This window comes from Staurois parvus, unplaced genomic scaffold, assembly GCF_062004578.1.
Source record: "Staurois parvus isolate SC_StPar_1 unplaced genomic scaffold, SC_StPar_1.0 ptg000012l, whole genome shotgun sequence".
NCBI classification, from domain to species: Eukaryota; Metazoa; Chordata; class Amphibia; order Anura; family Ranidae; genus Staurois; species Staurois parvus.
The window spans coordinates 6,109,319-6,181,407 of record NW_028317808.1 but is presented as its reverse complement, the minus strand read 5'-3'; the positions used below and the strand labels follow the sequence as shown (position 1 = coordinate 6,181,407).

Genomic DNA, 72,089 nt, shown 5'->3' with positions numbered 1-72,089 from the left:
TGAACTAAGCCTTAGTAGACTTGGTAAATCAACCCCTCAATATATAATAAACGGATATATTTTGTTTTTAAGTGTTCTTGCATGGCAAGACCATTTACTATTATCTCACATATATATTCTTATTATTATAGCCAAATTTACCACCCTAACTCCTCCCACAGTTTTTACACTACATAGATACCGAAACGTGCGGATTGTTCCTGATTGGTGTGCTATTACTTTGTGGAATGTTTCGCCGAATGGTTCACGAAATATCAGAGTTTTTGTGGTGAAATTGGTCCCATAGGAATGAATGGCGGAATGTTCACAACTAGAGTGGGAGCTGACAAAACCTAGAGTGTGAGCTGAAAAATCAGGACATGATTTCTAAACTACCATCACTCCCTCATTTTCAAGCCCATCTACACAAATCTTATATCAAAACGTTCAGCTATCCCTGCTGCCACTAAGCCATAGTCCTGATAGTTTTCACAATATGACCATTTGTTTGCAACGCACGCCACCCATTGACATACATTGAAACTCCACTGTAGCCACCTCAAATTTGAAGGGCAATTTCTAAACTGCGACTGTGCCTTCATTTTTAATATTTAAGAGACATACCATGCATCAAAATGTAGGTCTAGGTCTTGTGATTCTCACAATATAAAGCTCTTCGGTGTAGGATTTATAATTTTTAAACTGGCAACCGCCAGTGAAGTGAGCAAGTTGGAGCAGTTTGTTTTTAACCGCTCTTCTCTGCCCTTGCTGTAGAGTGAGTTGCCATAGGAACCCAGGTGTGTGAGCAGGCAGCAGAGTGACAAGCCACTCCTCCCACTCCAGTTGTAGACTACTGGTGGAGGCAAGAACACTTCACACAATTTCCCCAGAAATTGTAGCTTTTCTAGTTAATAAAATACTTTTTCTTCGTCCTTTGTCACATCTCAGAGCTTCCGAATTCCTGCAGCTGCTTCTTGTCCCCATACAAGCTCACCAGTCAGGTACACATCTCAGGGTGGGTTTCCCAATGGTAACAACACTGGACCTTAACTGTGCAATGTGGGTTAGAATAGCAGCTTGTAGGGTGACAATTGGGAAACAGGTATAGTGTTGTTCAGGTACTTCCTTTTATAGAGTAACAAGGACATTAATTGCAGGTCTATGTATTAAAGCTTATTTAAAGATATAATATCTCCACATTAATACCAAGCAAGAAGTGCACATGCTTCAGCTTTATTTACTCTTAACCACATTCCCATATGGAGGTATGGATCTTCCGTTAGGTCTTGTTCACACAGGGGACAATCCTTGCTCCCCTGCCAGAAAGGAATCAGTAGTGGATAGCTTTTTTTTTTTTTTTTTAAAGAAACTTTATTTGGTTTTATCCTATACACATGAACCAACGATAAAAATTATACAGTATACATAGCGTAGCAACATGTCAAAGGAGGTAACAAAATCCAGAAATACCAATTGTTCTCATAAAGAATATGCAAAAGCCCCAAGAGAGACAAAGAGAAAGCAGAGATGTGTGGGAATAAAAGAATTACTTATAGAAAAGGGAGACATCGCACGAAGTGTCGAAGTGTAAGGGCTTAGGAGTAATGTATCCAGGTTTTTGAGAAGATACGATTCTAAACATGCGTAGGTATAAGTCTAGAGAGATAAGCAGATACAATCCATGTTAACCAAAAGTCAAATGACCAAGAGGAGGGTCATCGTGCATATGGATAGGAAGTGGGAGCAAAATAAGAAAACATAGAGTAGAGATTGAACCGTAGGGAAAGAGGGAGAAAGAAAACTGAGAAAACAAGTCTAGAAAGGAATAGACCATCAGGAAAGACAGAAAAAAAGAAAAAGAAGAGAAAGAGAGAAAAAGGAGGGAGAAGTAGAAGACTTAGGAATGTATTGCCTAAGTTCAGAGGCCAGAGGACCGGAAGAACATGTCAGGATAGAGACAGTAGGTTACTGAGATAAACAGACAGCCGAGTAATGTGGTAATGTAGTCATAAAGTTTAACAAGAAACAGCTCGGCAGTGTGTGGGGGTGTAGATGGGCTAGTATGGGGACATTTTACTAAGAGTCAGCAATGAGGCGAAGTTGAAAGAGAGAAAAAATAAGAAAACTGAAAACTGAATCCAAAGTGGAAGGAGGGCAGATTGTCAAAATAGTGAAGTGAAGTAAAGGTCCAAGAAGGCCCAGAAAATGTAATTTAACAGTCAGATTACCCCTAATTCGAGCAATACATAATGCATCAGGAATATCCCAGAGGCTAAATTAGGACCAGGCTAGAAATCCGTGTGAGGGGTGCTGAGACTCCGAGGAAGGGAGTATTCTTGAAACATATTGTCCCCACTTGCGGTTGAACTTTTCCTCTCCTGGAGTAGATGGGGAGTTATGAATGCTGAGCCGCTCCAAACGAAGTAGAAAGTGTAAGTCCAATTTGACATCCGAAATGGTTGGCGGGCAGTTGGAGACCCATTTTTTTTAAATTGCCCTTCTCGCTGCCATCAGGCAGGTGGAGAGCCACGGTTTGGCAGTTCTGAGCATAGCAATGTGCTGATGTGAAGTAGCAGTCACGGGAACATCCAGGTTTCCAAAAAGAAGGAGCAGTGGGTCTCTAGGTAGCGGAAGAGCAGTAACGAAGAGCATAAAGTTCAAGAGTTGGGACCAGAAAGCAGAGATCGAGGGACAACTCCAAAACCTGTGGTGGAGGGATGGCTTATATGAGCCACAAAGCGGACACGCAGAGATCGTTGGGTCCGATCTTGAGTACAAACAAGGCATATAGGCATGATGCATAATTTTAAATTGCTGCTCCCGCCAAAATTCGTTTGTGTTGAACGCACAGGTAGTGTTAAACCCTGCGAGTATTTGTTCTGCAGTGAAAACATTGTCGAAGTCCCGTATCCATGTTTTGATGGAAGTAGAGGAGTCCAACGGTGTAGCATATTGCAAGGACAATTGACTATAAATGTTAGATATGTTATATTTCTGGTTCCTCACAAGAACTTCTATCATAGTCGTGCAAAAACGGGTGGACTTATACTGAGCTATGGATTGCACAAAATTCCTGACTTGTAAAATATACAAAAAATGATGGGAAGGTAATTCAAACGAGCCAAGAATTTGTTGAAACGGAAGGGGAGAACCTGATGCACCGTCATACAGTCTAAGACCCTGGTTATACCACAGATCGTAGGCTGCATGTTGTTGAGAGACAGAGAAGGAAGGATTGTGATGTATGGGAAGAAAGCGAGATATCCAGGGAGAAACTCCTAGTCTACGTCTGACCTCCCTCCAAGTGAAGAGTGTATACCGTATGAGTGGATTATGTTTAAGATGAACCGGAATTGAGTTGGAGTTAGAATGTAAAAGGGCCGACAGGTCGAACGGACTCACCATGGCTGATTCAAGTTGGTAATTGGAGAACATGGACGCTTGGGATAGCCAATCTAAACACACCCATAAAATACAAGATAAATTATAGAGCCTAATGTTGGGGAGGCCCAGTCCGCCCTCACATCTAGGGAGAAACAGCTTGTGTATAGCTATACGCGGGCGGCGCCCCCTCCATAGGAAGCTGGAAATCCCCTTGTTTAACTTGACTATATCTGTGCGTTTGAGCAGAAGAGGGATAGTTTGGAGAGGGTATAAAAGCTTCGGAAAGCTTGTCATTTGAAGAGATGGGCTGTACCCAGGAGGGATAACGGCAGGTCTTTCCACATTTCCAATTCCCCTAAAATTTTTTGAATAACTGGCGAAAAGTTGAGAGAATAAAGGGACGAAGCTAATTTCCCAATTTTGATACCCAGATAAGTAATGTAACGTGTATTGATTTTAAAGAGGGAGTCGCAGGCCCAATCAGGAAGTCGAGCGTGGTAAAGGGGAAGGACCTCACTTTTCGCAAAATTAATACGAAGACCCGAGCAACACCGAAAGTCTGCAAAAACTTTCTGAATATATGGCAGATCTAGAGACGGGTTGGAAGTGAATATTAATATGTCGTCCGCAAATAAAGCTAGGCGAAGATCTTGTTGAGCAATTTGAACGCCATGAAGTTGTGACTGAAAAAGCAGGAAGCGGGCTAGGGGTTCCAATGCTAAATTGAAAAGCAAGGGAGATAGTGGACAGCCTTGCCTTGTTCCTTTATGTAGTAGAAAAGAGTTAGATATTTTTCCCGCCGCTACTATCTGAGCCGTTGGGGCAGAATACATAGCCTGAATTAACTGTATAAACGAACCGGAAAAGCCAAATTTAGAGAGTACTAGTTGGAGCCATTGAAAACTAACGTTATCAAAGGCTTTTTCAGCATCGAGAGAAACAATCGCTAAATCCTGAAGGGGGTTATTTTTAGCCTGATGTAGAACTGTAAGCACTTTGCGGATATTAGACGTGGCCGATCGTCCCTTTATAAAACCTGCTTGAGAAGGGTGAATGAGAGAGGGTAAAACACTGGCCAAACGGTTAGCTATGATTTTAGAAAGGATCTTCGCATCTAGGTTAAGGAGGGAAATGGGACGATACGATCCAGGATCGGAAGGGTCTTTACCTTTTTTTGCTATTAGTTTAATGTGGGCTTGCGAAGCCGATGGGAGATATACCCCGCTCTCCTGGATGGTCTGATAAACTAGCTGAAGAGTAGGAGACAGAGTTTTGTCCATCAGTTTAAAAAATTCAGAGGTGAACCCATCCGGACCTGGAGCTTTACCATTAGCTAGAGATCTAATAGCTAGACAAATATCCGCCTGTGAAATAGGGGCATTTAGAGATTGTAGTGCTATTGGATCTATTTGGGGCAAATTTACACTTTCCAGAAAGGATTGTGCTCGTGCCTGGTCAATAGGATCCGGCCCGTATAGGTCTGCATAAAAGCTTTCCAAAATAGATATAATCTCTTCCGGATTGTTTAAGTAACCCCTGGGAGTCTTTAAGAGAGGTGAATTGCGTAGGGGTGAAAGGCTTCCTACACAGGCGCGCCAGCAGTTTGCCTGGTTTGCTACCAAACCTATGATATTGTAAGTCAAGGTGTGAGTGATGTAATGCTTCCTGAGCTGCCGCCCATGTATCAAATTGTTTTTTAGCGTCCGCCCAAGCTTTCCTGTTGTCCTGCATATTAGAGTCCGCCATTTTTCTTTGAGTCAGTCTAAGGAGGTTACTAGCTTCAGTGAAATTACGCGAAATTCTTTTTTTATAAGCGGACGTAAAAGCGATGATTGTGCCGCGTAACACAGCCTTCCCTGCATCCCAAAACAAATTTGGATTAGAGATATGGACAGCATTCGTAGTTTGGAAATCTGCCCAGGTGTCTTGTAATAGTTTGGAGAGCTCCTGATTATTCGCCAGAAACGAGGGGAAGCGCCATATCCTAGGATGTGGCGTAGGATCTAAAAAGTTTATAGTAATAGAGATTGGAGAGTGATCTGATATGGCTATGTCATGTATGGTAGATGATACAACATGTTGCAGTAGAACGGAGTTACAAAAAGTATAATCTATTCTAGATAAAGAATGATGAACAGGGGAATAGAAAGTGTAATCTCTGCCGTCCGGGTGGGTTAAGCGCCATATATCGGTAATTTGCATTGCTTCAGCAAAGCTACATAGCAAAGTAGGTGTGAGACGGGGAATCTGAGGGGAGCGAGGGCCACGGTCTACACTCTGCGATTTATCCTCTTGCTCTTGCATAACAGAATTAAAGTCCCCTCCCACGACGAGCGGCTTGTGAACATATGCCGCCAGCCGTGAAGAGAGGGCTTGGAAAACCTGCCTCGTCGGGGAGTTGGGTGCGTAAAAACTAGTAAGAACCAATTCTTGGGTTCCGAGTTTGATATGTGCTGCTATGAAACGGCCTTCAGTGTCAGCGTCCATAGCGACTAATTCCGGATTAAGCCGTTTGTGAATGAGAATAAGTACCCCTGCTTTATTGTTTAGGGAGGAGGAGCCGAAAACATGACCCACCCATAGTTTACGCATGCGGACAAAGTCAGATTGGGTAAGGTGAGTTTCTTGGAGCAAAGCTATATCCGCACGTAAGCGCCGAAGATGTCTTAGAACCGCCATGCGTTTGTGAGGGGACCTGAGACCCTTGACATTCCAAGAGAAAATACGTCTCATCTTAACTGATGTGCTTGATATGATAGAAGGATAAGAATCTTACCCATTAGTGATGTACGCTCAAAGAACACTGCGTCGCTAGACAATTGGGGGTGATTAGAAACCGGTCTCAGAGGACGGAGGAGTTCTCCCAAGAAATAAAGTTGTAGAGGAAGAGAAAAGCGAGAAAGAAAGGCGAGAACAAGAGTAAGGGCCCTAATAGAGCCCAACAAAAAATCAAAACATACAATATACCAATACAGTATACAGGACTTCACGTCATTCCGCATGCTGTTTCCACCAATACCAGCGTGACCGGGAGTATCTGGGAGAAGAGCCTGCCCCAGGGGCCAGTGTATAAATGTTAGGATGGGAGAGGGCTTCCCTCAAATTGATTCCCATCAACGGCTCCAGCATCCCCCCCCCCCCCCAGCATTGCTGAAATATGGAACCAGGCACATGCAGGAGTAGGGAAGTACCAATTCAGGCATATATATGATTTACATAATAATGTTGAAGCAGGTGAGCGTGAAAGAACGCCGCACCATCAGATAATATATAAAACATTTCAAGTTGAACAGCCAATAAAACCCAGACTTTGGAATGTATGTGCAGTGCAATAGAAAGCAAGAGAAACCAAGCAAAAAATGAAAAACAGTCGCTTCTGAACCAATCGGGCCAGAAGATAAGCTTGAAGCTAATATGTAGAGACCAATGGCCTCTTAAACCTTCAAGGCGGGCGAGATTTGGAAGACGCTGGGTTTGTGCGTTGACGCTTAGGTGGGTCTTTGCGAGGACTACGTTGATCTCTAGGGCCAGAATTCCTGCCCGCATGACGCGTCGATGGATCCCCGTCATTTAGATGATCTTGGAGGTATTGGTAGGCTTCTTCAGGGTGGACGAAAGATTTGGAGTCCCCAGAAGGTGCATTGAAATGTAACGTGGCCGGATACGCTAATGTGAATTTTATTCCTTCCTGGTGAAGAGTGGCGCAAACTTGCTGAAATGCTTTCCGTTTACGTGATACTTCCTGTGAATAGTCCGCAAATATTAATAATTTGTGACCCTCAATTTGTAGAGAACGGGAATTACAAAAAGAGGTGAGGATCGCCATGCGATCAGCATAGTTGAGATAGCGTAAAATCACAGAACGTGACACCCGGCTTTCGTTAGATGGGGGCCCCAGGCGATGAGCTCTCTCTACCTGACAGGAGGAGGATAGACCCAAAGCTGCAGGGATTCGTGCTGAGCAGAGATCGGGGAGAGAACTTGTATTAAATGATTCTGGGAGACCCACGATGCGTAGGTTATTTCTACGTGATCGATTTTCCAGATCGTCGATTTTATCCAAAATATTTTGCTGTATACGATTGGATTGTGATGTAACTGCTTGCATGGAATGGACTTCATCTTCTAAGTCAGATAAGCGCTGCTCAGCCACAGATAATCGTTTAGAATGTTCGCCCAAATCTATTCTCAGCTGTTCAATGCCCAGGCTTACAGCCTTATCCACAGCTTGTGTGATATTTGGGAGCAAAATAGAAGAAACTGCCTGGGCTATTTTAATATACTGCTCAGAAGAGCTGTCAGTGCCTGAAGTGAGTGGAGAGGCAGTGAGAATGGTGGGGAGAGGTGCAGACATACCTGCTCCCACGTTGCGATCTCCCTCTGTGCCTATGTCCATACTGTGACAGGCACCTTCGGCGGCCATCTTGGCTGCAGGAGGGGGAGAGCCACACCCCTCCGCTCTAGCAGCCGACTCGTGGCCGCGCTGCACCGGCAGAAGGTACCGCTCCATGCTGGGGCCGCCGCGGGATGTGAGGGGGCACCCCAAAGCTAAAATGCGGGGGTCCCCGAGGCAGATAGCAGGTCTTGTAAGGGCGGGTTCCCGGGAGCCGCGGGTCCCGCTAGCTACAGCATCCGGCGCCGGAACCGGAAGTGTGGATAGCTTTTAAGAGGGCAGGAGACAGGTGATATGTTGCCTCTTCAATGTTTTAAAGCAGAATTAAACTCTACAACTTTTTTTTTAAAAGCTTGGGAATAGAAAATAATAAATGTACACTATAATGTCAAGAGTATTGGGACGCCTACCTTTACACGCACCTGAACTTTAATGGCATCCCAGTCTTAAGTCCGTAGGGTTCAATATTAAGTTTGCCCACCCTTTGCAGCTATAACAGCTTCAACTCTTCTGGGAAGGTTATCCACAAGGTTTAGGAGTGTGTCTGTGGGAATGTTTGGCCATTCTTCCTGAAGCGCATTTGTGAAGTCAGGCACTGATGTCAGACGAGAAGGGCTGGCTTGCAGTCTCTGCTCTAATTCATCCCAAAGGTGTTCTATCAGATTGAGGTCAGGACTCTGTGCAGGCCAGTCAAGTTCCTCCACCCATAACTTGCTCATCCATGTCATTATGGACCTTGCTTTGTGCAGGTACACAGTCATGTTGGAGCAAGAAGGAGCCATTCCCAAACTGTTCACACAAGGTTGGGAGCATGAAATTGTCCAAAATGTCCTGGTATGCTGACACTTTAAGAGTTCCCTTCACTGGAACTAAGGGGCCAAGCCCAACCCCTGAAAAATAACCCCACACCATAATTCCCCCACCACCAAACTTTACACTTGGCACAATGTAGTCATGAAAGTATCGTTCTCCTGGCAACCGCTAAACCCAGATACGTCCATCGGATTGCCAGAGAAGCATGATTTGCCACTGCAAAGAACACATCTTCACTGCTCTAGAGTCCAGTGGCGGTGTGCTTTATACCACTGCATCCGATGCTTTGCATTGCACTTGGTGATGTAAGGCTTGAATGCAGCTGCTCACCCATGGAAACCCATTCCATGAAACTCTCTTCACACTGTCATTGTGCTAATTTGAAGGCTACATGAAGTTTGGAGGTCTTTGGCTATTGACTCTGCAGACTGTTGGCGACTTCTGCGCAGTGCGTTTCAGCATGTGCTGACCCTGCTCTGTGGCTTACAGCTTCTTGGCTGTTGTTCCCAGTTGCTTCCACTTTGTTACAATACCACCAACAGTTGACCGTGGAATATTTAGTAGCAAGGAAATGTCACGGATGGACTTATTGCACAGGTGGCAACCTATCACGGTACCACACTTGAATTAACTGAGCTCCTGAGAGCGACCCATTCTTTCACAAATGTTTATTGAAGCAGTCTGCATGACTGGGTGCTTGATTTTATATGCCTGTGGCCATGGAGGTGATTGGAACAGCTGAATTCAATGATTTGGAGGAGTGTCCTAATACTTTTGGAAATATAGTGTGCATACTCACCTAGAAAGCTGCATCTCTCCCCCGCTGGCTCTACACAGAGGACTGAGTGATCAAAGACTGCGGATCGCTCATCTGTTATTATTATATTATTAATATACATTATTTATATAGCGCCAAAAAATTTGCTCAGCGCTGTACATTATAGTGGGGGACAGTACATGAGACAATACAGTAACAAGACAAAACACAAGGGGTTTGAGGGCCCTACTCTTTCGAGCTTACAATCTAGACGGAAGGGGATAGTGGTACAGGAGGAAGTGGCTGTGGGGGATGGAGCAGTAGGAGGAGTGTAGAGTGTAGATCAGCAATTAGGTGAGGATGGGGTAGGCTTCCCTGAAGAGATGGGTTTTCAGGGTGCGCCTAAAGGTGAGGAGGGAAGGTGACAGTCTGATGGATTGGGGTAGAGAGTTCTAGAGGATGGGGGAAGTCCTGGAGAAGTCCTGCAGTCGGGCGTGGGAGGTGGAGACCAGGGAGCTAGAAAGTAGGAGGTCTTGTGAGGAGCGAAGATTACGGGTAGGGTGGTATTTAGGTATCAGGTCGGTGAGGTAGTTTGGGGCAGCGTTATGAATGGCTTTGCATGTCAGTGTTAGTAGTTTGAATTTAATGCGTTGGGCAATCGGAAGCCAGTGGAGGGATTGGCAGAGGGGGGTGGCGGATACGGAGCGGTTAGTAAGGTGGATGAGTCTGGCCGCTGAGTTCAGGATAGACTGAAGCGGGGATAGTCTGTGATGAGGTAGGCCGGTGAGGAGGGAGTTGCAGTAGTCGAGTCGTGAGATAATAAGGGAGTGAACGAGTTGTTTAGTAGTGTCTGGGGTTAGGAACGTACATATTTTGGAGATGTTGCGGAGATGGAGCCTGCATGAGTTTGCCAACGATTGGACATGGGGTTGGAAGGACAGGTTTGAGTCAAGAGTGACACCTAGGACTTTGGCTTGCGGGGTGGAACTGATGGTGGCATTGTTGGTCGTGATGGAGAGGGGGGGTGGGGGGCCTGGGCTGGGGGGAAAATTAGGAGCTCAGTTTTGGAAAGGTTCAATTTGAGGAAATGGAGAGACATCCAGTCTGACATGTCGTCATCCAGTCTGACATGTCGTTCAGTAGGTGGGCAATACGGGCGGAGACTGAGGGGGTGAGGTGAGGGGTGGAGAGGTAAATTTGCGTGTCATCGGCGTAGAGGTGGTAGTTGAAGCCGTGTGAGTATATCAGTTTGCCGAAGGAGGTGGTGTAGATGGAGAAGAGAAGGGGCCCGAGGACAGAGCCTTGGGGGACCCCAACAGAGAGGGGGAGAGAGGGGGAGGTGGTGGCATTATAGGTAACGCTGAAGGAGCGTTGGGACAGATAGGAGGCGAGCCAGGAGAGAGCAGAGTCTCTGATGCCAAGGGAGTGTAGTTTATTAAGGAGGAGGGGGTGGTCAACTGTGTCGAAGGCCGTGGAAAGGTCGAGGAGTAAGAGGACTGAGTAGTGGCCATTAGCTTTGGCGGTTAGCAGGTCATTAGTGATTTTGAGTAGGGCGGTTTCGGTGGAGTGTAGGGGACGGAAGCCAGACTGTAGTGGATAGAGGAGGTTGTTGTCAGTGAGGTGGGCGCTTAGGCGATTGTAGACCAAGCGCTCGAGGAGCTTGGAAGTAAATGGCAGCAGGGAGATGGGTCTAAGGTTGTTCAGGTCGGTGGGGTCCAGGGAGGGGTTTTTGAGTATGGGAGTGATGTGCGTGTGCTTTACGGGGGAGGGGAATGCGCCAGTGGAGAGGGAGAGATTGAAGATGTGGGTGAGGGAGCGTAGGATGGAGGAGGAGGGTGACCGGAGGAGTTCTGTGGGGACAGGGTCAAGGGGGCAAGTGGTGAGGCGGGCTTCTGAGATGACCTTAGTGACCTCCTCAGTGGTAGCAGTGCTGAAGGAGCAAAGTGTTGGGGAGGATAAGGTGTGCGGGATGTTAAGTGTGGTGGGGGGCAGGGCGGTTGCGAGGTCAGAGGAGGGGAGAGTTGATGGGGTTATAGTGGGAGGGAGGCTAGGTGGGGAGGTAGGTTGAGCATTGGCGATGTCCTTACGGATTGCCTCAATCTTGTTTTGGAAGTGATTGGCAATCTCGTGTGCGGTGAGTGAGGTACTGGGTGGTGGTGGGGGGGGAGAGAGAGTAGGGAGTTGAAAGTAGAGAAGTGCCGGCGAGGACAGGTGGAGAGGGTGTTGATGATAGTAACGAAGTAGGCTTGTTTGGCGGCATGGAGGGAGGAGGTGTAGGTGAGGAAGGCGGATTTGTAGAGGGAGAAAGCTCGAGGGGATCTGGTTTTACGCCATAATCGCTCCAGCGCATGACTGCGTTGTTTAAGATTTTTAGTGTGGTCGTTCTGCCAGGGTTGAAGCGGTCGAGATCTAATGCTACGTGTGGTCAGAGGTGCTAAGGAGTCTAGGGCAGCTGATAGCGAGTCGTTGTACGCAGTAGTGGCCAGGTCAGGGCATGACAGTGGGAGGATACTGTCGTACAGACGGTCAGCTGCAGAGTGGAGAGGGGCCGGGTTCAGGTTGCGGAGGTTACGGCTGGTGATGGTTTGAGGTTTGGGGGGGGGGGTGTTAGAGGACAGGGAGATGTTATATCCACTCAGGGTCTCAGCAGTGTGCTAGACAAATCCCAGGGGCCAGGTCACCATGGTGCCTGGGCTTTTATCAGCTGTCCGCCTCCCACTTGCCAACTGCGCTACAGTGGAAAGACGGCTACAGCATTCTGACATCCTCCCAGAGCCCTGCCCCTCCGTGGCATGCATTGAGCCCACTCTGAAATCACTGTGTCCAACCACAGAAGCCCTTTACCATGTGATCAGCTGTGACAATCACAGCTGATCACATGTAAACAAATGTCGGTTATCGTCATTTCCTTTCCTCAGCACTGTCACAGTGTGAGGAAAGGAAAGACGATAACCGGCTATCCCGTGACAGAGGACATTTACACTGCTAATCAGGGTGCTGATGATCAGTGCCCTGATTATTAGTGCAGCATATCGGTGACCATCTGATGCCACCTTATCAGTGCAGCATATCAGTGCCCATCAATTCTGCCCCATCAGTGCAGCATATCAGTGCCGTCTATCAGTGCCCATCAATGTTACCCTATCAATGCAACCCTGTCACTGCATTTCAGTAAAGAAGAAAAATTACCTATTTGCAAAATTTTAAACAAATGAAGAAAAAGTTTTTTTTTTTTAAATTTTCTGCCATTTTTCATTTAATTTTCATTGAATATTACCAAAAGAAAGCTCTATTTGTATAAAGAGAAAGTGAAAGAAATTTAATATAGGCACAGAGTTGCACAACCGAACAATTAGTGTGAGAGCTATAAAAGCTGAAAATTGGACTTGTCAGGAAGGGGGTGAAAGTGCCCAGTAGGCAAGTGGTTAAAAAAACAAACAAACAAAAAACTGGCTCCTAGATACAAGGCAAATTTGTCAAGCATTGCGCTGAGCAAGCTGCTAATCAGGGATCTGGGCGGATCCTGACATTATCGTTGGGATCCCTGCAGAGCCTGGATCAGCTCTGTGATGTCAGTTGACAGCAGGCTTTAGCCCACTGTTGGCTTAATCTGGTTCACAGGAGTGCAGCACTAACTGCACTCCTGTGACCTACAGAAGTATAGCCAAAAAAACTTTGGCCCGTCTTCTTCTTTCATGGCCACCCATTTTTTTCCAAACTGAGCATAGCCCTATTTTCGCTCTGTATAAAAATGGAATGGATGAAAAACTGATGTTAATGGAGGACATTGGCTTGCATCTGATCCACTTACATCTGTTTTTCTGCAAAATATAAATTTTGATTTTTGATTTTCAATAAAAAATATAACATATGACCCAGGTAGTGGTAGAAAAGGAAGTGGCATCCCTGTGATATCCTGAGACCGCAAAGCAGAATGGGAAGCAAAATGCAAGCTGAGGAAAAGAAAAGTGTCTTGAGGAATTTCCATGACTCATTAAAAAAAGGACATAACACGGATGTAGACGGAAATGATAATGGAAGTAAACACTGATGTCCTGATCCATTTTTCATCTGATTTTCTAAAGAGGCATTTGACAGGAGGCGAGGAGGCAACACATTGCCTCCTCACCATGTTTTAACCCCCTAAATGCTGAACCACCACAAGGACGTGCATTGCATGCAGTTGCTGGTAGGTTGCAGTGCAAACTTTTTTTTTTTAATGGGTCCTGTTTGATGATTGATAATGCAACAGTAGGTATAACTCTTGCTGCAGCTGCAAAGCAAAGCATTACGGCTGCAGCATGTGTCCAATCCCAGCTGCTGCCTTGTCAGCTAAACGGCCATTCACACCAACCACTGCATTACAACGCAGCAGCTGGTGTGCTTGCGGTATCAACACAGTATATATTCGCTTTTTTTAAGAAATGTTACTGAAATGTTACACGTACATTTCATAAAGTTCAATTGGCTGCTGCACAGTACAAGATGGTGGACAGCTTTAAACTGCCCTGGGATGAAAAAACCTACTGCATGCAGAACACTGAACTGGATATACCAGAGACCATACATTTTGCCTTGTCATGCGGTGGGACTGAGCTGGAATAGCCGGTCAACACAGTTCCACCGCATCTGGTGTGAATATAACCTAAAGAGGTAGCAGTAAAACCATGGCTCAACCACATGGTTTTACTGCCCAAACCACACATTTGAAAGAGTCCAGAATGAGAAAAAAGCAGAACTGTGGAGTCCTATGAAAGGAGTAACCACTGCATAGATACCACCAAATTGTTCTCTGTACATCTCTCTGTGCTCATTCTCTCTCCACCTCCCTCCCCCCCTTCATTCTCTCCCTATCCTCCATTCCTACCCTTGCTCTGCCACCCTTTTCCCCTCCTTCCTGCCTCTCTCTCCTCCCTCTGCCCCCCCCCCTTTTTTTTTCCCCTCCCTGTCTCCGCTTGTCCCATCTTTCTCTCTCAATGTCTCCTCCCTCTCCATCACCCACTCCTTTCCTCCTCACCCATCTCCCCCCCCACCCCCCTTTTTCTCTATATTTCTCCCCTCTCTTCCTCCATCCCCTCACTCTCTCCCCCCCTTTCTTCCTCTCATCTTGACTGCTGCACTTTACATGCTGTGTTTTACATTACCCAAGATGGGCATAGATTATTATTATTATACAGTATTTATAAAGCGCCAATAGTTCACTCAGCGCTGTACATTACAAAGGGGGACAGAACATGCGACAGTACAATACCAATACAATGTGATACATGAGGGGTTTGAGGGCCCTACTCTTTCGAGCTTAGAATCATAGATGGATTAAAATGTGGACAGTTCAGCAGGGAGCTGAACTTTGGCCCATGCATAGCCATTTCCACTTGCAAAAGTTGGTCTAATGATTTTTGTTGAACGAGAATGTTGAAAAACGTTTCTCGATCATCAGCTACAGCCACTGATCAGTGTATTCTGACAACAGAGCTGTCAGAATAGAATAGCATAGTGAGGAAGATTCCTCCACCCACCTCACTTGGATGGAGGAATCCAGCCCACTGGTTAATAGAAAACCAAAATGACTCTATGGGCATCTTTACTCGTACTCCTGCATTCTCTCTCTCTCTATATACACTGCTCAAAAAAACTAAAGAACACTTTGAAAACACATCAGATCTCAATGGGGAAAAATATCATGCTGGATATCTATACTGAAAGGGATTAAGTAATGTGTTAGGAACATAAAGATGCCCCATCGTTTGATGGAAATGCAAATTATCAACCTACAGAGGAATGAATTCAAAGACACCCCGAAAATCAAAGTGAAAAAATGATGCAGCAGGCTAGTCCATTTTGCTGAAATTTCACTGCAGCAACTCAAAATGGTACTCGGTACTTTGTATGCCCCCCCCCCCCTCGTGCTTGTATGCATGACTGACGTCGAGCCATGCTCCTAATGAGATGCTGGATGGTGTCCTGGGGTATTTCCTCCCAGATCTGGACCAGGGCATCACTGAGCTCCTGGACAGTCTGAGGTGCAACCTGGCAACGTCAGATGGACCGAAACATGATATCCTAAAATGTATTCTATTGGATTTAGGTCAGGTGAGCATGGGCGCCATTCAATGGTATCAATTCCTTTATCCTCCAGGACTGCCTGCATAGTTGTCCCTCATGAGGCCGGGCATTATTGTGCACCAGAAGGAACCCAGGACCCACTGCACCAGCATAGGGTCTGACAATGGGTCCAAGGATTTCATCCCGATACTGAATGGCAGTCAGGGTGCCATTGTCTAGCCTGTATCGGTGTGTGCGTTCCTCCATTGATATGCCTCCCCAGACCATCATTGACCCACCACCAAAACGGTCATGCTGAACGATGTTACCAGCAGCATAACGTTTTCCATGGCTTCTCCAGACCCAATCCCAGCTTTCCTCAGGTTATTCATAATCCTAGTCATGCTCACAGTTTGTCAGACTGTTTTTACTGTATTGTAAAGACAGCAGATTACTTGTTAGTGACATTGTTAAAGCGGAGTTCCAACTGAAAAAAAAAAAAAAAGCAGCTACAAAAACTGTAGCTGCTGAGTTTTAAAATACAGACACTTACCAGTCCCTTGGTCCAGCGGTGTCCTCACCACCACCGATGGTATCACCGGCCGTCTTATCTCCCTGACGGTGGCATCTTCAGTGTAGGCACCCGGCTGTGACAGCTTGCGGCTTCACAGCCGGGTGCCCACTGCGCATGCGCGAGAAGTGCTGCGCTTTGTGAATGGCCCCGTAGTCTTCTGGGACCTGTCACGTGTCCCAGAAGACTATGTATGGGGGGGGGGGGGGGTGGAGGACATGCCTAGGTGATCACAGTGGAAGTGTGTGACGGGAGTGACTTTGGGTGGGGGGCCCATGGAACACAGCTCACTTTGGAGAGGTGGGGAAACTCTCAGCTCCCCGTATCCCTCCTATGTGTAAGTCACCCTGTGCCTGTTAGGGGTACAGGGTGGAATGTCCTGATATTGTGTAGACATGTATAGGTGGGGGTTGTTCATTGTTTACTGCCATGTGGTGCATCCCATTGTTCTAATGTGTGTCTTGCTTGGGAGCAAACTATTATGGGATGTATGTGTTTGTGTATTGGCTTGGTGGGGGGTGTCTGCTGATGTGTCTCTGGTTGCTAGATTTGGTTTGCCCCGCCCTGTGTCCATATGCAGGGAGGTGGGTTGTTCCCTTGAATGTTTTATATCTTGTGTCTGTGTTAAAATAAAGCAGTCTATTTCCTGATTTCACTTGGAGTGGTGTCCGTGGATCTGATTTCAGACAGGGAAGCCAGAGTCTAAGGGAAATACCCTAGTGCAGTCGGAGTCTGGTTCCATTACAAAGTGAGAGCGGGTACCTTTCAAATTCGGGTGCCCGACCCCCCACAGGTGCCAATCTTTAATGATGAGCGGTGGACAGAGCATTACAGCTGAACTTTCCCTTTTGGGTGGAGCTCTGCTTTAATGTTTACATATTGTTTATATTTTTAACCTGTTCCCACCCAGCCAATAGCAGATTGATGGTGAGCAGGACTCTCGTCGGTCCAGGTGGGTGTCATATGATGTCCTTCCAAGATCACGCCTCACACGTGCCCACGCTATGATGTCACACCAGCTATGCTGTGTATCTTAGACGCAGCCGATGACAGATCTGTGTACCACCCTGTTGCCAGTACCATGGGACCTGCTGTGACCAATCACAGCAGGTCACATGACAATTGTAAATAATGGATGGCTTCCTTTCATGCCATCCATTGTATACAATTGTGTCACTAGCTGTGATTGGTCACAGTAATCACCTGTACAGACTGGGCCAATCACAGACCATCTGTGTCATGTGATTAACTGTGGCCAATCACAGCTAATCACAGCAAAAAAACCTGAAGGAATCAATTTTATTCAGTTAAATGCTTGCTTATAGTAAAGAAATTCTTTGCTATAAGCAATCATAATGTGAAAAAAAAAAAAAAAATACTGATCGCTTCCCCAAAGTAGTGCAATGTTACTATGGTAACATTATCCAGTAGCCCGCCGCCCTATAGCAGAAATACTGCTACAGGGTGGCAGGGCTGTGCAAAATTATGTATATATACACGTGATTTGCATTTCTGGGCCAGGGGCACGACGCCATTGGTGGCTACAGATGTCAATCACCAGGTCCTGGCCAGAGATTCTCTGCCGACACCCGCCGATTACCGAATAAAGCTGGCCATACAAGTATAGATTTTTGCACGCAAATTTTCGATTCAAGAATATTCATTTGATTTTCTAATCGTCAGTCGGGTCAAAACGATATTCGTTTTCGACCACAGTGACGGGATAATTCGAAGGGGCAGGAAGAAAAACTTCTCGATCAAGCGAATTTTCAGCCAGCATATGTGGTTATTGTTCAGAAATTACGTTTGTTTTAAATTCGGATGGTAAAAGCAAAAGACAATTGTAGAACAACATTCGTCCATGCACCAAATGTTCAAAGAATTTTCGTACAACTTTTTGTAGGAATATTCTCGTCCGAAAATCTACACGTGTATAGCCAGCTTAACACTGACAGGGGAGAGACCAGTGTGTAAACAACACAGGTCTCTCTCCTGCCAGCAGTAACATGCTGCTGTGTATTTCTATGCACAGCAGGAAAACACACAGCAGCATGCTTCCCAAGTAAAACACACACAGCACAACACACAGTTCAAAGAATGGGGAGACAGAAAAAATAACCCCAAAACAGAGGTGATAAGTATAAAGGCCTGAATCCAGACCTAATTAGGTGCAATATGAACAGTGACAAAGACAACGTGAGTAATAACCAGCAAGTGAACATAAATAATACATAAAAATGTAAAGGCCTGAACCCAGACCAAACTAAGTGCAATATAGATTGTGATGAAATACAATGTGAACACTAGTCACCAAGTGAACATAAATAATGTATTCAACATAATAGGACTAACACGTACTAAATAAAAGTGCACCAAAATCACCGTGCAAAGAAAACTGTGCCAAAATCAAATGGCAAAAAATATGTGCAAAACTAATCATACAAGGTGCATGAAACTATAAATGCATCATAAATAATACATAAAAATGTAAAGGCCTAAAACCAGACCAAACCAAATGCAATATGGATTGTGATGAAAAACAAAATGCACAATAATCAACAAGTGAACATAAATGATGTATTCAACATAATAGGACTAACATGTCCTAAATAAAAGGGCACAAAAAGCGCTGTGCAAAGAGAACTGACAATTTCTGGGGGGGGAGAAACCATTTACATTCCTGGACTCAAAAGGTTTCTTTTGCTTTCAATAATCCCAAACGTCCCTGTTTCACATCACATACCAATGGGTCAGAGTTCCCAATTAAGCACTTTATTACCTGTAGGTCGGAGGGGGTTGTCTATGCTTTACAGTGTGGGTGTGGACTACAGTATATTGGTAGGACCAAGAGACCACTCTGAAAACGGCTCAGAGAGCATGTGCAAAACATCAAAAAGGGCTATCCCAGGCATAGTGTCTCTAGACACTTTTCTTCCCATCATGATAGGGATCATACTACACTGACTTTCTGGGGAATAGAGAAATATATACTCCCATTGGAGAGGGAGCCACAAGATCCGTTCTTTTAGTCAGGCTGAATCCAAGTGGATTTTTCCATGTAGACCTTGACCCCCAGGGGACTCAATATTGAATTGGATTTGAATTGTTTTATTAGTGATTTTTAATTACGCCCCTTTTTTTCATCATTTAGTTCCCTGGTGGTATCTGGTTTTGTATTTTGCTTCCTGATTCCGTTCTCCTCTCTTTCCCTTTTGCCCTGGATATGCACCTTAGATATTTTTTTTTTCCATCATCATTAAGGCCAGTTTTTTTTTATGGCTACTGTCACTTCTTTGGATTCAATTTTTATTGTTATGTGTGAGGTCTTTATGGTCTCTTTTTACCTCTCCTCCCTTTTAATAAGTTTATTTTACATTTGATTATGTGTTGCTATGTATGATTCATTATGTATCCATTTATTATTGCATTATGTGTTTTTAATGGCATTTGTCTTAGCCGGCATCATGTCTTTATTTGGGTTGTTTGGCCCCCTTCCCCTATATTTTATATATATATATTTTTTGTACTTGTCATTTTTATTAGCTTTTTAGGGTCATTTAGGCTTTTCACCTCCGATTTTATTAACCATTACCTATATATATATATATATATATTCAACAGCTAGTGTTTTTTCCCTTTTTTTCCGTAGTTTTTTTCATATCTGGATGCTTAGGATTAAAATACCCCTATGTAATTATTTTTTAATCATACTTTGTCCCTGCTTTTTGTTTTTTAGTTTCCCCTTTGATCTGTGTCGTTCAGATCTCTGTTTTTAGGTCTATCACCAAATAAAGTTTTTTTTGTACCAGTGCATTGGACCTATGTATTGGGAGTATATGTATGGTCTCCAAGAAAATGGCCGCGGCCAGGAGTCTTCGGGAAAAATGGCCACTGGTCATTTGTATCATGTGCTTTTTTCTCATTAAACTCATTATATAAGGGGTCTGGTGTCACAACATCTGCACCCTGATGAAGTCATGGGACAGTGACGTAACGCTTGGGTCTGATAGCGGAGCGTGGTGATGGTCACCGCTATTTTGGTACGCCCTGGAAGTATAAACCCATATCAATACATGTGTTTGAGACCTGATTTCAACGGATGTGATGTAAGTGTTCATTTGGCATTTTTCCGGTAAAGTTTTTGCTTAAAAATTACTACACTATGGGAGTGCTCTCTCTTTTTCCTCTAGGGTGCGTCTGAGCTGGCTGATGTTCCTGTGAAAAGGATTACCAGTTTCAAGACTACTGAAATCATTACGGTTATACGGTGAGGAAGGCCATATTCCTGTGATCGGTGTGATTCTGTCATCTTGGATATCTATTAACCACTTCCAGACCAGACACTTTTACCCCCTTCCTGACCAGGGCAATTTTCAGCTTTCAGCGCTATCACATTTTGAATGACAATTGCGCAGTCATGCAACACTGTACCCAAACTAATTTTTTACCATTTTTTTGAGACAGATAAAGCTTTATTTTGGTGGTATTTATTTACCGCTGGGATTTTTATTTTTTTTGCTATGTAAATGAAAAAGTCCAAAAATTTTTAACAAAAGTGTTTTTTTTTATAAAATTTTGCAAATAAATAATATTTCATTATAAATCTTGGCCAAAACGTATTCCGTTATCTTTTTAGTAAAAAAAAACAAAAACAAATTAGTTTATAACCAAAAATTATAATTTTTAAACATTTTTTTTTACATTTTTATTTTATTTTTTTATATTATTATTTTTTATTTACATACTGTCACCCTAGCAGTACAGTGTCACCATGGTGACACTGTACTACTTGTGGGGGGTGATGAAGATTTTTTTTTTTTTTTACACTGATTGCTTTTACACCCATATAGGATGTAAAGGCAATCATTTCTCTTTCTCTCTGTGTGCATTCCTGCACTCATTGAGAAGTACTGAGTGAGCTGTGATTGGTCACAGCTTGTCACATGGTACAAGGCTGTTGTGAATAGCCTTGTACCATGTGACCTCTGTGATCATTCACAGATTTCACACGTAGTAAGCAATGATGTCACAAGTGACATCTTGCTTACTACTCTGCATGTGATCACTGATTGGCCAATCAGTGATCACATGATCGGGACCTCATACAGAGGTCCCGTCCGGCGATCGGTGTTTCACTGTGTCCGAAGGACACAGCGGGCACCGGATCGTGGTGCTGCGCGCTCCCAGGGAGCGCGCACAAGCAGGGTGCGGGGAGGCCATTTATAAACGGCCACCCGACCTTGCAATGCCACTGTCCAGCCGTTTATATGCAACGGCCGGTCAGGAAGTGGTTAAGGGCTCTGAAAGGGTGAGGACTGAGAGCTGTGTGGCCCCTTGGGGTCTTGGCGTGGAGGCATTTTAACCGGTGACGGATCTATCATTCATTTCACCAAGTTGCTTTGTTTGTTTGGAGTTGGTGGTCTATTTACATGGACTTTATGCCGATTTATCACTTATGTTTATTTTGATGGTCACTCATTATTTGTTATGTCACGTTGCTTTAATTATTTTTGTGCTTATTGACGCATGTTTATTTCCACTGTGCGTTTTCACTGGCATCAATCCTGATTATAAGGTGCATTTTTAGTTTCATGCACCTTGTATGATTAGTTTTGCACATATATTTCTTTGCTTTTTGATTGTCACAATTTTCTTTGCACAGTGCTTTTTGTGCCCTTTTATTTAGGACAGGTTAGTCCTATTATGTTGAATACATCATTTATGTTCACTTGTTGATTATTTTGCATGTTGTTTTTCATCACAATCCATATTGCACTTAGTTTGGTCTGGTTTCAGGCCTTTACATTTTTATATATTATTTATGATGCATTTATAGTTTCATGCACCTTGTATGATTAGTTTTGCACTTTTCTTTCCATGGTGTTTTTGGTGCACTTTTATTTAGGACGTGTTAGTCCTATTATGTTGAATACATTATTTATGTTCACTTGGTGACTAGTGTTCACGTTGTATTTCATCACAATCTCTATTGCACTTAGTTTGGTCTGGGTTCAGGCCTTTACATTTTTATTTATGTTCACTTGCTGATTATTACTCACGTTGTCTTTGTCACAGTTCATATTACACCTAATTAGGTCTGGAGTTAGGCCTTTATACTTATCACCTCTGTTTTGGGGTTATTTTTTCTGTCTACCCACTCTTCAAATTATTGTGTCCTTGGTAATACAGATATTAGAGCAACACCATTTTATTTTTTTTTGTTTCCTTGTGCTAGTGGTGTCTAGGTGTTTGCAGCTTTTTTTCAATAGCCCTATCTATACCTATAGCAGTGCAGAAAGATTTTTTCTATTTTTGTTTAGACAACACACAGTTAGCCCATTGATCACCCCAGATGTTAACCCCTTCCTGGCCAGTGTCATTAGTATCATGTCAGTGCTTTTTATTAGACAAGCAAGCTTTTTTTATTATTCTGCAAGACATGTTGCAGAATACATTTTGGCCTAAATTTATGACAAAATTAAATTGTTTTAATTTTTTTTTTTTTTTACTGGATAGGTTTTATAGCAAAAAGTAAAAAATATTTGTGGGAAAAAAAAGATGTACATTTCATTTGGGTGCAGCATTGCATGGCTGTACAATTGTCAGTTAAAGTAACACAGCATCATATCGCAAAAAATTGCCTGGTCAGGAAGGGGGATAAACCTCTGCAGAGCAAGTGATTATACTACACTACACAGTGTATTATGAAAAAAAAATCTTAAAAAAAAAGTAATAAAAAAATGATTAATTTTTTTTTGCGTACTTTCAGCAATCAATGCCCCTGATCACTGCTTTCTTTTGGTGGCATTTGATCGCCTGTGCATTTTTTATTTTTTGAGCTAAAAAAAATAAAATAAAAACAAAGACAAAAAAAACCCCGACAATTTTGAGAAAAAACAAAATTTTTTACTTTTTGCCATTAAACATGTCCAGTAAAAAAAATAAGAAAAAAATTTCCTTATATTTACACCAAAATTTATTCTGCTACATCTTTGCTAAAAAAAAATCCCCATACGTGTAAATTAATTGGTTAACATGAAAGTTTTAGCGTTTACAAAATGGTGGTATATATACTGGGATTTTTATTTATACTAGTAATGGTGGCAATCAGCAACTTATAGCGGGACTGTGGCGGACATTCTGACACTGGAGGGAACTGACTTGGTGTCACTGACATCCCCAGTGACACCAATACAGTGATCAGTGTTAAAAAAAAAAAAAAAAAAGCACGGACACTGTACTAATGGCACTAGGCAGGAAGGGGTTAACATGATCAAAGGGTTAACTGTGCACAGGGAGTGTTTAACTAGGGGACTGTGTCAGTGTGCTTCACAGTAATCACACTGCTCTGGATGGCTGTGCTGAGCTGACAGAGAGAACTGTTAGTAAACAAAACAGTCCTCCTCCCAGTCAGATCTTCAGAAATCACTGGGCACTGGCAAGTAAATACCAGACGGGACCCTGTGATTGAAAGCCGTGGGCGCGAATGGCGGTGCAGGTAGGGCGCACGCACTGCTTGCTTGCACCCCCCTACCCGAAAATGCAAAATCATGTATATATACACACATGTGATTTTTGCACACCCGTGCCACCCTGTAGCAGTATTTCTGTTATAGGGCAGACAGGAAGTGGATAAAGACCACCAAAAGAAAGCTATTTGTGTGAAGAAAAAAAAAAAAATTCACATGGGTACAGTGTTGCATGACCATGTAATTGTCAAAGTACAACAACGCTAAAAGCTGAAAATTGGCCTGGGCAGGAAGGGGGTAAAAGTGCCCAATAGGCAAGTTTAAAGGGATTGTAAAGACTTTTTTTTTTCTAATAACATGTCTTACTTACATGCTGTGTGCAGTGGTTTTGCACAGAGCAGTCCGGATCCCCCTCTTCTCAGGTCCCCCGCTGGCACTCCTGGCCCCTCCCTCCTATCACATGCCCCCACAGCAAGCAGCTTACTAAGGGGGCACCCACTGCTCTGCCCATTCACATATGGAGCTGCAGCTCAGCCCCCTCTCTTCGCATTGCCTGTCAATAACAGCAGTGGGAGCCAATGGCTCCCACTTCTGTCTCAGCCTGGGTTCACATATATGCGGTATATCGCATGTGACTCGCACAGGAACAGCACCGCATTCCTGTGCAAATCACATGCGATTTGTGTGAGGTGCAATTAGAGCCATACATTTTGTATGGCTCTATTCGCTCTGCACTCACACCAAAAACGTTCAAGACCCATTTTGGGGTCTGCACTAGAATTGGATCGCATGGGTATTCACGCCTATGCAATCTGATTCTGCACATCGCACCGTGTTTTGCCTACTGCTTTTGAGGTGTTGTTAACTTAACCTCTTTGCGCCGGCCGAACGCAAATGTGCGGTCTCCCAGCGTCTGGGCCTAGAGCGGTCGCACATTTGCATTCTATTAAAAAAAAAAAAACATGTGCTGAGAGCGCACGCCCTGCGCACTCCCAGCACACACGTTCGATACTCACAGAAATTTGCATTCTATAAATAAAAAAAATATGTGCTGAAAGTGCACACCCTGCGCGCTTTCAGCACACACGTTTGGTACTCACAGAAAGTTCCCGATCTCCTCTTTCGATCAGGACCTTTCCCGATCACGTGACAGCGAATGACCGTAAAACCCTGCCCCGCCTCCCAGCTTCTGGAACCCTCAAAGGGCCGGGAGGCGCCAGTGCTAAGGGGTTAACATACACACCCGCAGTGCTTCGCATGAACAGGGTGCAATTCTGATGCGCAATTCGCACTGAAAACGCTGTGAATTCCGCACCGCATCAGTGTGAACCAGGGCTCAACCAAAGAGGAGCAGCAGTCCTGGGATGGGCAGACTCCAGTGCACACCGCTGGATCCAGAGGGGGCTTAGATGACTATAAGGGGCCTGCTGCACACGTTTCTCACCTTCATGCATATAGGTAAAAAATACCTTGAGCCTTTACAACCACTTTAATTCTTAGCCCCTATGAACATGAAGCCCCCTATAATTCTGGTAATGGGGGCAGTGTGCAGGTGTGGGGGCTGGGAAATTGCTCCATGATATACCCAAGCATGTGTGTAACATGATATATAAAAGGTGGGCTATCCCTTCAAGAGCTCTGTGACCGAGTTTACATGGAGTGAAGCATATTCACCCGCCATTCCTGTCACACACAAGTTGTTGGCGCATTATGCTGTGTAGACAGTACAGGGGAGTAAGTATCGCGGTGTAAACCGATAATAATCATGTGGGAGCCGTGCCATGCCCTCAGACCGCGCCCGACTGCACACACAAACCGTTATCCGCATCCTGGCCGCCGTCCCAGCAGCGCTCCTTTTACGAAATGGAGGGATTTCCTGTAAACCACCCACTCGAGGACAGTCATAACCCCGCCCCGTCCACAGGCCGCCATGCGTCTTCTTGTCTGCAACGCCACGCCCCATTCCGCATCTCTGGCACAGCACTTGTGGTCAGCGGTCCCATCTAGCTCCTGGCCTCGCCTTTTCTTTAATCATCCATTCTAGGCCACGCCCCTCCCAGGGAACCCGCCCATTCTCTCTACATAGTGTCGCCGAGGCAGGTTGTTGCCACTTCTTTCACCTCACAGCCGCTCCCGGTAACCGGCACTATGGTTCGACATGTGGAGTCTCTGGTAAGGTAAAGGGAGGTGCTTTATGTGACCGTTACCTGGGAGGCACAGAGGAGATAATTCTAGGGAGGGGGGGTTGAGGGACGTCCTCCTCTTCCCTGTACCCCGCGTGTGTATGAGAGGAAGTCCCCTTCCATGGCTCTGGGTGTCACGTGATGTGTGGAGTCTTTCCACTTAGTTCCTGGACTTGTATTGGATACAAATGGATCTACTTGTAGCTGAATGTCACGTAGTGACTAGTTCTTCGTCCACAGTGTAATACATTGTAATACATGGGTAGTGTTTGGCAGTGGGACGATGGCTCACTATGACAGCACATGTATTATGTGGGTGATGGGATCCTATAGGGAGAACAGAATGCTGGATTGTTGTTTATAGTTAGAAATACCCTGAGAGGGGGCTGTATCAAAGCTGGAACTGCTGTTCTAACCAATCAGCTTGTTCAGTTAACCTTTGAAAATAAAAGCTGATTGGTTGCTCTAGATTCTGTGTGCTCCAGCTTTAGTAAATCTCCCCCAATGTGAAAAAAGTAGACGAGTCCAATGTGTGTATATAGTATACAGCACAGAAAGTAATATCCATCAGTGCTATTAGTTTTCTCCCCCTGCTTTTTCTATTTTGTGTTCAGAATCCTCAAGGGGATCTACATTACCCTGAGAACATTTGTTTATGCCATGATGGATGCCTGTGATGCGGGAGTCCTTCATGACTCAGCATTTCTTAACGTGCCCTTGGATCACATTAAGTGTTTTCTTAACCTCTTCCCTCCTGAGATCATAAGGCAGAGCGGAAGAGTAACCAGATGCTGGGAATATCTGATCTTCACCTGTAAAGTAAATCTGTAGTGTGGGGAAATACTAGTTGCCTGGCTCCAGTGGTGTCCCTGGGCAGGTGCGGGGGGGGTGTGCGCGCCGCACCGGGTGACACCTATCGCATGGGGTGACACCGGAACCTCTCCACAAAAAGGAAAGTTTTAAAGCAAGCCGACGATCCCTCTCCACAAGCTCCACGAAAAGGAAGGTTTTAAAGCAAGCCGACGATCCCTGCAAGATGGATCGGATCTGCAGATCTAGCATAATGGATTGGAGTCCGATCCATTATGCTCCCCAATCCGCAGATCCAATCCATCTTGCGGGGATCGTCGTCTTGCTTTAAAACTTTCCTTTTCCTGGAGCTTGTGGAGAGATCAGTTAACTCCGTATAGGTCGCAAGCCGATGATCCCTGCAAGATGGATCGGATCTGTGGATTGCGGAGCATAATGGATCGGACTCCGATCCATTATGCTCAATCCGCAGATCCGATCCATCCTGCGGGGGTCGTCGGAGAGGTGACAGCAAGTGTTACCGCACCGTGTGACACCAACCCTAGGGACGCCCCTGTCTGGCTCTAAAGTCGGCTGTACCCTGGTCCTGCTTCCTACTGGATTGGACAAAATTTCAGGACTGTATGGCCCTGCCAGGACTGCTTAGTTCAGAAAAAGGTCAGTGGCTTAATTGACGTCTATCAAAAGGAGCCTGTAAAAAAAACAAAAAAAACTTTGGTCGAATTGGGGCTGAATCCAATCAGATGCTGGCACTGTTTCGGTATTGTGACAGGCAGTGCTGGCTGTCATAATACCTGAACAGTGCCAGCATCTGATTGGATTCAGCCCCTCTTCAGCTGTCCGAATACAAAAGTCTGGCAGGGGGGATTCAGTTGTCTGCACTGGTTGCATGGATGGGAAAATCTGTTAGATTTCTTTAGTACAGCCTGCAGGCCACAAAGAAATCTATACATGTATGTACATGTTTACGCTGACCCCATGGTTTCAATACTTTGATTTCCTGATTTGGAACATTAAAGTGGTTAAATAGGCTTCTGTGTGCAACTTCCCCCACAGCCCCCCTAAATACATACCTGAGCATTTCAATCCAGCGATGTGCACAAGAGACAAGGATGTCTTGACTCTCTTGCTCCTCAATGGCTCAGATTGAGCAGCAGGAGCCATTTGCTCCTTCTGCTGTCAATCAAAGCCAGTGATGGAGGGCGGGCAGAGCTCTGTTCTGTGTTTCTTATGGACACAGTGCAGGGCTCTGGAGGCTTTATGGTGGCACTTGGCAGGGGTGGAGCCCAGAGCGCCGGTGAGGGATTCCAAAAGAAGGATCAGGGCTGCTCTGTGCAAAACCATTGCAGGTAGGTATGAGTGTTTGTTTATTTTAGCAAAAAAAAGTCCAAACCTTTTGTTATTACTTTAATGTGTATAAGGAGTTATGACCTTTCTTTATAGGAGAACTAGGACTAACGCTATTTTGGCTGTACGTCTCCTGGGAATCACAGGAGTGTACTTCATTCTGCACTCCTGTGGACACATTTTCAACCAATAGCTTGCTAAAGTCTGCTGTCAACTGATGTCACTCAAGTGGTCTAGGCTCTGGAAAGATCCCAACTTTAAAGTCAGGTTCCACCCAGTTGCCTGGGCCGGCAGCTTAGTCAGCCTCTCAGTGAGTCACAGAGAGCCTAAGCCATCCATTCCCACCCCCTCCACAGGGACAGAGCAGTGAGTCAGTGACTGACAAAGTGGACATAAGCGATGAGCAATCAGCGTTCTTTGATCGTAATATTCAAAGAAAGTGAGCACTCTCCAATATAGCAGCTGATACACTCAGGTAACCAAACGAAACCTCCAAAAGTACAATAAATAATAAAGTGCAGTGCTAAAAACAATGTAATCACAATAGAATCCAAATCAGTCTGTAAATATATAATGAGAGGAATCCAGAAGTGAGCAGATATCAGTATACTGGTGCTTTGAAGAAATGGTAGGATTGCACACTTACCAGATGCGCATAGAGTATGTGCATTAATATATCCACCTCAGGGCACTTAGGTTATGAGGTATGGTAGGTATATGTAGAACATCTGTCCAGGAATGGGCAGCACAGCGGTCAATGGGTGATGTCTGCTTACTCCAGAGGTCCCCTTTAGGATGGTCAGCCACCTGTTTACAGGGATTCCCTTCCTCTGGATAATGGGTCAGACTTGTAATCTCCACTGGTTCTGCAAACTTAATGGCTGTCTGCCTGGAGCTTGCTCTTTAACCAGTTCCCATCCATTGTATACAAGTGTCCATTGACCATTATATATTTATAGACTGATTCGCATTTGGATTTTATTGTGATTACATTGTTTTAAGCGCTGCACTTTATTTATTGAGCAGTTTTTGATCATTTAGTATTAAAGCTAAACAGAACAACTGAACCTAAAAAAACCTCCTTTGCATGGAGGCTGTACCTGTGCTGCAAAGGGCAAATGCTCATTTATGTCTAGGAGACTTGGTAAAGCACTTTTACTTATCTGATCCTCCACTCCTGAAGGCTCCTTATTGCTAGACTTGCAGCCTCATCTCGCCTATTCTCTGGCAATCAAAGGTCCTCAGATGTCATTAAGGCCATTGCAAAGTCCATAGCCCTGCATTGTACGCTGAGGAACAGTCCACCATTAGAGTTTGGAGGAGGGCTGTCTGCTGGGGGAACAGAGGATCAAGTAAGTTAAAGTGCTTTCCGTCCCCTAGACCTAAACACGCTGTTAACCCTTGCAGTGCAAGCACAGCTTCATTGCAAGGGAAGATTGTTTAGGTTTTCTGGATCTGGGCTTTAGTATTAGTGGGTTATCCTAACAAATAGGTTTTTAACCACCTCCTGCCCACCATATAGTACAATGACGGTCGCAAGGTGGTTCTCTCGTCCTTTGAGGATGTCATATGACGTCGTCACATTCTAACCGTGCATGCGCTGCTTCGGGAGCGTGCGGCGATCGGCGGTGTGCTGTGTCCGTCGGACACAGTGGATCACCGATCAATGGAAAGAGCCGAAGATGTCGGCTCGGTCATGTGATCAGCTGTGTCCAATCACAGCTGATTACATGTAAATAGGGAAATGTCGGTTATCGGCATTTCTCTCCTCACGAGCTGTCACACTGACAGCTCGAGAGGAGAGCCGGTAATCGGCATCCCTCAGAGGGGACATTTGCACTGATGATCAATGTGCCCTGATGATTTGTGTAGCCCCAGCAGTGCCACCTGTCAGTGTCCATCAGTGCCAGCTGTCAGTGCTCATCCATGCCACCTGCCAGTGCCCATCAGTGCCTACCAGTGCACATCAATGCCACATATCAGTGCTCATCTGAGCTGCCTTTCAGTGTCACCCATCAGTGCCAGTCAGTGCCACCTATCAGTGCCGCCTATCAGTGTGCATCAGTGCTGCCTGTCAGTGCTGCGTATCAGTACTGCCTAACAGTGCCAGTCAGTGCCGCCTATCAGTGCCATATATGAGTGCTGCCTTTCAGTGCCCATCAGTGATGCCTATCAATGCCGCCTACCAGTGCCTCCTCATCAGTGTCCATCAGTGCCCATCACTGCAGCCTCATTAGCGCACATCAGTGAAGGAGAAAATCACTTATTTACAAAATTTTATAACAAAAACTAAAAAAAAAAAACTTTTTTCCAAAATTATTAGTGGTTTTTGGTTTGTTTAAGAAAAAATAAAAAACCTAGAGGTGATAAAATACTACCAAAAGAAAGCTCTGTCTCAAAAAATGCTAAAAATGTCATATGGGTACAGTGTTGCATGACTGCGCAATTGTCATTCAAAGTGTGATGGCTCTGAAAGCTGAAAATTGGCCTGGGCAGGAAGGGGATATAAGTGCCCTGTAGGCTTGAGTATAAAAAGGGGGTGTACAATGACAGCACACTGTGAGTCTGTACTCTGCTGTATTCAAGTGTTACAGTCTCCATCTAAGTATTTAACACTGAACTCTTCTCAGATTATTTCAACACCCTCCTCATGATGAAAGCAGACCTTAGCCCTCAATTGCAAAACTTTCTCAGGAAATATTTTTATTGCAGAAGAGACATACCGTATATCTTCTACAATAAAAGCTTCTTACCTTCTTTCTGGGTTGATGTCAGTTGGGCGGATCTAGCTGGCGATTTGTTGAAATTTCCTCCAGCAGGATCACTATGAGGCTACTTGTTTGTGCCTATGGAATCACTTTCTGTAGCTAAGGCAGTAAGATCTCGCTTCCATCACTAGCGATCAAGATTCAGCAGAGTTCAGGCAATCATCAGAATGACATCTTGCTGACTCTGACTACAATTCCATAGGGACAGACAAGCAGCTTCTTTAACAATTCTTCCTTTGACAATTAAGCTGTAGAAGCAGAATTACAGCTCTAAACTGTATAGAGAGCTGGGATAAATGAACTCCCATGTGCAAGAGTCATGTCTTCCCAATCTACTTGGTCTCCTCCTCCAGCTCTGATTTTCAAAGGCTGGGGTCACCACACCCCGATCTAAAGACCCCTGCTACTGTATAGTGACAGCAATACTTCCAGTGGGAGCCACTGTTGAGCTACAGCTAGGGGCAAACCAGTTGGTATGGCTGTATGCATATTCACAGGCGGACTACTAGAGAGTGCAGGGGAAACACCAGATGGTACAACAATAAGATACCAGGAAGTTACCCTGGATTTTGGTTGCCTTGATGATATGGAAGCTGCTGGAAAGTTTAATAAAGTAAACATACAAGTGTATGTAAATGTTCAAGTATATGGGCAGCACAGTGGCTAAAATGGTTAGCACTTCCGCCTGGCAGTACTAGGGTCATTGGTTCGTATCCAAGCCATGGCACCACCTACCTGGAGTTTGCATGTTCTCCCTGTGCCTGCGTGGGTTTCCTCCATGCACTCCGGTTTCCTGCCACACTCCAAAGACATGCTGGTAGGTTAATTTGCTCCTGTCTAAATTGGCCCTAGTATGTGTATGTATGAATGAATGTAAGTTAGGGACCTTAGATTGTACGCCCCTTGAGGGTTAGGGACTGATGTGAATGTACAATATATATGTAAAAGTGCTGCATAAATTGATGGCACTATATAAGTACCTGAAATAAAAATAAAATAAAAATATAGACACATCATAATGATGTTTGATATTGTGACCATACTAGTAATTTTGGGGTTAATTTACCAAAGATGGAGAGTGCAAAATCAGGCTCACTTCTGCATAGAAACCAATCGGCTTCTAACTAAAGCTTGGTTCAGCTAAGCTTTGGCAATAAAACCTGGAATGTGTGCAGAATTCGGCCTGATTTTGCACTCTCCAGCTCTTAGTAAATCAACTGCACTGTTTGTTAAAAGAAAAAAAGTTTAGCAATTTTTTAGTGGGGGGTGGACTGCAATATTTTGAAGTGGGGGTGACAGCTGACTACATCATTCACAGGTGAAGAGCAGCTGCAGCTTGACTGCAAAACTTTGGCTGGGAGCCACAAATCTGGGATGGGCAGGGGATGTGGCCAGTAAACAGACTACAGAAGATACAGACATACCATGCAGTGACAAGACATCCCCTGCTTCCAAAGAGCAAGCCCTGGGATGTAAACTGACAAGTACCAGTTCGCTTCTGTGCTCTGAGTGATTGTTTTACAGTAAGGTAGAAGGGGGACTGGCAGGAACAATCAGGTATTTGTAGTGATTGAAAAAGAAATAGGTTACTATGGGCAGCACAGTGGCTAAATGGTTAGCACTTCCGCCTGGCAGTACTAGGGTCGCTGGTTCGAATCCCAACCACGGCACCACCTGCCTGGAGTTTGCATGTTGTGACTGTGTGGGTTTCCTCCAGATACTCCGGTTTCCTCCCACACTCCAAAGACATGCTGGAAGGTTAATTGGCTCCTGTCTAAATTGGCCCTAGTATGTGTATGTATGAATGTAAGTTAGGGACTTTAGATTGTATACCCTGTGAGGGTTAGGGACTGATGTGAATGTACAATATATATGCAAAGTGCTGCGTAAATTGACGGCACTATTTAAGTACCTATAATAAATAAATATACATTACTATTGGACAGACTTTAGGGCAGCAGTCACCAGCACAAGGGACACGTCTTGTTCAATCTATGTGCTAGTTGTGTTTGTGGTAGATTTTGGAGAATTAAACCATGCAAGAACTCGCAGTTAAGTTTGATCAATGCAAGGATGCTGTGAAAACAATTGCTTTTTATGTGCTCTGTTCACAGTATGCAGGCTGTTTGTGTACATTGTGTAAAAAATGTAATGGATTGATGTGTTGCATCTCCCCCACACAACATACACCAGTGGGCGTACATTGTACAGAGTGTAATGCGGAGGATTTACCAAAATTGTAGAGTGCAAAATCTGGTGCAGCTCTGCAAAGAAACCAGTCAGTTTCCAGGCTTTATTGTCAAAGTTTAATTGAACAAGCTGAAGTTAGAAGCTGATTGGCTACCGTGCACAGGTTCACCAGATTCTGAGTGCTCCAGTTTTAGTAAATCTACCCCAACATGTGCAAGCTGGTGTGAACAAACCCTTCACTGTCCAGTGAGCAGGCATGAGTATGTTGACAAATATTCTTTACCTAGCTGTGTTGCTATTGTGCAAGTTGAAAATCTGGCTGTGCAGTCTGGCAGGGGTGCCTCAAGCTCAAATGGGCTGCATAAATATATATAAAATGTCATATTAATATAAAAGGCTTTGGCAAAAGAAGTTCCCATATACTATATAAATATGCATTTTGCTGTTGTCCTGAATTTTAGCCTGAACTGCACAGTTTTCAGTGCCATCACGTTGGGATGGTCAAAGCTAAGCATTGTCAGAAGACAAAATATCAGTTGAGTTCTTTAAAATGTACATGCATATGTTTAAAGTGTACCTAATTCTATACACAAATACAATATATTGCAGTTTACCAATCCTTATGAGGTGGCTGCATTAGTTTCTCCTTCCTTCCTTCCTTTTTTTTTTTTTCTTTACCTGCTAGTCCTATGACTAAAATGATCCCTTTCCCTGGGTGCTGTACTGCACCTGGAGAGGGATCCATGGTTACCACCTTGGCTGGACTACAAACATTTCTATTTTTGTTCATCTCTATTACATTTGGGGTAGGGGAGATTAATAGTAGGAATTAGTAGGTAGCCTTGTTTTTTACTTTTAGTTCACCTCATAGAAGTAACAAGAATACTGCATTTCTGGCAATATCAACAGGTATTATCTGTACTTGCTGAAGAGTGGCCCCAATCCTCTTCTGAGGTCCCCTGCTGGCGCTTCTGACTCCTCCTCTTCTCAGTGTGCCACAATTGGAAGGTGCTTCCTATTGTGGCACAGCTGCGGGCTCAATCCAGAGCTGAGCTGCCTGCGTTCATAGACACAGGTAGTGCAGCTAGGCCCCGCCCCTGCTCCTTCGTCACAGAATTTGACTGACAGCAGTGGTCCCCCTGCCACCACAAAGCCTGTGAGAGCTACAACAGCTGGGCACAGTGCTGGATCGAGTCAGGTAAGTATAAGGAAGAAAGGGGGTGATGCAGGGAATGCATTAAGGAAAAAAAAGTTTAGGCTTTACAACCACTTTAACGGAAGCAAAGAAAAATCAGGTCTACTTTACCAGATAGGATTGTGCTGTGTGGCAGGGCTGTACAAATGTCAGGACTGAATAGACAAAATACAAATCCTCAGGTAGGCAATTCAGCATCTGTGTATTTGGATATGTGCTGGAGGTCAACTGTAAATTTTACCAAGAAAGTCCTTCCCTCACCTTCCTACAGCACTTGATTCCTGAATAGCCAATTCCCAGGCATAAAGGATGTCGCATAAGGTTTAACTTGCTTAGCAGGTGAACCATGCTGGTATGGACAAAGTACAGGTGCACTTTAAGCAGGGTGGATAAAAATCAACGATTTTTAAAAAAAAAAATCAAAAACATCGGATTTTTTTCATTTAAATCGGATTTTTTTCATTTAAATCGGATTTTTTTTATTTTAATGGATTTTTTTGTATAAAATGCTTTTTGAGGAAAATATATTACTATCCAAAGGTTATTCCATCATGAAATAAAATTAGTTTTTTAATTATGTAGAATAAGGCTGTATATGTTTAATTTTTTTGGTAAATAAATTCCATTAATCCATTCACAATGTCATGCTCTTCCAGAGGTTTTTGTAAGATTATTGGGCAGTTTCTCTGCCTACAAGATATTATCACAGATGCTTGGTTTACTTTTGCAGTTCTCAAAACTGAATTTGACTCATCGGAGATCACATGCCTCTTCTTCACAGCAAAAATGTTATAACATGAACAGAGTTAAGAAAAAGACCTTAATCCTAACTTCTACAAACCTATGAATACAGAATCAACCCCTTCAGTGCTAAGTTTCAAGAAGTTCAGTGAATAGAATAGAAACAATATTTTTCTGATTGTTTGGAGTGGAATAGATCTGCACAAGAAGAAAGTGAAACTAAGTGTGAGGAGGAAGGGGCTGACAGGCTAAGTTTCTTAAAATATATATATTTTGTTTAGCCAAATGAGTTAACAAACATGGATGTTTGTTTAAGCAAATAACATATGCTGTAATGTTATTGTTTCAGTTGAATAAATCTATTTAAATTGTTATTATTAAGGTAATGATTATTTTTCTCCTTCCTAAGTACAACAGAAAAGTTGTCCAAATATGAATGATTAACCTATTAAACTGGGGATAAAAGAAACTAATATGAAAAGTTGTTATTCTAAAAATCTTCATCTACCGTATTTTTCGGACTATAAGGCACACATAAAATCCCTATATTTGTACAAAAATCGGCAATGCGCCTTATATTCTGATGCACCTTATGTATGAACAGTGTATGTTCACACTGTGCTGAACAATCTGTCAAAATGTTTTATTATGACTTTGGTAAGCGACGAAGCCACTCCCCTTGCTTATTTGAGCTTCTCCTGGTGACGATAAACGACGATAAACCAATCAGAGCCAAGCAATCAACAACAAATCAAAGCTTTTTCACTTACCGAAAACTACATTTCCTGATATGTACTGTGCTTCCAAATTAAGGACCCCAAAATGGCACCTGTTAAGAGACCTGTTAAGAGACATGCTTACGACGCGGATTTCAAACTCAAGGCCATCAGCCAAGCAGTACAACATGGGAATAGAGCAGCAGCGAAAAAATTCAACATTAATGAATCAATGGTACGGAAGTGGAGGAAACAAGAAGATGACCTGCGTCAAGTAAAGAAGACGAAGAAGAGTTTCCGAGGGAACAAGGCAAGATGGCCACAATTAGAGGACAAAATTGAGCAGTGGATTATTGAACATAGAACAGCAGGTAGAAGCGTCTCTACAGTCTCCATTCGACTTAAGGCAACAGCGATGGCACGAGATATGAAGATCAACGAATTTCAAGGAGGTCCTTCTTGGTGCTTCCGTTTTATGAAAAGGCGTCATCTCTCCATCCGCACAAGAACTACCACTTCGCAGCAACTGCCAAAGGATTATGAAGAAAGGATGGCCATCTTCCGCACTTACTGCAAGGACAAGATCATCGAAAAGAAGATCCAGTCAGACCACATCACAAACATGGACGAGATCCCTCTCACCTTTGACATCCCCGCGAACCGTACTGTAGAAAAAACAGGGACGTCTACTGTATCTATACGCACCACAGGGAATGAGAAATCATCCTTCACTGTAGTTCTCGGTTGCCAGGCTAATGGCCAGAAACTACCACCCATGGTCATTTTTAAGAGGAAGACTTTGCCAAAGGAAACATTTCCTCTTGGGATCATCGTCAAGGTCAATCCAAAAGGCTGGATGGACGAGGAGAAAATGAGTGAGTGGCTGAGAGAAGTTTACGTCAGGAGACCAGATGGCTTCTTCCACAAGTCTCCAGCCTTATTGATCTACGACTCTATGTGCGCTCATCTCACTGACACTGTCAAAAGCCAAGTGAAGAAAACCAATTCGGAGCTTGCCATCATTCCTGGAGGATTGACCAAAGAACTCCAACCACTAGATATTGGTGTCAACAGGGCGTTCAAGGCTAAATTGCGAGCCGCATGGGAGCAATGGATGACAGAAGGTGAGCACACATTTACCAACACAGGCAGGCAACGCCGGGCTAGTTATGCCACTATCTGCCAATGGATCGTCGATGCCTGGGCTAAGGTATCGGTTTCAACTGTCGTCCGAGCTTTCACGAAGGCCGGAATCATCAATGAACAGCCAAGCAACAGCAATGAGACTGAATCGGATGATGACGAGAGGGATCCGGGCTTGCTTGATGCCGCTATCGCCCAACTGTTAAATTCCGACACCGAAGACGAGGAATTTGATGGATTCGTAGAATATGAATGATTGAAAAAGTGAGCAAACTCTTGTGTAATATCTGACCTATCCGGCTATTTTGTTTCGCTTTAATATTGTGTAATATTGTGGTCTGACTGGATCTATTGTGTAATATTGACAGTTATTGTTAATGATTTGAATAAAGTCTGACTTATCCGACTACCGGTATTTTGTTTCGCTTTATGCGCCTTATAATCCGGTGCGTCTTATATATGAAAATAGATCCGTTCACTAATACTGCGTCTTATAATCCGGTGCGCCTTATAGTCCGAAAAATACGGTACTTGCATAATAACGTTATACCAGCAAGAATTAGTCTTTATGTAGAAAACTAGGATTTAAATCAAGCCTTACTGACTAGTGATTTAAATCGTGATTTAAATCGTGATTTAAATCAGTTTGATTTAAATCAAATCCACCCTGACTTTAAGTGTGCTGTTGGTAGGACTTAGTATTATTTTACAAGAGTGTGGCTGGCTGATTATGTTCATTGATAGTTCTATGTAGTTTAGAAGGGCCCTTTTAATCTGTGAGTTTTATAGGGGTATGAATCATCTTTACTCTGTTTCACATGACTAAAAGGATTCTGTAGTAAAGTGACTAATCTCATGTATCTGGATCTGCCTAGACTCTAGAATTTATGGTTTGAAAATATTGGGCACTGAAAAGATATATATATAGTCCTGTAACACAATGAATACACACCATGGAATTTGTTGAGTTTGAACAAGCAAACAGATATTAATTCAAACCATGCATACAGATAAAACTGATATACTTTAATAAAACGTTACTAAACCCATGACCCTGCATTCACTATATCCGTTCTCCCACAGTGCCCACTACATGGCAATTGAATTATTGTAAATATAAACTGCTAAATACCTTTTCTCATCAGCAGTATATAGCAATCTTTTTATTTCTATTAGTGTCCAGCTCAGCACTGGCTATAGCTTGTAGGAGGAGTTTCTCCTGTGACTATCCTAAGAGGCTGCATAACCCTCTGTCTGGACAGTGCTCATTGACCCTGTGCTGGTCCCATGCACCCTTTCAAAGAAAAAAAAAACACTACAGCAATACACACCAAACTGAGCATGTGCAGAGCGACTCCTAGAGCCATGTACTATGGTATCAGCAGATGGATTGGGGACAGTGGAAGAAAGGGAGGATCAGAGAAGACCGTATCAAACAGCATTTTTACACAATGTGGAGGATTAACCTCTTAGGTTCCACAGTGAGTATAGCAAGCATGCTTTACTGCATATAGAGAATGAATTTACAGCTGTGAGTTTAGTATAATATAAACAAAAGATTTGTACGAAGCAATATCAATCGATGTAATGGTTTTCTGTAGAAAAAGTAAGTATATACAGTGAAGGAAATAAGTATTTGATCCCCTGCTGATTTTGAATGTTTGCCCACTCACAAAGAAATGATCAGTCTAAAAATCGAATGGTAGGTGTATTGTAACACTGAGACACAGAATAGCAACAAAAAATTCAAAAGAAATGCATGTCTAACAAAGTATGCACTGATTTGCATGTTCATGAGGGAAATAAGTATTTGATCCCCTATCATTCAGCAGGATATCTGGCTACCAGGTGTCTTTCATACAGGTAACAAGCTGAGATTAGAAGCAGTCTCTTAAAGGGAGTGCTGCTAATCTCATTTTGTTACTTGTATAAAAGACACCTGTCCACAGGAGCAATCAAACAATCACATTTCAAACTCTCCACCATGGCAAAGACCAAAGAGCTGTCCAAGGATGTCAGAGACAAGATTGTAGACCTACACAAGGCTGGACTGGGCTACTAAACTATCACCAAGCAGCTTGGTGAGAAGGTGACAACAGTTGGTGCAATAATTCGCAAATGGAAGAAACACAAAACTGTCGGTCTCCCTAGGTCTGGTACACCATGGAAGATTTCACCTCGTGGAGTGTCAATGATCATGAGAACAGTGGGGAATCGTCCCAGGACTACACGTGAGGATCTTGTCAATTATCTCCAGGCAGCTGGGACCACAGTCACCAAGAAAACAATTGGTAACACACTACGCCAACAAGGACTGAAATCCTGCAGTGCCCGCAAGGTCCCTCTGCTCAAGAAAGCACATCTCCAGGCCCATCTGAAGTTTGCGACTGAACATCTGAATGATGCAGAGGAGGACTAGTTGAAAGTGTTGTGGTCAGATGAGACCAAAATCAAGTTCTTTGGCATCAACTTAACTCGCTGTGTTTGGAGGAGGAGGAATGCTGCCTATGACCCCAAGAACACCATCCCAACTGTGAAACATGGTGGTGGAAACATTCTGCTTTGGGGGTGTTTTTCTGCTAAGGGGACAGGACAACTGCACCGCATCAAAGGGACGGGGCAATGTACTGTCAAATCTTGGGTGAGAACCTTGTTCCCTCAGCCAGGGCATTGAACATGGGTAGTGGATGGGTGTTCCAGCATGACAATGACCCAAAACACACGGCCAAGGCAACAAAGGAGCGGCTCAAGAAGAAGCACATTAAGGTCCTGGAGTGGCCTAGCCAATCTCCAGACCTTAATCCAATTGAAAATCTGTGGAGGGAGGTGAAAGTTTGAGTTGCCAAACGTCAGCCACCAAACCTTAATGACTTGGAGAGGATCAGCCTAGAGGAGTGGGCCAAAATGGCTCCTGAGATGTGTGCAAACCTGGTGGCCAACTACAGGAAATATCTGACCTCTGTGATTGCCAACAAGGGATTTGCCACCAAGTACTAAGTCATGTTTTGGGATCAAATACTTATTTCCCTCATGAACATGTCTAATAATTTGTTAGCTATGTATTTCTTTTGAATTTTTTATTGCTATTCTGTCTCTCGGTGTTACAATACACCTACCATTCGATTTTTAGACTGATCATTTCTTTGTGAGTGGACAAACATTCAAAATCAGCAGGGGATCAAATACTTATTTCCTTCACTGTTTGTTTGGCCTGAGAAGCTGGTATGACCCCCTCTAGTACAATTGACTTCTTGTAGACCTATTGCATAACTGCCCCCAATCTCTTGACATTGACCAGTGAAGCAATTTTGTAAAATCCCTAAATTTGCAAGATGTTGTTAGGTTTCCTTGCATGAACTGTTTTTAATCTCCCACACAACAAGCTTTTTTGGCCATACCTCTCTTCTGGGTCACAGGAGTGCACTTATTTCTGTACTCCTGTGACCCAGAGTCAGCCAACAGCAGGTTGAAGTGCTCTGTTGGCTGACATCATACAGACGGTTCAGGCTCTGCATGGATCCCGCAAGCTGGCTCAGCCTCTCCCCGCTGCAGAGAGCCTGAGCCAGCCACTTCCACCCCTTTGCATAGCCCAGTGCTCCAGTGAGCTCTCTAAATTGAGCAATCAGCTGTCACGTGATTGCTCAGTTCTCGGTCTTAGAGCTGGCAGGGGACAGCTTCAGCATTGGGCTAATGCTGCAGCCATATAGGGAAGTACTTATATTTATTTTGTTTCTCTGCACTTCTTTTATTAACCCTTTGTTTCTTCTTTTTAGAAATTTGCTGGTAGATTTGCTAATGTGCCTTGAATTATTATTGTGTTTAACCAGTTGCCAACCGCAGATAGCCGAATGACGGCTTCGCCGCGGGCGGCCAGTTCTGGGAGGGTGTCATGACGTCCTCCCAGAACGCGCTATCCCTCACGCCCCTGGGGGTGCACACCCGGCGATCTTTGTGATCTGTGTCCTACTGACACAGCTGAACACGTGATGTGGTAAAAGGCCGATCACAGCTGCCTTTTACCACGTGATCAGCCATGTCCAATGACACAGCAGATCACGGGTAAATGTCACAGTGTGAGGAAAGTACTGCTGATAACCATTAATTGAGAGGAGGGATCGGCACCGACGATCAGTGCTGCCTATCAATGCTCATCATTGTTGCATATCAGTGCTGCCTAGCAGTGCCCATCATTGTTGCATATCAGTGCCATCTCATCAGCCTATCAGTGCCCGTCAGTGCAGCCTCATCACATCAGTGATGGAGAAAAATTACCTGTTTGCAAACGTTTATAATAGAAACAAAGAAAAACGTTTTTTTTTCTAAATGTTTGCTTTTTTTTTTAGTTTATAGCGCAAAAATTAAAGCCCCCATCAGCGAGTACATACCACCTAAAGAAAGCTCTATTGATACAAATTTCATATGGGTGCAGTATTGCATGACCGCGCAATTGTCGCAATTGCGACAGCGCTGAAAGCTGAAAATTGGCCTAGGCAGGAAGGGGATATAAGTGTCTGGTAGGCAAGTGGGCAAGTGGTTAAAGGTGAAGTCCACCTTTTGCAAAAAAATAACTGTACCCATATTAACAAAAAAGTGCATTGATAATTTTTTTTCTGCATAGAACGCTGTAAAGCATTCCAACCACAATTGGTGGATTATGGGTGAAATGAACAGAGTACTGCAGACTCTGGTCCATACAGAAGTATAAACCTTCGCTTGCAGGGCTGCAAGAAGGGTCAGCGGACGAGTGCAGTGATGTCCCTTCACTTGTATTCCAACTTCCTATGAATTATTGAATCGGCTGTGTGTGTGGAACCACAAACAGCCGTGTTAATTTCAAATGTGGAAGGAGCTGGTGGGTAGAAGAACCCCTGGCTTTTGTAAGTGTTGGGGGACTTCACAGTCTAACTATGCTTCATTTTATACACTAAATACCCCAACCCTGAGTGGTTGGGGAGTGGTAAAAATGGGGTCCCCGGCCATCCACCTGAATTGTAAAATGACAGCTGGACGGGACTGTTCACAGGCCACAGCTATGCCATATTTCACTGTTTGACCACCACTTGTCACAATTCGCCTATTGAGTTCAGTAGGGACGCACTGCAACTGTTAAGATTATCTGGAATACTTATTTTTTCTTTTTTTTGGGACTTTGTCCTCAGCAGTGCTTTACAGCTGCTTGACTTTGGGAAAAGAACAGATTCTATGAAATATTAACCATCCTTTCTGTCAATTATGCAGTCATTCTGTAAACGTTTTTTGTTGTTGGGAAAAAATGTGCTAGCGTGAATGATCCCTTAGCAAGGCAGCTTATCTAGTGATGTTGGGCTTTAAAGAAGAACTCCAGGTGAAAAAGTTTTAAAATCTTTTTTTTTTTTCAAACTAATTTTCTGTTAGAAAAGTTTGAATTATAATGTGTGAAATTATAAAAAAGATTGCGCTGGGGAGAAATGGTATTATCCATAGAATTGCCTGGTAAAATAATACTTGGATTTTTCACCTAAAAGAGAATAAGTACAGTTCTAAGGGTAGCACAGAATGTTTCCTTCATCTAGACCTCATTGCCATGAGTGCGGACAGCATCAAGCATTGATCTGATGCTACTTGGGGCACAGGCTGGAGACCTACGGAAAAATGCTACTAATGAAAGCCATTATAGTGTGAAATGATTGGTGTTTGCATGGCACTACGTTGTTTAGCCAAAAGGCTTGCAAAACCAATTTAATTTAGATCACTGGCATATAGTAATGAGTACTCTGCACTTCTTTCTAATGCTTGGTAAACCGCTAACTAATGACAGGTTAAAAGTATTGTATGTACATTAAAGATGATCCAAAAAAAAAACAGACAACCTCTTGATGGTCTCAATTTTTTTTTCTCTTTAGGATGATTTTAAACAAATCTTGACTGATGCTGGATCCAAACTTGTTGTTGTAGATTTTACTGCTACATGGTGCGGACCATGCAAAATGATTGCACCTTTCTTTGAGGTAAGAGTTGCTCTGTGGGTTTTTTATTTCCTATCTCTCCATTTAAACATGATCCAGTCATCCATTTTAAATTTACTGTGCCTGCTGTTATAGCTACTAGCTTTTTTATTTGTGCCTGTCTGAGTTTCACTTGTTTGCCGATGGCTAAAGCTGTCCATACATAGTACAATTTTCTTGTTTGGTTTCCTTTAGATTTACCTTCAACTATGTAATACATCATACACACAGAAGAGGGTTTTAATATTATTAATATTTTGGTATTGCACACACCTTGTGATATCTGTTGTTTAGTACATGTAAAGGATACGTTCACCTTTTAAAAGATAAAAAAATGCATGTTTTTGCAGTTAAAAAAATGTGAATGTATTAATTTTTTTTACACTGCAGGCTGTAAAGTATTGCAATCACAATCAGTAGATCATGGATTCAATGCCAGAATCCTGCAGACTGTCAGTCAGCTGTCTGCCCATACCTCCCTTGCAGAAAGAATGGCTGATGATACTTATAGTACATTCACAGGAAATTGTGATTGAATGACCCGGCTGTGTGGGCAGAGCTCCCCGCACAGTTGCATTGTTTTACAAAAAAAAAATGACAGTGGGTGCAGGGAGAAGATCCCTCACCTGTTGTCACAGAGCGGATAGCACTGGGAGCAGGAGGTGGGTATATAGGAGCATGTTACACCCTAAATATGGGTGTGACATGCTCCTAAAGGTGAATTTAGCATTTAAGAACATATTTTAAAGCAGAGGATGTGGCATTCATGAAATATTTTACTGCAGGTGATTCATTAACTGTATTGTGAACCTCTGAAGAGTGATCTACAGCTGATCACTTTTCATATGACATTTAACAGGTGATTGTTTTACTCTGTTTTAACCCCACAAAAAGCTGCACCATCACATCACTACCGTATGAATTGCAAGCGATTGTGGGAATGCCCCATTCAGTTGATGCCTGCTGATGGTGAAGGGGGTTTAATTTTTGCCACAATACAAGCTGCTGTGGCATGTGTGTAATGCCATTTCCTACCTTTGCAGCCTAGTGTTACTAAGCCCATAACCATAAAATCAGTCTGTACAGTGCCTTGAAAAAGTATTCATCCCCTTGAAATTTTCCACATGTTGTCATGTTACAACCAAAACCGTAAATGTATTTTTTGAGGGATTTTATGTGATAGACCAACACAAAGTGGTGCATAATTGTGAAGTGGAAAGAAAATGAAATGGTTTTCAAAATGTTTTACAAAAAAAAACTGAAAAGTGACGTGTGCATTTGTATTCAGTTCCCTTTACTCCAATACCCCTAACTAAAATCTAGTGGAACCAATTGCCTTCAGAAGTCAACTAATTAGCAAATAGAGTCCACCTGTGTGTAATTTCATCTCGTTATAAATACAGCTGTTCTGTGAAGACATCAAAGGTTTGTTAGAGGACATTGCTGAACAAACCGCATCATGAAGGCCAAGTTACACGCCAGACAAGTCAGGGATACAGTTGTGGAGAAGTTTAAAGCAGGGTTAGGTTACAAAAATAATATCCCAAGGTTTGAACATCTTATGGAGCACTGTTCAATTCGTCATCTGAAAATGGAAAGTGTATGGCACAACTGCAAACCTACCAAGACATGGTTATCCACCTAAACTGACAGGCCGGGCAAGGAGAGCATTAATCAGAGAAGAAGCCAAGCGGCCCATGGTAATTCTGGAGGAGCTGCCATCCCTCTGTCTGGTTCCTGTACATCAGGAGATTTCCCTTCATTGTCTTGATGTATTTGTGCTATAGGAGTCTACCACAGAGCCACTGTTGCAATTAGGAAGACAGGCTTTGTGATCTCAGATGGTCCCTGCAAAGAGGAACCAGCTTTCTACCATTTCTTGGTGGCTCAGACAGATTATTTGGGGATTGGGGTCCACCCTTTCCTCTCAAAGTGCATTCAACTAGACCTGTAAGTGCTTCTTGGATTATTTGGAATCGGGCAGTTATTTTCCAGATTGCCAAAACTGCCACTTTGTCTTCTGATATCACACTCTCTTAAGTTTTCTACAAACCACAGTGAATGCCTACATTGAAAGCCAGGTTCTCTCAGGAGCTGCATGTCCCCAGTTTCTGTTTTTTTTAGTGGACCCGTTAATTCTGTGTTGCCCACCTTTTTCAGTTGGACTGCTTTTGGATGCCCCAAGTGTCTCTGAATCCTTTGTCCCTCAATGAACAAAGCCCATAGGATTTTTTTTTTCTTTTTTCCTGTAAAATCATTTTCTTGGAGTTCGCTAGTACCACTATACGTGTTTTTATGCTTTTGCTCTTGGCACTGCTTTAGTACAAAATTCAGGCATGCTGGGAGTGTGAGAAGTTATTCCAGGCTGGGAACTGTTTATTTGCCAGTGTCTGAATCCTGTCTCAGAATCCTATAGTCCTTCAACTCGTAAATATGTTCTACAGTATCACGTAGCTGGTGAAGACACCTCCTGCCCAACACTCCTGAAGGTGGAGACAGAGTGAGAGCAAAGAGTTGCACGAGTTCCGGAGTAGTTGTCTGGTGGTGTCCACTCTGTAGGTGGGTAGAGCTGTTAGTCGCAGTCCTTGGAATGAAACACAGGAGCAGCTTGGCACCAGAGCAGAAGATGAAGCAGGACCAGGAGACAGGCAGCAGTCAGCAGTGACCGGGCAGCGAGGAACAAAATTGGCAGGTAGAGCAAGTCCAGTAAACAGGCCGAGGTCTAGAGTAATCAGGTGAACAGAGTTTAAAGTGGAGTTCACCCAAAAGGGGAAGTTCTGCTTTAAAGGCTGGTCCCCCGCTCCCCATTAAGAATTGGCACCTTTGGGAAACGGGTACCCGGAATTGACAGGTACTCGCTTCCACTTCCGCTGTGATCGCCTAGGTGATCGGAAGCGGAAGGTGTCCTCCCACCCTCCCTCTCTGTAGTCTTTTGGGATACATGACAGGTCCAAGAAGACTACATGACCATTCAGGAAGCTCAGCACTACTCGCTCATGTGCAGTGGGCACCGGGCTGTGAAGCTGCAAACTGTCACAGCTGGGTGCCCACACTGAAGATGCTGACGCCTGGAACACAGGGCGGCTGGTGAAACGGGCTTTAGGGAGGACACCGTGGGATCATGGGTCAGGTGAGTGGCTGTTTATTTAAAAGTTAGCACCTACAGTTTTTGTAGCTGCTGACTTTTATTTTTTTGCAGTGTGAGTCGAACTCCGCTTTAAGCAGGAGCCACAGCAAAGTCCAAAGGCAAGCTGGGTCATATACAGGTAAGCAGGTACAGCGGATCACGTCACAGGAACAAGCTGAAGACCATTCAGTAACTGCTCATGACAGACCAGTTTAAATAGGCCATTGGGTGCCAAGTGTGCATGCTAATTGGATTGTGCATGAGTCCCTTTGCATGTGCACGTAATGAACTGCAACAGCACATCTTTTGCTTCTTCGCTCATAAGTATGAGCACGTGAGCAATGCATACGAAGATGAGCACAAGTCTGTACTGGTTTTCTGGTGCTAGGAATTCGATTTCACTTACATACAGCAGATACAAATATCCTGTTATCCTTGTGTTTAACGACTTCTGAATGGAACCTGTTGTGTAACTTTATTTGTGTCCCTCACAGGGAGTGCTGGGAGGACTCTGCTGCAAAGATGTATAGATGCTAATTCTTAGTGAAAAATGTCAGCCTTGTGCCACGAAGAGAATGGCTGCTTTTAAACAAAGCCTTCTCATGTTTTGTCTTCAATATTTCTCTGCATAGATCTTTTTCTAGTTACATGTTATCACCGTAGTTATAGCCACATACTTGTTAGAACTGGTCCAATATAACTTTCAAACTGCCCCATACATGGATATCAGGAGTGCATGTAGCATTGAAATAGTTCTGCTCTGCTACAGTTACATTTTATCAAAATGTGTAATTTTAATACTTTTCATAGCCAAAAATTGTAACCCATTACAACTTAAAGCAGTAGAACTACATTATCCAGCATCACTATTTGATAGAATGTGGAAGTATTTACTGGTATCATACAATTAGGACCAGTGCTTCTATAATCTATTAGCAGGCTTATATTGTTTACCAACATATGACGGAACTATATGACCCAGCACGGGAAAGGATTGAATAAGGCTCGTGTTCCAAAGCAAATGTGTGTGGTATCTTCCATTTTCTCAGATGTTCTCCTTTTAAAGTAGTAGTAAAGCCACTTTTTTTTCATCCTTTACCTATATGTAAGCTTATACACCATTTAGGAGATATTCAGGTTTCTTTAGAGCCAGCGCATGCGCTCTGAAGGAATGGCAAGCTCGTGCCATTCGTTCAGAGCACTGTGCCATGTCCTGAGTCTCCCATACGCATGTGCGGGAGTGATGTCATCATGGCTCAACCATTCAAGCCAGTGAACGTGGAAAAAAGACTGATGATGAAAACCCTGTCAGCAGTGACAGTGCACCACTGGAGGGCTTCGTTTTAAGGCAAGTTTTTACATAATGTGCTAGTATGTGATGCATACTGGCACATAATCCCCTGCAAGGTAAAGGCTTATACATTTTTTTTTTTTTTTTTGGATGCGGGTTATTACCGCTTTAATGCTCCGAGTCAGTTTTCCCAAAACAAAAAATGGCTATCTAGTGTAAAATGTCACCATGCACCATACAAAAAATATCTCTTATGGTAATGTGCTCACATATGTGCCAATATCCATTGTGCATCATACAGTGTAACTCACTCCCCAGATCCACATGCCAAAATACCCTTACCAAACTAGTACATTCTTGGTATTCATCCATCCATCCATCAATAAATCTTTCTTCCCCCTCTTCATCCGGGCGTGCTCCTAATTGCTTCAATCCTCAAAATATATCAATAAAATAATATCTGTAACATAGTGTATTTCTGTTTTACAAATGAATAAGTACCGTATATAAAATGTGCTCACGTATGCAAAGAATGTGCTCCAACATGTTAAATTAAATCACCAAGTGCACGCCCATCCTCATGTATCAATCCTTATGCCGATATACATTACCAGAATCTATGCCCACATGTCACTGGGCTTACTTTCATTAATACTGAACTTCTTTGGCTTAATATCCCAAAATAAAATGTTCTTCACATTAGAACGCAGAATGAATGTGTAAAGAAACATAACCGCCAACCATAATGCAACCACATACAGCAAAAACCTTTTTATCGCTTGCTAAAATGCTCACATGTATAGAATAGAATGAGACCAGAAACCAAGATGGCAGGTGGAGACTTCCAGCTGTGTCTTGACGTCCCTTCCTGGCTGGTTTCGTTATCTGACTTTCTCAAAGGATCTATCTTGGTTTGTAGTGCCTCATTCTTTTCTATACATGTGAGCGTTTTAGCACAGAATAAAATGTTTTTGCTGTATGTGGTTGCACGATGGTTAAAGGAGAACACTTGAGAAGATAGACTACACCACACTCATTTGCTTTGGAACACATGAGCTTTATTTGACCCTTAAGCCAGCCATAGACAATTTGAATCTTGGCCAGTTCAGCAAGGACTGGCTGAGAGTCAAACCATCTATGGGCAGGCTGAGTGTACCCAAGTTGATCGATCGTCAAACAACAAAAAAGAAATTCCCAGCTCTAACTTTCTTTCTTTCTTTTTTGTTGTTTGACATGCGTCGCCCTTCCATGTGCTCCTTGCTGTGAAGGCCAGTTATAGACTGGGGCAGTGGCCATTTTTTGTCAAGTTGATCGATTGATCAATTTGGGTACAACCAGCCTGTCAGATTTTACATGCAATTATTGCCAGAGTCTAGTTCTTCCGGCTGGGACTGCTCCCTCTTCCCCTCCACAGGGAGAACACAATAGCTCAGGGGGAGGGATTTCCCCATGAACACTGACTGTTGATGGGGGAATTGAGCAATCCCCCCTTTTTCTTTTCTTCAATCCACGGTTACAGGAAAGAAATTCGCTCCGTCCTTTCCTGGCTTTACTTATGCTGGGTCATATCGTGCGTTGAGAGTCTAAAATTACTACAAGAGTCTTGCATGTTGCTGAAAAACAGAAGCTTGCTAGTGGATTATAGAAGCTCTTGTCCTATTTGTATGGTATTATTTGCCTGGGGGTATTTTTTCAACAACTAAGGGATTTTTTTTTTTGTTTTCAATTCAATTGACTTTTTAGACATATGTGAGCCAAGGAATTATGATAATATTTGCTGGTATCAGTGGCTGTTTCACCAGACAGGAAGAGAGAATATCTGCAAGATGGAGATGCAGTTCTAATACAGTGCTGACAGGGATTCTAGTCTTTACCTACTCACTCCTAAGCATTTTTATTTCTGTCTCTTGTTGATTTTCCCTAATTTCTTGTCTTGTAAAACACTTGTCATTGGAACAATAGGTAAGGGGAAGTCCCTCTAACAGAGCCAAAAAAGATACTAATCCTTCCCCACTTCATCAACTTGCCGACCACCACAATAATTTTACTGCGGGTGGCTCGTACAGACACCATTGCGTACCTGTACGTCGGCACCATCTTCAAGGAGTACGCACACCTCCTCTAGGGAGAAGGAAAAATCAGCATATATTACACACACTACACTTGTTAAACACACACGTAACCCCTTGATTACCCTGAGATGTTAAAGTATATATGGCAAAACCTTTTTTTTTTTTTTTTTTAAGTTTTGGATAGTCCTATTTACCATTGAAAGTGAAAGTTAAAAAAAAAAAAAAAGTTTTGAGTTGTCCCCAAAAAAGTAAACCTTCCAATGGGGACACTAGTTATGGTGTCTTGGGTTTCCTAAGGAATTCCCTTAATTTGCAGGGATTTTCTTTTATTTCCTGTTATGGCTGTGAGACAGAAAGTGAAGGTAAATCACCCCAATGGGACACAGATGGCAAAAAATAAACAGACGGATTATAACCCTCCCTTACTTGATACATAATGATGGGGGGGGGGGGGAGTTTTGCCTATAGTTCCACTTTAACCCCTTCCCAGACAGTGTATAGTATTATCACTGATCACTGTATTGATGTCACTGGTGATGTCAGTGTCAGTCTACCTTCCACCCATCATCAGTTGGTGTCTGATTGGCCACCGCACACAGTTCCACTAAGTTGCTAATCATTGCCATTACTAGTATAAAAAAAAAATTCCAGTGTACTGTGTATATATACTGTAGTTTGTAGACGCTATACAGTTGCAAGAAAAAGTATGTGAACCCCTTGGGATTACGTGGAGTTTTGCATGAATTGGGCATAAAATGTGCTCTGAACATCATCTAAGTCACAATAATAGAAGAACACAGTCTGCTGAACATAATACTACACAAACATTAGATGTTGCCATGGTTTAATTGCACATAACATGTAAACATTCACAGTGCAGGGAGGAAAAAGTATGTAAGGCCCTAGCTTAATGACTTCTCCCAGAGCTAATTGGAGCCAGGAGTGAGCCAACCTTGACTCCAATCAGTGTGATGATATTGGATTTGTTGCTGACAGCTGTCCTGCCCTTAAAAAACAAACCCACACCTGTTTTGGGTTTACTGGTTTCAAGAAGCACTGTCTGATGTGAACCATGCCTCGCAGAAAAGAGCTCTCAGAAGACCTACGATCAAGAATTGTTGACTTGCATGAAGCTGGAAAGGGTTACAAAAGTATCTCCAAAAGCCTTGATGTTCTTATGTCCACGGTAAGACAGACTGTCTACAAATGGAGAAAGTTTAGCACTGTTGCTACTCTCCCTATGCGTGGTCGTCCTGTAAAAATGACTGCAAGAGCACAGCGCAGAATGCTGCATGAGGTAAAGAAGAATCCCAGAGTGTCAGCTAAAGACCTACAGAAATCTCTGGCACATGTTAACATTTTTGTTGACACATCTACAATAAGGAAAACATTAAACAAGAATGGAGTACATGGGAGGACACCACGGAGGAAGCCATTGCTGTCCAAAAAGAATATTACAGCACGTTTTGAAGTTTGCAAAGGAGCACCTGGATGTTCCACAGCACTACTGGCAAAATATACTGTGGACAGATGAAACCAGATGTGGAGAAAAAAAGGCACAGCACACCAACATCAAAACCTCATCCCCACTGTAAAACATGGCGGAGGGAGCATCATGGTTTGGGGCTGCTTTGCTGCCTCAGGGCCTGGACGGATTGTTGTCATTGATGGGAAAATGAATTCCAGAGTTTATCAAGACATTTTGCAGGAAAACGTACGACCATCTGTCCGCCAACTGAAGCTCCGCAGAGGATGGGTGATGCAACAGGACAATGACCCAAAGCATACAAGTAATTCAACAAAACAATGGCTGCAACAGCACAGAATACGCCTTCTGGAGTGGCCCAGTCAGATTCCTGACCTCAACCCAATTGAAATGCTGTGGCATGACCTTAAGAGAGCGATTCACACCAGACATCCCAAGAATACTGCTACACTGAAACAATTTTGTGAAGAGGAGTGGTCCAAAATTACTCCAGATCGTTGTGCAGGTCTGATCTGCAACTACAGGAAAAGTTTGGTTGAGGTTATTGCTGCCAAAGGAGGGTCAACCAGTTATTAAGTCCAAAGGTTCACATACTTTTTCCTCCCTGCACTGTGAATGATTACATGTTATGTGCAATTAAACCATGGCAACATCTAATGTTTGTGTAGTATTATGTTCAGCAGACTGTGTTCTTCTATTGTTGTGACTTAGATGACGTTCAGATCACATTTTATGCCCAATTCATGCAAAACTCCACGTAATCCCTAGGGGTTCACATAGTTTTTCTTCCAACTGTAACTCACACAAACCAATCAATATACACTTATTGGAATTTTTTGTTACCAAAGACATGTAGCAGAATACATTTGGCCAAAATTGATATGTTTTATCGCAGAAAGTAAAAAATTGTTTTCTTTTCATTATTTTCGGTCTTTTCTGTTTTTGTAATAAAAAAATAAAAAACATAGTGGTGATCAATTGCCACCAAAAGAAAGCTTTATTTGTGTGAAAAAATATGATATTAAATATTGCAGTGCTAAACAATAACAAATGACCTGGTCATAAAGGGAGTAAAACTGTTGGATGGTCAAGTGGTTATTTAAAAGGATCACCATCACAAAGAATAGGTGCTCAGCCATTCTGTGTGTGTGTGTGTGTGTGTTTTATTCTTTGTTTACATAAATACTGAAAGAATCAAACAAATGGGTAACATTCTTTTCTTTTGTCTTAATTTTCCGTTTTTTTGTTTGTTTGTTTTTTAGCAATTGTGTACTAAGCACCCAGAAGCTGTGTTCATTAAGGTGGATGTGGACGATGCACAGGTAAAGCAACTCTAGCTTTGAGTCTCTGAAATAACTCTATTCTGGGAGGGGCAGGCCCGCCTTTTTATAATGAGGCCTTGTACATCAGAAAGTACCCTTGGAAATACAGTGGCCCAAAAAGGTGACTTTCTTGGAACACCATTGTAGTTTGTCTTTGGAGGCCTTACAGCCTTGTTTGGCCAAGTACCGGAGCAGCTTTTCAGATGCTTCTGCTGCTAAGGGCAGGGTGTCGGCACACAGCAGGAGGTCATCGACATATTGGAGCAGGGTCACAGTAGGATTCTCTGCCTGCCATGTGCTTAAGAACCCTGCCATTGCCTGAGCAAATTGGCTGGGTGAATTTTGGGCTCCTTGTGGCACAACTGTTCAGATGTACTGCCGGCCCTCATGGCTGAAGGTGAAAAGGTACTGGCTATCTTGAGCAAGGGGCACACTGAAGAAGGCATTGGCCAGGTCCACCACTGTGAAGTACTCAGCCTCTGGAGGTACACCTGATAATAAGGTATGTGGATTTGGCACAACTGGGGTATCCAACACCGTGGCTTCGTTAACTGCTCGCAGATCCTGCACCATTCTGTAACTGTCTGGTTCCTCCTTCGGCGTTTTTCTTCTTGACAGGAAATAGGGGTGTGTTACATGGTGAGGTGCAGGGGACCAAAGCTCCATTCTGGACTAGAGCAACTACATGTTTTGATATAGCTGCTGACTGCGCCAGTTTAAGTGGGTATTGAGGCTTTCGGGGCAATAATGCGCCCTCTTTGAGCTTGATTGAAACCGGTTGCACCTTCAAGTGACCAATGTCTTCTGGTCCTGTGGACCATAAACATGTAGGGATTCTATCAAGTACTTCCTGTGGTATTGCACCTGGGGTTATTGCTTCATGTAATGTCATCATGAGGGGTAAGGAGCACAAGGCAGAGGAGTCCTCCAAGGATAGGGGAGTGTGTAGTTTCACTCCCCCTTCAGGCGTGAAAATGATTGAGGCCTGCAGTCTGGACAGCACATCAGCTCCTAGCAGATTTAAGGGACATGTAGAGGACACCACAAATCTGGCAAGCAAAGCAGGAAATGTCCTCACTTGGAGTTGCTCTGTAAGTGGGCTGGAACGGGGCACCCCATCCACACCCACGCAGGAAACGTCAGTAGTGGAAAGGAAAGAATCAGCAGGCAGGTCCTCAGCCCTTAGCACGCTCCTGGCTGCACCCGTGTCAATGAGAAAAGTGGTAGGTTTTCCTTGTATGGGTAACGTGACCTTTGCAAGGAGTCCTCCAGTCCCGTTTGAGGACACTGCCGTAAGGGATGACACGGGTTTGCCCATTTCCTAGCGAGAGTTGGGGCGTGGTGGTTGATGTTCGCGCTGCCCATCCCGGGGGTCCCTGTCTTGTCTGGGATGTCTTGGAGCTCTGCATTCTCTTCTAAAGTGTCCCCGTTTTCCACAGTTGTAACAGGTTCTCCTTTCCCTAATATTGGGCAGTGGTGGTGGATGAGTGTAGGTGGGATCTTCATCATTGACCACCATGAGGGGCGCTGTTTTTTTCCCTTTTTGGTTTTCTATGGATCTGGCCGCCAACAGTAAATCGGACATCTTCATAGAGCGGTACTCAGGGCGGGTCACCATCAGGCCTTTTCTGATATCCTCTCTGAGCCCTGAAACAAAAGCAGTTGAGAGCGTGTGTGTGTGTGTGTGCCTTTTCATATTGAGAGAAGCCCAGATCATCAAAGGCCTGTATGAGTCTGGCATAATACTTCTCCACAGACTCCCCTTTATCTTGGGTGATGTCTTGGATCGTGGTGGTCTGATCCTCCAATTTCTCCTTTGCCCAGTCGTGGAGCTGGGCACAGAACCCCACGCCTGAAGAATAGGAAGTGGCACTTGTCAGACAGGCATCATTGAAGGCCGTCTGCATGACCGGCCAGAAAACGTGTCCTGCTTTAATTTGGTATAGACTGATCAAGTCTCTCCAGGCGGCTGAGTAAGTTTCTTGTATCTGTACTATCCTGCGTTAGAAGGGCACTGGCTTTTTCTCTGGGTCAGGCAGACTCGTCACTAAGGCCGCTGCTTGTGATGGAGTAAAAGCGACATACATTACCGGTGCCCCTTCTGGTAATCTTGGATGTCGGGCTGTCCTGTGTACTGTTCCTGTTTAGGTTGTACTCCACTCTGCGTGGGTTTGAGAGTCAAATCTATCAGCACCCTTGTTGCTTGCAGCTGTCGATCACTCCATTCAGATGCATCATCATTCAATTGGACATCTGGCATGGGTTTGGAAGTCATGCCTATCGGCGTCCTAGTCGCTTGCGGCTGTTGATCATCTGACTCGAATGCATTGTCATTCATATGTCCGGCTTCTACTGTAGGGAATACGGGAATGTGATATGAGCCATCCTGGTTTAGAACAGGAAGACCTGGGTATACGCCTTGGTTGGGCCTTCCGGGTGTACCAAGATGGCCACCAGGTGGAAGTGTACTGGGCTGGGCAGGAAGTGACAATACAGGTGCAGCAAGATGGCTGCTACCGGAAGTTGTCATGGTGGGTTGTGCTTGGGCTGGGGTGGTGGGAATAAAGTGGGCGTTAGACGAAGGGCAGGGCTGTCCCTCTCCTCCTTCGTCCCACATTCATAGGGAGGTGGTGTTGGCACGTTTCCATTTTCAACCTTGTGATACACATACAATGTACAATCGCCATTTTTCTGGATTTCTTCCATCCATCCTTCTTTATGTAACGCTTTTGCAGTTCTATACCAAGCTTCTGCCACATTCAGCAAACCTTTTATCACATAAAACTCCTCTCTGTTCCTTCAATAATATATGCCATTCCTCCGGCTGAAGTCGGGCAATGGCGACCTTCAGCTCACAAACTTTCGCTACTTTAGATAACTTTTTAACTGCTTCACTACCTTCTCTCCTCTTCACAATATCACACACTAGCAGTCCTTTTTGTGGCTTGGCTGTCTTCTGACCCATCTTCCCCTCCTCTCTCTGGGTCACCCAACTCGTATCCAAGCTCTTCTCGCTCTGTTCTGTTCTTTCGCCGTAGTCTCAGCTAACGGCTTCAGGGGGCAGCGCGGGCAACTAATAGGTTAATATCCCTCCTCCGCTGCTTTCTGTTTTATCTCCCCTCTGTGTTTAATCTCAGAACATACACTCTCGTGTATGTCAAAACAATAATCCACAAATACACTCAGAACAAGACATTACCTCTGTCGCCCCTCAGTGCCACGAAGCCTCAGCAGCTGAGCTAACCCTCAGGGGTCTCCCACACTGTCAACCCCGAGTCACCGTCTGTAGACGCTTGTTGCAAGGGGCCGTCTTCTCAGGGGCCGACAGCTCACCTGGGTCAGAACACTCAATTGCAACGTATTCTTTCAGTCTGCTGGGCCGCAGTCCCTCAGGATGACACACTGGACAGGGTTACCTGCCTCTAGATGGCCTCCGGAAGCCGACAAGACCAGCGGGCAGACTGGACAGAAACAAATCGTACAGGGGTTGCGCAGGCCCCTTTTGGTCTGTCCCGGCCAGCCGCTCAGTCCCTCGTGCGGTCTCCCGTCGGTCAGAACCTGGGGCCCCACGTTGGGCGCCAGCTGAAATGGTCGTGAGAACCACAATCGGGTTCAGGGTTGGATATCTGTTGCTGCTCCTAATTTTTGAGAAATGAATTGCACGTGCACGTGGATTTCATCAGACTATGCCACTGTGGTGGCTTACATTGACCATCATGAAATATTAAAGGCAAAAGAAAATCGTGCGCTGCCAAATAATGAAAATAATAGATGAGCTGCTGCATGCTTTGTTTGACATGTGTCCACATACAGGTCCATGCGAGAAGATGAGAGTCCACTGGGAAGTCTATGTTCACTGTGGTGATTCACATGTATTGAAGATTTACAGCACTAGGATTTTGGGTGCAATCACCAGGAGGAAGATTTTCACTTATTTGGATTTTTTTTAAGAATTGCATTTATTTTTTGTTTCATCATCTTTTTGGGACTATCAGTCACGTTTTTTGTTTGTATATTTACATGTATTGATTTATGTTAGCAGCACGACACTATCATTTTTTTTTTTTTCATCGTGGAATATTCTCATGGTTGACACATTACAGGACAGTGGATCTGCTTTTGATCTGGGCAGGATTTCCAGCTCCAGCCCTGACCATCATACATCATTCTTCCCTGGTCTGGTAACTTGGTAGGTATACTTGTTCAGTGGTCAACATCTGGACTCTGAATTCTGGTTCTTCCTCTGGAGTGCTTTAGAACCTTTTTTGGGGTGGTGAATGCCAGGGATGTGGCCCTCCAAGCCCCCAGGTTCAGCCTACAACTGCACTGTATTGTTTCCAGTCCCAAGGATGCCTAATCTTTCCAGTAGAAGCTCTGCTGAATGAATGAGTTCAGTTGATCCTGAACTATGCTTTTCTGGGTCAAGGACTAACTTCTTGTAAAGTCTGCTTTTGCTCTTGCGTTTGTTTTTTACTTGATGCAAACCAGGTTTCTTTCTGTTGGTCCCTTTTGGACCATTCCGGGAATTTGATAGTAATGTTCCCTTTTTTGACAGTGTACAGACGCTTGAAAGTGGCTACATATAACCGAGGGTTAAAGACTAAAGATTGTGTACTATGCACAATACCCCCTTAAATTGATTTTACTGGAAAGTCAAAAATCCTATTTATTAACAAACCGTAAAAATATGCTTTAAAATAGATTTTACTCAGAATTGCATTTGAAATCCTTCTGACCTACTTTAAACCTGATTCAAGCAGGTTTTGCATTCCCATACGCTGCTCCTATAGGAAAGTAAAACCCATTTAAACCGAACAAAAGCATGTTGACACAGGCTGTATACTTCACTTTTAATTAGGCTAATGCTAAGAGTGTTTTTTGTGGGTGTGTTATTACTTAGGCACTTTTTTAATAAACTATGTCCAAAAACTAGGTTTTGAAGGTACAGTTGCACAAATATACCTGACCTGTTATGACTATGGCAAGAAGGCCAGTTTTTTTTTTTTGTTTTTTTTTTGTACCTCGTACTTCTGTTTAAAAGTATCCTGTTCTCATTCTATTGCTTCTGTTGTGTGAAATACTTGGTGATCCTGCCAGGCCCCCAGCTTTCCTATATTAAACTGACCACGCTGGGCATAGAAGCACATTCCTCCCAGCGTCAGTTTTTTGGCTGTGCTGTGCGCACAGCCTGCCTGTCTTGCAATGAACAGACTTGTGCTAACATGCCCCCCCTCCCCCATGCAGCCATTCACTGGGAATATCATTTTACTGGTGTTACTCCACCCCCACCTCCCCAAGTCCCTTATGCAGAGATTATATACCATTATATTTTTCTTTAAAAAAAAAAGGGTATTATAATACCAGGCAGTCCCCACGGTACAAACATCCAACTGACATACGACTCATACTTGGGAATGGAGGCTGTGTGATGTCACGCTGGTCCTAGAAACCACTGGGTAGACATCTTACCGATCACCTACTATCTGGTGGACCTGTCAGCAATGCAACATCACTGCATGACCAGTTAACCCTTCCCTATGCTATCCAAAACTTAAAAACATTTTTTGGGCTTTTTTACCTTTTCCATGTTGTATAAAAATTCAGCTTAAGAACAAACCTACAGAACCTATCTTGTTCGTAATCTGGGGACTGCCTGTATACACAAATGTTTTTGCCTTTTCATTTCTGTTTTAAACTGAATGGGTTGTTTGACAGGGTGAGGGATCTCATATTCTTTATTATTATTTTTTGTTTTGTAGGATGTTGCTCAGCACTGTGATATCAAATGCATGCCAACATTCCAATTCTATAAAGGTGGGGTAAAGGTATGTAACTATGTATCAGATATATATATAATTTTTTTTTTTTTAGGGTGTTTACAAAACTCATTTACATAGAACTTCTATCTGCTTAATCTTAACTTGAACTATGTTTTAATATAAGGGTTTGTGTAAACACCATTTGATCATTGGCAAAAAAAAACACATTGAGAGGAAATTTATCAAAGCTGGAGCAGATGAGTGGGCCAACCAGTCGGCTCCTTTTTCACTTTCAAAGCTTAACTGAATAACCTGAAGATTGAAGCTGACTGGGTGCCCCATCATGTGCTCCAGATTCTGTCTGGCCCATTTTAGATAAATTCCAAAAGTAGCTTGTCAGACCTACATTCATAGTGGATTGATTTTTGGGTTGTGACACATTGCCATGGCATTTAATATAGCTTTGTAGAAAAAAGCCCCATTGTAGCTTTGTCTGGGAGAATGGAATAAGGAAGTAGAGAAGGTGTGTGTGTGTGTGTGTGTGTGTGTGTGTGTGTGTGTGTGTGTGTGTGTGTGTGTGTGTGTGTGTGTGTGTGTAAATAAAATATATATAATATAACCTCCCTGATGATGGAGGATCCATGCAAGTTTGGGTCTGCATTTCTACAAATGGAGTTGGATATTTGGTCAGGATCAATGGTGTCCTCAATGCTGAGAAATACAGTCAGATACTTATCCATCATGCCACACTATCAGGGAGGAGTGTAATTGGCCCCAGATTTATTCTGCAGCAGGACAACAGCCCCAAACATGAGACTGGTGGGCAGTTATGTAAATCGGCTACCAGAAGTTGTATTTTTGTTTTTTTGCTAAATGGATCTTTTCTTGTCCTTTTCCATAGTACTCTTACATGTTTTTTGATATTTATGTTAAATATTTAAAAGGAAATTTTTACTTGTGGTTTTATTCAAGTATATCACAATTTATTTCTATGAACTGTTTCAATGAAAATCTGTTTTGCCTGTTCAAATCTGTAGGGAAAAATTCAACAATTTCCATGTGTGTGCATGGGGGGGGGGGTTTCTTTCCTCACATAAAACATTTAGATGCTTCCTTACATTTATTTTCAACTAGCCATAAGAAAATGACAGCTGAGGGATGTTTGAATGCTACGAGTGAGGTGGACTTTCGTATTCGCTGTTATGTATACACGATTTTCAGTATATAGGGCACATATTTGTTTTAAGGGAATTATGCATGTTGTATACCAATTATAAGTTTGGTCACTTGTTCTTGTGCAAAAATTTATAGCTGAACAAGACTGACACCTCATTTCCTTCTTCCTTCACAGGTATTTGAATTTAGTGGTGCTAATAAGGAGACTTTAGAGCAGAAGCTGTTGGAGCTGAAGTAAAAAGTCAAGAATATATTGTAATCCTAACTTCTTGTTTTATAACCATGTTTAAAAATCTGCTACCATATAGTTATATGAAGGAAATTCCTAACCTTTCAGCTCAGGTCTTATCAATTCCTGATGTTTTCCAGTAAATCTATATTGTACTGTTTATGAAATGGATCAGAAAGGTGGATTTAAATAAAATGACTGCTAGAATCCACTTCTGTCTATTGTTGCATTACTAATGGTTATTTTTATTTATGGATAATAATGTTTTTATTACTCAGAGGTACTGTACGAAGTTAGTGGTAAAGAGCAAGGCTAGGCCAAACAAATAGAAAAAAAAAAGCTGTGGAAAAATAGCTGCTGGCAAGACAATCAGGTCAATTGTATTCTCCTGTCCCGGGAACAGGCACACTTCCTGGTGTTAGAGAGCAGCGTGTAGACGTCAGATGCACAAGCTCCGCAGATGGAGCTTGTACATCTGACGTCTACACGCTGCTCTCTAACACCAGGAAGTGTACCTGTTCCCGGGACAGGAGAATACTCTGTACACAACGCTGATTTGCCCACCTGAATGTGAGTGCAATACTTTATGATAATAAACATGTTTTATGCAATGGTCGCCTCTTTCTTTCTTTGCATGGCCATACTGAGAGGTATAAACGTGAGATTAAGAGTGGGGAGGAATTGAAGGTGATACTTCCATGCAGTACCATGATATAACATCTTCCAATTCTGAGGGATTCGGTGGATATACTCTCATGCGTTTGTAACTCTTTTTTGTAAGGGTCCACATGTTCTGGTAAGAGTCCTACCATTTTCTGTTGGTGGAGCACTAATTATATTGAAGACACGTGGTGATCTACTATATAGTTCATAACACTGGGACTATTAATTTCTACATTTGGACTAATTTATGTTATCACTTATATAGTTGTGACAGATTCTGAGTTGTGACTTTTGAGCGCAGCAATTTATTGATAATATTTGCATACAAATAGAAAACATTTTCAAATAATTTGATTTTACTATAAAGCAATAATAACATACATTTGGCGACAAAGTCCTGTCCATACAGATGCATAATGTGGAACAGCTTTTTCTAACCTCTTATTACAGATGAAGCCATGAAATAATAAAAAGGTCTATATCAACTGCTATCAGTACATCAGCCTAATCTGTACATTTTATATAATATAGAGAAAACAAGGTTTTACATTTGTATTTTTGTATAGGGCAGTGTCTGCATTGTAAAACTACTAGAAAAAAGGAAGTACCAGCATCCTTTGTAAGCAGTTAAAGGGCTGAAGGTTTTTTTACCTTCATGCATTCTATGCATGAAGATAAAAAAACCTTCAGTTTGCAGCTCCCCCTCAACCCCTCCTTTTACCTACCTGAGTCCCATCCCAATCCAGCAATGTCCAGGAGAGCAGCCATTGGCTCCTGCTGCTGTCAATCACAGCCAGTGAAGAGAGAGCGGGGTGAGACTGAGCCACACTCTGTGTCCCATAGGCACACAAAGATGGCTCTGGAAGGAACCCACATGAGTGGTCCCAGAGCAAGTGTTCATGGGACAAGGGGAGCATGGGGGGCACATGGCAAGTGGGAGGGGCCAGAAGTGTCAGCGGGGAGAATAGGAGGATCAGGGCTGCTCTGTGCAAAACCATTGCACAAAGCATGTGAGTATGATGTGTTTATTATTTAAAAGAAAAGAATATAAAGCCTTTTAGAACCACTGTAAAGATTACAAATGAACCTTAAAAAAAATTAAATGCCAAATGCAGATATACAATAGAACACCCATAGATTAAAAGTAAATTATTATTTTGATATCAAAAAGATATAAATGAATATCTACACCTGATATACTTAGAGAAAGGTCTTATTTTGGTGTGTGTGCATGTGGTTTTTTTGTTTGGTGGTGAAAATGGAAGGGCTCAAAATATAGAGGGTTTTATATAGATTTGAAGAGAGGAACATACAAAATCAACTGACCTTTTCTATAGAACTATTTTAAGATGTAGAAGATTTGAGGATAACTACGAAAGTCATTTGGAAATATTGAATGTTTGGATGTTAAGGATTTTGCAATAAATATGGATTTGTAATGAGTGTATGTGTAAAAACAAATTGTGCCACAAGTGAGGTACTGCCTCAAATGTCAGTGAGAGCAATAATTCTAGGGCCATAGCTCATGGTTATTTCCAAATTAATAATCTGGAAAATACTAGTCAAACTCCCTTCGACAGAGCTGAAAATCTTATACATATTGATGGTTCATATATAAGGGACCAAATGATAAGGGAAAGGGGTTCGACTCCTGAAACGCGTTAGTATTTTCCACCAAAGAACCCCCGAAATCTGGGACTCATCTTTTGGCTCCTTGTCTCTGTTTTTATGACCATTTTGGTTTGTGAGTATGCATTTGTGATTTTATAATAAATATAAATCACGGTAATGCACGAGGAGAGTGCGCCCTGTTGTATTCTTTTTTGCTGCTATCAAGATTCCCCGATCTATTGAGGGCTACACCCCAGCGAGTGACAGATTCTGTGTTTCCTGTGTAGCATGAAGATCTGAGTGTTGGTTTTGGTATGTTAGAGGTCAGGCACTAGCCTGTGCAGTATACCTCCATGTTTGTACACAAATTGAAACTTCTTAATGTGATTACTATACTATAGGCTGGGAGTATACAGCAATAAAATGCACCATGCAACTACATGATAAATGCACATCTTATGCAGGTGAAAAACACAATGTGCAAGTAGGAAGGTTTATAATGCCTTTTTTAAATGTATTTTTTCTAGAATGATTTCAAAAGTCGTAACAAACTATGGATTGGCATCATATACAGATAAAGATTCTGACATTTTAAATCTGCCTAAAAAAAAAAGGTTTTCCCATATGCCCTGGTGATATATGTTGTCAGTAGAAATGAAACAATTTAACTCCAGCTTTGCTATCACGTTAACCATTTGACGAATGTGCTATAGCGGAAAAATGGCTATAACAGAAACTAGGAAAAAAATTTTTTTTTTTATATTTCTCTAAATTTTCGGTCTTTTTTCATTTTGTTTACCACAAAGTAAATAAAAAACAGTGGTGATTAAATACCACCAAAAGAAAGCTCTGTCTCAAATTTATAAAAATTTCATATGGGTACAGTGTTGCATGACTGCACAATTGTCATTCAAAATGCAGCAACGCTAAAAGCTAAAAATTGGCCTGTACAGGAAGGGGGTAAAAGTGCCCAGTATTGAACTGGATAAATAGTTTATTTGGGGCAAGCTGGCCCAAGCAAATATTTCCTTTACTAACACAGGCTCCTGCTGTGAGCCCTGTATAAACTGTATGTAGAATCCGCTGTATACAGCACTGTTCCAGCAATAGTAAGGGGACTTCCCATATGCTGTCGGAACAAAATTGAGGCAGGCTAAGTGCTACTCAGCCTTTCACAGAAAACCTTGTATTTTATCACAAAAAATACAAGGCTTCTGCTGAATAGCTGAGGTAGAGAGGTGACTGGATGATGTCAGGGTCTCTACCTCAGCCATTTAGAGGGAGCTTTGTATTCATTGATAAAAATATAAGGCTTCCTGTGAATGACTGAGCAGCAATTAACCCAACTTGATTTTGTTCAGCAGCAGATAGTTGTGTTCCAGTAGTGGTATATAAACGTTCCTATGTATACTGTATATACATAGCAGAAGCACATATTAGCAAAGGAAGCCGTGCAAAGTGCTTCATTCAAGGCAGTTTTTATATTGTTATTTTTGGGTTGTGAAAGGCAGGAAAGGTTGATTTGCATTGATAAGGTTGTAGAAGAGATATTTAATGTAGATGTAGAAGAGAGATTTAAGCTTCCATGGAATTGCCTTATGATGGATGAAACTATCTGGGATGACCAGTGTGTAGAGGAAAGATATCATGTGGGAGGTTTCAGACATCAGCACACGGTTTTTTTTTTTTTTTTTTTTTTTCTGGCATGCTTTCTAGCTCCCTTTAGTAAACTTCATCATGTAAATCAATGTCTCTATACTCAGTGGTCAGAACCTAAGCATTGAGTTGCAGTGTATAGGTGCAATCCATAATTTTGCAATCTCTGACCATTTATTATAAGAGTATGAGATGGCACTGGCCTAAGATGAGATGTGTAGAAATATTAGATGTCTAGTATATTGATCAAAAAGGCTGCATGGAAGTATGAGATTTGAGGTAAAGCTACACCGTTTGTCTAATCCTGGGTCTTTTACATTGACAGATGGAAGCACATATGACTTTGTTTATGGAAGGGGAATCTATTTAAGTAGAAAATCACTGAGTCTCCAATAACATCACTTAGAGTTTTGAGGTTCAAGTGAAAATGTCATGTCAATTGGTGCGAGGTCAGACCACGTAAATGGAGGTGAGGAGTATGTTAATTAGAAAGTAATCTATTCTAGTGTGTGTTTAATGAGAAAAGTGTCTAATGAGTTGCTAGAATCATTGATTAATTGTTTATAGCCAATAATGGCATGTTGAAGTCCCCACTCATGTACATACGTTGTAGGAGGCATAAAGGATTTTAGTAGGTTTTAGTAGTATAAAGGAAATGAATTTGGTTTGCATTAGGGGTGTGAACATTACTGGGGGTAACAGGGAAGGTACCTTACATGCCCTACAGTAATAAATATCAACCAAGTTTATCTGCTATCTTTAAGGTATAACTAAAGGCAAAAGTTTTTTTAAATTTGCACAAATTGGAGATGGACTAGAACACCTATTTGGTTTTTATTGTGGTCTATGCCCCCATTAGAGAGAGTCGCCTTTGTTTTCGTCCTGTTTACCATTACTGTTGAAAGTGAAAGTAAAAGAAAATCCCAAATTTGGGTTGTCCCTAGAAAAATAAACTAGTTCTGGGAGCCCCAAGGGATTCTCAAAATTTGCAGGGATTTTCTCTCACGTCCTGTTTTGGTTATGGGACAGGAAGTGAAGGTAAATCTCCCCAATGAGACACAGATGGCAAAAAAAACTGACGGGTTACTCACCCTTACTTTATCCAAAATGAAAAAAATAAAAGTAAAGGGGGTTTAAAGGTACAAGAATCCCTTGCCCTTGTGTCCTGCTAATAAATTTAAAATTGTTTCTCAACTGAAAGTGAATTTCCACATTTGCAGTCAAATATGTAAAAACTCTACAGGTTTGTTATGTGCTCCCATTCACACAGCATATCTAAAAAAATGTAGCTGAATATTTCTTACCGTTCTTACCTTTTAAATGTTTCTAAGGAAAGGGTGTGATGGCTGATTCTAAGAATTTCTGGAAAGTCTTAAGCTGGCCATCGATTAATTGAAATTCCCTGCTGAAACAGGCAAATTTTGATCCATGAGTGGCTGCTTCCAATCTACAGAAGTCAATCTAATGATTGATTTCTGTTGGTTTTAGGTCTGGTTTTAGGTCTGTGTGTATTGTCTCATACTGAGGTGATGGTAAACCAGGATGATTGCCCATATGTCAATCATTAATGTGAAATAAAGCATAATTTTTTGGAAACTTTTCTGAGTATCACATTCTGTTCATAATGTAGCCGCTTTCCTGTGAATTTCTTTTCACAAACCTTCTTTTTGTCTGCATGTTTTTTGGCTACTGGATGGAAGCCATATATTGGGTGATACAATAATTCATTTTGGAACCTCTAAAATCTACCTTTTACCTAGGATTCCTCTATCCACCTCGATTGTGTGGATGGAAGAATTTGTTTGACTTTTTTTTTTTTTTTTGCTGGCTGAATGAAAAAAGTGGTCCATCTAAAGCCAGGTTTAGTGTTTTGTCTCCACACAATACTTCCCAGAGTACAGGGATGTCTGTTGGCCTTCTGGTCCCAGAAATCTCAGACATTTGGGTCCAGAGTGTGAGTTTCTCACTCTGCCTCCTCCCAGCTTCATGCTTTCAACCTTGCTTCACTCCCCATTCTGGCAGGTGGATCTGCTTGCTGCTCTCCAGCAGCTCTTGTTTCAAGATTTCATTACCTCTGTGCAAATGTATGACTCCCAAACCAAAGTGAGTATGGCTCATTCTGGAAATCTCTCTGACAAAGCCATGAGTAGCAGTATAAATCTTGACAGGGGTTTTAACCCTTCTCACTTTTTCCATGCTAAGAAAAAAAAGTTTGGGCCGAACATACACTTTAAGTTGCTTATTTACAGTTTTCTGTTCCTTTGATTTCAATAAAGGTGAATTCCTTTTTTCCATTAAGGCAAACTTTATCCTTTTTGCTGCCAGAGCTGTTTTTGCCTGTTTTTTGCACACATGTCCACCGGAGACTGTGGAAGCAATCGGGCGGCAGCGCAGCCGCCCGGCTGCTTCCACCTGACAGGCAAGAGTCTGCCTGTCAGTTTTATACACAATCCCCATGGTTGTAGCCACTAGATTGTGTGTAACCTCCCCGCTGTCAGGTCCATACGACCTACGGACCTGGCAGTGAAAGGGTTAAAATGTACAAGCAAATATTTATTAACAGCAACACAATTTCATTTCAGTTACAGCTCCATTTAACTCTTCTGACCTCGAGGAAGTCACGTGGGCATCGTGACTCAATGCATCGGTAACTTAGTGACAGAATGGGGCGTGGTGACATCATCGCGGATGCCATTTTGGAATACGGATTACCATTTGTACATACCCATAACATGGGATAATGTTGAGTTTGTACACCTTACATGTGAGTGGGCATTTTATTATTCTTCAGGCTGGCAATAAATGATTTACAGTATCACACTATGGAGGATCTTTTTTGTTGTTTGCTATGACCCTATGGTGAAAATGGATACATATGAGTGCGAGATGACAGGAGATTGTTCAAGAGCACTGGAGGCTACAAGGTATCCAGAAGGGTTCATCTGTTGACGTGACTATCCCTTGACATATGTGGATATTCCACAAAGCAAGTTGGCCCTTGTGGTCATATTAAGGAGGTGAGGAGGCACTTTGGCCACTTACGGATATCACATCACAGTGTGTGGCACCTATGGTCCTCGGTTACATCCACATTTGTATGTCTGTGTTCCTGCACATTTTGGAATATAATATATGGACTGCAATTTCAGCATGATGTATTAATTTTAGACACTTTTCACTTGTGTTATTTGTTGTGTTCCCCTGCGAGGAATCACTTACCTTACTATCATTTGGTCCCCTAGATTGGGGATCGTATATGTGGGGGGTCACCTGTGCAGTTTGTGACTGTTTACACGTATATGCTCACGTACGAGTTTGTATATGTTATATTATTTGTCTATTTGTAGCGCTACACCATCATTTTGCATTAATTTCCATGCACTGTATTTTGAAATGCTCACGGTAAATAAACTATCACCTAATTTTAGTAATTTTTCTTATGTGATCATTAGAATCAATCTTTCAAGCATGTTCTGTTGAACAAATTTTCCACATTTTGTGTCCAGGTATTAATAAAAAAAGGCACCTAAACCTGGTCAATAACAGAAACAAGCAATATTATATTCTTGTCTTAACCCTTTGAGGACCAAGGGACGTATTTGTCCCATGTTTTTAATTGCGTGTATCATCTGATTAAGAACTTAAAACTCTTTTTTTTTTTTTTTTTTTTTTTTTAGTTTGAGTCAAAATATTAGTTCTTATCAACAAACAACAAATGGATCTAGCTTTTTGCCAATTATTTCATGAAATGGCTTAGTTACAGCAACTGAAGTGTACAAATTTTAAAAACAAAAAAATTGATTCTTTTGGTGTTCCAAAATCTTACGGTCTTCAAAGGGTTAAGAGTGCCCCGTATTTGCTGCTTGTGTAGAAATCATTATTATGTCTATTACCCGCTCTAGTTTATTCCACCATTCTTAATTACCTGTTCTTCCAATAGGCACACATTTGTGAATACAATGGCTTCAACACTTTTGAGCACTTTACAATGCTTGTTCGCAATAGACTGCTTTACTTACTCAGCGCCACATTCATTCAACAGGACACACTTTAATTAGACCACAGATCCGGCCTTAGGCACAGCACTCAATCATCATGGTCCCCGAGTCATCCAGCCACCTCCAGACTTATCAGGCACTAATAGATTTGACAGTTACCTGCAGGTAGTATGCAGTGTTCCTCATTAATGTTTAAAGCTTATCCTGTGTTGATAGCCTTTGTCTGAACTATCTTTCCGGAACAATCCACCCAGCTCTGGTTAGTGTCCATTATAATGTGTGAAAAGTTCCAGATCCAAGTCCTTTTGATTAAAAATACGTAGCAAACTGAACTTCCCATTCACAAAGGGTTATTTAGCACATCCTATCAACTGAATTAATTATAATGAACTTATTACTGTGAATACTAGTCTGAGCTCTGCAGAAGCTTGCGGAATGTTCTCTTCCCTAATGAATTGTTAAGAACTTGTGATATAGTATGTATTGTTAAAAGTTTGTCACTGAGCAGTTATCCTAAATTACTAACAAGTAGTTTGCTGTTTGGATATGATATTAAAGTGTATCTCTAGTTAAAATGTAAAATTATATCTTCCTTCACAAATTGTGTTTCAGTTACTCCTACTCTACTTTTAGTAATTAAAATAATCTTGAAGTTTGAAAACTTACTTTGTGAAGTTCCCCACACATTTATTTCATTAAAGTTCTATGGTCACAGCAGAAACTTTCATTTTAGAACATCAGCGTTATAATAACAATACAAACAGAAGTTAAAGGCAATCCAATAAAGCAGGGGTCTCCAAAGTCCAGCCTGTGGGCCACAACCGGGCGCTGGTACATTTTCTCTGTCCCGCAGCTCACTCAGGTTCACTTGTACTACCACTGGGTTATCACTGCTTGCTTTTGCAAACCCAGCACCTGCGAGCAGTATTCACGGCAAGTCTCTTCAAGACACAGACAAAGCCCACCCTCATCCTCTCCCATACTGGTCTGTGGAGTTGGCTGCTAGGACCGCCGGCGTCCTAGCAATCAATGACTTCTACCGCATACAGCCTGCTTGTGTATCAGCGGGGCATGAGCCGAGAGCTGCAGGAGACCTGTACTGTGCTGTTACCAAAGCACACTGTTCAGGTGTGAAACACATTAATTTAAGGCACAATGTGCTGGAAATAAAAGTGCTGGGGACACACATAAACAGGGAGACTGATGGAGACACAGACTTGGGGGAGACTATGATTGGGACATGGGGGAGGAGGCTCTTATAAGGACACAGATATTGAGGAGACTCTCATAGGAACACTAATGTGTGAAAAAGCTCTGATGAGGATACAGATATGCAAGGAGGCTTTGTTGGGGACACAGATGCACAGAAAAGCTCTAATGGTGCCTCAGATGTGCAGAAAGGCTCTGATGGGGATACAGATGTATGAAAAGGAACTAATAGGGACACAGATGTGTAGAGAGGCTCTGATGGGGACACAGATGTATTGAAAGGCTCTGATGGGGCACAGATATGCGGAAAGGCTCTGATTGGGGAGATATATGTGTGGGGAAGCTCTAATGGGGACACATATGTGGGGAAAGGCCCCTTATGGGGACACAGATGTACGGAAAGGCTCTGATGGGAACACAGATATGCAGAAAGGCTCTGATGGGAGCACAGATGTGCAGGAAGGCTTTGTTGGGCACACAGATGTGGGGGGACCCTGATGAGGACACATATGTGTGGCAATGCTCTGATGGGGACACAGATATGCAGAAAGACTCTGATGGGCGCACAGATGTGCAGAAAGGATTTTTATTTGGTTACACAGATATGGGGAGTCTCTGATGCAGACACATAATTGCAGAAAGCTCTGATAGGGACACAGATGTGCAAAAAGGCTTTGATGGTGATACAGATGTGTAAGATGACTCAGATGAGGATACAGATGTACAGAAAGGCTATGATGGTGATATAGATGTGCTGGGAGGCTCTGAGGGGGACACAGAAGTGGGAAAAGGCTCTGATGGGGACACAGATGTGCAGAAAGGCTTTGATGGGGACAAAGATGTCTGGAAAGGCTCTAATGTCGACACAGATATTGGGAGTCTCTGATGGATGGGGACACATAAGTGCAGAAAGGCTCTGATGGGGAGAGAAATGTGCAGAAAGGCTCTGATAGGGACACAGATGTGCGAAAAGGCTCTGATGGTGCTACAGATGTTCAAGATGACTCATATGAGGATACAGATGTACAGAAAGGCTCTGATGGTGACACAGATGTGCTGAGAGGCTCTGATTGGGACACATATGTGGGGAAAGCCTCTGATGGGAACACTGATGTGTAAGGAGACTGTGATGGGGACACAGATGTGCTGGGAGGCTCAGTTCAGTAAAAGTTTGAAATCAAAATATCAGCTCCATCGTCTGTATTAAATTTGTTAAAGAACATGAAGCACAAAATTCTTGTTTTGTCGTTTACTCAAAATTGCCAGATCTATGTTGAAAGGTGCAGACTGAATTTATTTTTGCTTAACCTTTATTAAAGTGTTACTAGACCCAGGACTTTGCATTCACCATATCTGGTCTCCTACAGTACTCAGAACATGGAAATGCAATTATTTTTGTAAATATAAACTGCTATATACTGTACCTTTTCTCATCAGCAGTTAGAGCAGTCTTGTGACTCTTGTGTTTCTCACTGCCAGTACAAATATTAATGCACCCTTATTTTACATTGCATGGCACTGAACTCGTGTACACTGATTTGTTTTTATGATTTCTGCAACTTTGTTTCTTCTTTATTGTCTCTAAAGAAAAAAAATGAATGTTTTACAAAATCATTTTCAAGCTCAACAAATGTGCGCAAAGAGGGTGATAAAGAGATCATAAAATAAATTCATAAAGAAATACAACATTATGCTGGCCTGCAATAAAATGAAGAATTTCAAGGAGCTCTTTGTATTAAGCAGAGTGGGCTCATTTGCAATCAAACTCCTAGCAAAGCGATAAAACAGATCCACACAAACCCATTCCAAAGCTGCAGGGATTATAGTTTAGTGCCTAATCAGCTGAGTAATTGAAAGAGTTATAAGTGCAACTCAACTTGTCAATTAGTTCAGAATGTGATTCTCATTATACAAGAAAAAATATCATTTAAAAATATGCCTATAACCGCGAGGTATACAGTAGATATAAATGCAGATTAGCAGAGACAGGATCAAAACAGTTATTGTAATAAAAATAAAATTAACAACCTTGAAGCTTCTCAGATAAAGCCAACTTTTTTTGAGTAATTGCTTGGAGATGCATGTAATAAACTTCCAACTGAGAGCTTTTTACTGATATAAACTGTTGAATGTATGTCTGTTTCCAGGCAGCCCAAGGTCCTCTGTGATCATTTGTAAAAGAAACCTATCCTGAGAGAAACATGGAGGTTGTCATTTATAACTTTTTATTCTAAAAATGTCTGGCTGTCATGCTGACCTCGTACTTCAGTGCTTCTAACTTTCCTTTGACTCTCCTGATAGGTGTACTTGTGTACTCCTCAGCCTTGCAAGTGAATGAGCTTTAGAAACTCACTCATATGAAAATCGCACCTTGGCTAATTTATAGGCAACTTCTATGACAGCTCTTTCATATGGAAATCATGGGACAATTTGCATATGAAGAAGCTGTGGGCATACTGTAAGAGGGGCAGAGTATTTGTGGAACAAAGCTTCTGTACATGGGACTCCATGACTACAGTGAAAATATGGGGCAGTCCTGCATAATCTGGGACCAGGGGAGGGCTGACCGCTCATGGGGCCCCTGAGCAATAGGGGATCATGGGGCCCCTGTGTCCTTGCCCAAACTCAAAAAAGCCTATGAAAAAGGTACCAGGGGCATCTCATGGCGCTCCCTACTGACCCCCGGCCCTAGGGCAGTGCCCGAGTTTCCAAATGGTCAGTTCGCCCCTGTCTGGGACTATTAGGAGGTATGGTGATGGTGGAAAGACAGCAAAGATGGCATGATCTGTTAAGGCTGGCAGGCCAGCAGAGGTGGCAGGAGCTGTTAATGGTGTTGGTGGCAGGCCAGGAGAAATGGCAAGACCTGTTGATAGTGGCAGGACAGCAAAGGTGACAAAAGCTGGTAACAGTGGAAGGACAGCAGAGGTGGCAATAGCTGGTAATGGTGGCAGGAGCTAGTAATAGTGGCAGGTGAGCAGAGGTGACTTTGATTGGGCCATTCTAACACATGAATATGCTTTGATCTAAACTATTTCATTGTAGCTCTGGCTGTGTGTTTAGGGTCATTGTCCTGCTGGAAGGTGAACCTCCACCCCAGCCTCAAGTCTTTTGCAGACTCTAACAGGTTTTCTTCTAAGATTCCATCCATCTTCCCATCAACTCTGATCAGCTTCCCTTTCCCTGCTGATGAAAAGCATCCCCACAACATGATGCTGCCACCACCACGTTTCACGGTGGAGATGGTGTGTTCAGGGTGATGTGCAGTGTTAGTTTTCTGCCACACATAGTGTTTCGCTTTTAGGCCAAACAGATAAATTTTGGTCTCATCTGACCAGAGCACCTTCTTCCACATGCTTGCTGTGTCCCCCACATGGCTTCTCGAAAACTGCAAACGTGACTTCTTATGGCTTTATTTCCACAATGACTTTCTTCTTGCCACTATTCCATAAAGGCCAGATATGTGGAGTGCACGACTAATAGTTGTCCTGTGGACAGATTCTCCCACCTGAGCTGTGGACTTCTGCAGCTCCTCCAGAATTACCATGGGCCTCTTGGCTGATTCTCGGTTTAATGCTCTCCTTGCTCGGCCTGTCAGTTTAGGTGGATGGCCATGTCTTGGTAGGTTTGCAGTTGTGCCATACTCTTTCCATTTTTGGATTATGATGGATTGAACAGTGCTCCATGAGATGTTCAAAGCTTGAGATATTTTTGACAACCTAACCCTGCTTTAAACTTCTCCACCACTTTATCCTTGACCTGTCTGGTGTGTTCCTTGGCCTCTATGATGCTGTTTGTTCACTAATGTTCCCTAACAAACATCTGAAGGCTTCACAGAACAGCTGTATTTATACTGAGATTAAATTACACACAGGTGAACTCTATTTACTAATTAGGTGACTTCTGAAGGCAATTGGTTCCACTAGATTTAAGTTAGGGGTATCAGAGTAAAGGGGGCTGAATACAAATGCACGCCACACTTTTAAGATATTGATTTCTAAAATA

At 42.9% G+C, this 72,089-nt stretch overlaps 1 protein-coding gene across 1 annotated transcript; it reads left to right on the top strand.

Moving 5' to 3' along the window:
- The first annotated feature begins 25,368 nt into the window (after positions 1 to 25,368).
- On the top strand, positions 25,369 to 59,161 carry LOC149473671 (thioredoxin-like). The gene is made up of 5 exons (XM_089674700.1): positions 25,369 to 25,583; positions 42,387 to 42,491; positions 51,727 to 51,786; positions 57,546 to 57,611; positions 58,897 to 59,161. The coding sequence occupies exons 1-5, from the start codon at positions 25,560 to 25,562 to the stop codon at positions 58,957 to 58,959; spliced, it is 318 nt and encodes a 105-aa protein (XP_089530826.1). The 5' UTR covers positions 25,369 to 25,559; the 3' UTR covers positions 58,960 to 59,161.
- The last annotated feature ends 12,928 nt before the right edge of the window (positions 59,162 to 72,089 follow it).

Excerpts from the sequence above, each read along its gene's own strand:
- LOC149473671 (XM_089674700.1), top strand. The coding sequence starts at position 25,560 with ATGGTTCGACATGTGGAGTCTCTG. Across the intron at positions 25,584-42,386 it reads TTCGACATGTGGAGTCTCTG|GATGATTTTAAACAAATCTT; the intron begins GTAAGGTAAAGG and ends TTTTCTCTTTAG. Across the intron at positions 51,787-57,545 it reads TGGATGTGGACGATGCACAG|GATGTTGCTCAGCACTGTGA; the intron begins GTAAAGCAACTC and ends TTTGTTTTGTAG.